General features: G+C 50.8%; 1 protein-coding gene across 1 annotated transcript; it reads left to right on the top strand.

The window, feature by feature from the left end:
• The first annotated feature begins 2111 nt into the window (after positions 1–2111).
• Positions 2112–44821, top strand: LOC141194462 (uncharacterized). The gene is made up of 7 exons (XM_073662383.1): positions 2112–2185; positions 37861–38000; positions 38130–38309; positions 38393–38516; positions 38600–38688; positions 38885–38975; positions 41237–44821. The coding sequence occupies exons 2-7, from the start codon at positions 37932–37934 to the stop codon at positions 43156–43158; spliced, it is 2475 nt and encodes an 824-aa protein (XP_073518484.1). The 5' UTR covers positions 2112–2185; positions 37861–37931; the 3' UTR covers positions 43159–44821.
• The last annotated feature ends 27268 nt before the right edge of the window (positions 44822–72089 follow it).

A 72089-nucleotide genomic window follows, 5' to 3' on the forward strand; every position in this document is an offset into this window, starting at 1 on the left:
TCCTGAAGCCTCTGCTAAAGCTTCCCTTCCCAATATCCCGGAGCAGCCCCGATGAGTAATGTGTGTAGGTAGCCTACCAGTTCTCCAGCCCGAAGAGACAGCTGCCCACCCAGAATCCACACAGGATGACTATGCTCCACAGAATACTTCTCTTCCCAACCTCAAGAGGCAGTCCAGACGTGCAAGGCATAGAGGTAAACCATCACGCCAGGTTCTGTCCTCCCAAAGACCTCCTGTTCCCAAGCCCGTAGAGGCAGCTATCCGCACTGAATCCATGAAGGTTGACCATGTTCGTCAGGCTAAGCAGAGGCCGGAACTCAGTCACAAAATTGGATTGCGGTCCCTCTGCAGTTGTTTGGGACCCCCTGACGGTCTTTGTCCAGCGAAGGTTGGGGAATCCCAAGACATTAGGCCTGTAGGAGAGGCTGCCCTTGGCGTTAGTGTTTCCTCTCCACAGATGACCATGACTGTCTCCATGGCAAGTGAAAGCCTCGGATTAACCGGAAGTTTCGGGCTTAAAGCCTTGAAGAGTCAGTGTTTGATTCCAGTCCGAAAACTCCAGAAGTCAGTTTGGGCATTGTCAGCGGAAGGACGAGCCCTACGCAGAAACAGTCAAAATATGTCTGTACAAATTAAGCTCCAGATTGGAGCATTACACATGAAAGTTCACATTCCAGGTGCTGACTGGTTTACTCACAGGTCGTCCAGAGCCAAGAGATCTAGTGCCCGCTCAGGTCTGGAGATCCTGCATGGTGTATCCTAGGGGACTGCTAAGGTACAAGGGGTGTCCAGTCCCCATATTTTCAGGACAGTCAGCAGTTTCTTCTTCTTCTTCACCAGATCTGCTACCTTGTCCACCGCACCTGCGGTTTCGCTCTGCTCTGCCTTGTCCACCGCTCCGGCGGTTTCGCTTTACTCTGCTTGTCTACCGCATCTGCGGCTGTTCCTGTATCCCAGTCTGTACTGGACCCTATCCAGCCTGCGCTCCAACCTGCTAGTATCCACCTGTCTGCACGCCAGCCGAGCTTGCCAGTACCTCCCTGTCTGCACTCTAGCCGTGCTTGCCAGTACCTCCCTGTCTGCAGTCTAGCCGTGCTTGCCAGTAACCACCTGTCTGCATACCAGCCATGCTTGCCAGTAACCACCTGTCTGCATACCAGCCGTGCTTGCCAGTACCCACCTGTCTGGATACCAGCCGTGCTTGCCAGTACCCACCTGTCTGCATAGCAGCCGTGCTTGCCAGAACCCACCTGTCTGCATACCAGCCGTGCCTGCCAATACCCACCTATCTGCATGTCAGCCTAACCTGCCTGTTCCTGCATTCCCCAGTGTGGGTCAACAGCTGTGTCCGGGGTCTGACCTGGAGTAGCACCTGGTCCCTCTGCTCGGTTCCTCACTGGTGCACGGAGTCGACTGAGCCGCCGTGCGACCTTGGTCGGATCGGGTTGATACTTAGTTATGCCCCCCCAGGCACTCTTCGGTTCATGGTACAGTGGGATCACTAATCACGCACACGCCAGTCAGTCCGGGCGTGTGCATAACAGACTGAATTCATTTTTTACATACAGATAATTATAGGCCGTGTGTATTTAGTCCTGTCTATTACCTGGTGATGTGAGGGGCTGGGGAACCTCCATCATGACGTCCTTGTACAGATCTTTGTGTCCTTCTAAATACTCCCACTCCTCCATGGAGAAATAGACAGCGGCATCCTGACACCTTATAGGAACCTGACACATACAATGATACCGTCATCCCCCCAATCCCTTCATAGCGTTACTGTATAATGTCCCAGCATTCCCAGCAGTGTCACCTCTCCAGTCAGCAGCTCAATCATCTTGTAGGCGAGTTCTAGGATCTTCTGGTCATTGATGTCCTCATGTATCAGGGGGTGAGGTGGAGGCGCTGTTATTGGGCTCAGGGGTCTTCCCCATCCCTCAGACACAGGGTCCTGACAGCGCCCACTAGAGGTCTTCTTCACTACTGTGTAATCCTGGTTATGGAGAGACACTTTATCTATCTAGTAGACAACTTCATCCAGCACCATGACAACCAGCACAGCAGAGTCCTGCAGCCACTGAGGCCCCTGATCATGTGACCCCTGACTCCTCCCCTCCTGTGACCTCATCACAGGTCCTGTGCGCACAGAACAGTCATATGTGTGGTGGCGGCTCTGCAGGTGGAGGTATGTGGAGATTCCCCATTACTGGGCATTAACCCCTTCAGCACGGAGACTCTTTTGGGGTCTCTGTGTGGTGTGAACAGTGAGGTAACAGCTGTGGACAGAATGCGGCTTAGCTGGTTCCCGTGCACATTAGATCCATTCAGACGACTGCAGGATGAAGGACAGAAGCCCAGAGAAGTCCTCACACAGCGCCATTATTCCTCTCCTAGCTCCAGCACAGTAATGTAGATACTGGTGATTATCTCTCCATTACGAGTATCGGGGGAGTTCTAGACCGCGCCCCATATGTCTTGTGTCTGTTATACGGCCAATATACATTCGGGCATTGCCTGCCATACACTGTAGTGCTGTAGCCATGTTTTCTACTGGCATTACTGCGATTGTCCGGCCGCATCTTGTTATCGGTAGTGATGAGGGAACGTGCTCGGATAAGGGGTTAACAGAGCGCACTCTAGCATAACTGAGTATCATCGGAGTGCTCGTATATTGTGTTCGAGTCCCTGTGTCTGCATGATTTGCGGCTGTTAAACAGCTTCAACACGTGAGGATTCCCCAATAAACAGGGAATCCCTGCATGTGTTGAGGCTGTCTAACATCTGCAAATCATGCAGACACAGGGACTCGAACATGATATACGAGCACGCCAAAGATACCCAGTTATACTTGAGCGTGCTCGGTTAACCCCTTATCCAAAGATCATTTGCTGATCACTAGTTATTGGATAATTACTCAAAGTCAGTATAGTGCTATAATCAGACGTTCATGTATCTGCAACTATAATAACCTACATATGTGACACAGGAACTAGGGCAGTATAAAATATAACATTTATTGATAAAGACAATAAAATATATATATACTGTGGCAAGACGACTCGCTCGGCTCTCCAGGAGGCAGACTCAGGACACACGTTCTAAGGTTACCTTTCTGCTGGTTTATTGTCTGGCATAAACTCGTGCAGGGTTTCGCAGAAAAAATAAACAAGACCCCTCTGGGTTAAATGGAAAAACAAAACAAAGTATAGCTCCATCCATAGTTGAGCGGGTTCCGCCCGATATCGGTAGCATAAACTGCACAGGTAACAAGCTCTGCAGCTTCCACAATACTGTCTGGAGACTTCCCTCTCCAGACCACACTTCACAGGGAAAAAAAACAGGACTGAGCTTTTACACATTGCTCAGCCACACCTTGAGGGGAGGTAGGGGGAATGGTGTCCCGCCCTCTTTGCCATTCCCATAAAACCGCACACCCTTTAACAGAGTAAATCTACCAGCATATAACATGCTGGCAGAAAAATAAAGTAGGTCTTAGTTCACACAGGAGAGCATCCTGAGTGATACATACCTCCCCTCACATATAAAACCAGTGACACTGTCACATATTCCCCCCCTCTGCCCAAAGCCGGGGGTTTGGGCACCTTCTGACACCAGGCAGGGAATCCTAGAGAGGGCATCTGCATTCCCATGTAACTTCCCGGGCTTATGCTCCACGTGAAAGTTAAACTCTTGAAGTCCTAGGAACCATCTAGTTACCCTGGCATTTTTACCCCTCTTCTCCCTCAACCATCTCAACGGGGCATGGTCTGATACTAATTTAAACTTCCGGCCTAGTAGGTAATATTTCAGTGTATCCACGGCCCATTTTATGGCTAAACACTCTTTCTCTACTATGGCGTAGTTCTTCTCGCAGGAGGACAGCTTTCGGCTTAGATAGAGAATGGGATGTTCTTCCCCATTTATCTCTTGGGAGAGTACAGCCCCTAGACCAACCTCTGAAGCGTCCCTCTGGACTACAAATTCTTTCTTGAAGACCAGGACCGGCTGCTTGCACAGTGTTAGCTTCAACTGTTGAAACGCGGTCTCCGTTTCTTCCGTCCATTTCACCATGATTGATTTGGTGCCTTTTAGAAGATTTGTTAGTGGCGCGGCAATCATAGTGAAATTCGGGATAAACCTCCGGTAGTATCCCACCATTCCCAGGAATGCTCTCACCTGCTTCTTCGAGAGTGGTTGCGGCCAGGTTTGAATTGCCTCCACTTTCTTGATTTGCGGCTTTATTTCGCCTCTCCCAACAACATAGCCCAGGTACTTGGCCTCCTCCTTTCCGATGGCACACTTTCTCGGATTTATGGTAAATCCTGCCTTCCTTAGCGCGTTCAGAACGGCCTGTAGTTTAAGTAGGTGACTAGCCCAGACTAAAGACCTCAATGTCGTCGAGGTAGGCTGCGGCATACTTCTTATGTGGGGCTAGGATCCGATCCATAGCCCCCTGGAAAGTGGCTGGGGCTCCCTGTAGTCCGAATGGCATCTGCGTGTATTGAAAACACCCATCAGGTGTTGAGAAAGCCGTCTTCTCCTTAGCCATTTGGGACATGGGGATCTGCCAGTAGCCCTTCGTCAGGTCAAGAGTGGTGATGTACCTCGCCGGTCCAAGCCTCTCGATGAGTTTGTCGACACGGGGCATCGGGTACGCGTCACACTTGGATACCTCATTCAGTCTGCAGTAGTCATTACAAAACCTCCACTCTCCATTGGGTTTCGGCACGAGGACGATTGGGCTCAACCACCCACTCTTTAACTCCTCTATTACTCCGAGGTCTAACATCCTCTTCACCTCGGCCGAGATCACCTCCCGGCGTCCTTCTGGAATCTGATACGGCTTCAGATTCACTCGTACGTGCGGCTCTGTCAGCACATCATGCTCTACCACTTGAGTATGCCCCGGCAACTCTGAGAACAGCTCCCGATTCCGCTGTAGTAATTCTCGACACTGTTGCTTCTGGGCCGGTGATAGAGTCTCTGCAATAGTGACCTCCTCCACCTTGCCTTCTGGTGCGGCTCCCAGGCAAGGAGTTTCCACAGGTTCACGGTCCCGCCACGGCTTGAGCAAATTTACATGATATATTTGATGCGGCTTTCTTCGGCCAGGCTGGTGGACTTTATAATTAACCTCGCTGACTTTCTCCACCACCTCGTATGGACCTTGCCATTTGGCGAGGAACTTGCTCTCGACGGTAGGGATCAGCACCAAAACACGGTCCCCGGGCTGGAACTGTCTTAGTCTCGCCAACCGGTTATAGACCCTCGCCTGGGCTTCCTGCGCCTGGAGGAGATGTTCCTTCACGATGGGCATCACCTTTGACATTCTCCCCTGTAACTGGGCGACATGTTCGATGATACTCCGGTGTGGTGTGACTTCAGCCTCCCAAGTTTCCTTGGCGATGTGTAGGAGACCTCTTGGATGCCGCCCATATAGGAGCTCAAATGGAGAGAAGCCAGTGGAGGCTTGAGGAACTTCTCTGACCGAGAAAAGCAGAAATGGGAGCAGGTAGTCCCAGTCTCGCCCATCCATTTCAACAACCTTCTTGAGCATCGCCTTTAAGGTCTTGTTGAAGCGTTCTACTAGGCCGGCCATCTGTGGATGATAAACCGAGGTCCGAAGCTGAGTTATCTGAAGGACTCTGCAAAGCTCCTTCATCACCTTGCTCATGAAGGGGGTTCCTTGGTCTGTCAGAATCTCTTTTGGTAGACCTGTCCAAGCAAAAATATGGACCAGCTCTCGGGCTATACTTTTACTGGACATGTTCCTTAGGGGAACCGCTTCCGGATACCGAGTCGCATAGTCCATGATGACCAGGATATATTGGTGGCCCCGAGCTGATTTAACTAAGGGGCCCACGAGGTCCATGGCAATCCTCTCAAAGGGAACCTCTATCACAGGTAGTGGGACTAAGGGGCTACGGAAGTGGAAGGAGGGAGCGGTTATTTGGCAGGTGGGGCAGGACCTACAATAGTTTTGAACTTTTCGATAACACCCTGGCCAATAAAACCTTCTCAATATCCTCTCCTGAGTTTTCTCGACCCCTAGGTGTCCCCGCAGAACATGTGAATGGGCCATATGTAGCACCCGCCATCTGTATGGCCCCGGCACTAACAGCTGTTCCACTATCTCACCGCCCCTCAGTTTGGCCACCCGATATAGCAACTCCCCCTGCACTGCAAAGTGGGGGAATCTGGTGTCGGCCCCTGGCTCTTGGGCAACCCCATTACATACAGTAACCTGGTAGGAACGCCCCTTTTAAGGTCAGGTCTCGAACTTGAGCAGTCCAAAAGTTCTCTCTGGACATATCTAACGCAGGGAGGTCGGCCTCCTCGGTCACCATCTCACCCTCATCACCGACAAGGACGCACAGTGGGAACTCCTCCATCTGAGACTTCGTCCGGGGTTCTTCTTCAAGGACCTGGATTTTCCCCATGCTACTTAGTCCAGTTCCCTTCCCCCACAAGTCCCAGAATAAGGAAAAATGTGCAAAGCAGTCATCAAAGCAAAAGGTGGCTACTTTGAAGAACCTAGAATATAAGACATATTTTCAGTTGTTTCACACTTTTTTGTTAAGTATATAATTCCACATGTGTTAATTCATAGTTGTGATGCCTTCAGTGTGAATGTACAATTTTCATAGTCATGAAAATACAGGAAAATCTTTAAATGAGGTGTGTCCAAACGTTTGGTCTGTTCTGTATATACACAAAAGCACATATTATGACAGAATTAGTTGTCTATGTGCATGAAAAATAAAGTGCAATGTGAAATATAATAACTGTACACATATATATAGAATATGTACCTAAAGTTACACATGCAAACATATATTAAGTGTGTACCCATGAACAATTCTTATATGCATAAAAAAACAATAGAATAAGAGGGATACGTAGATTAATGTCTATACGGGTCCGCTTAAATGGTCTTAAATATCCAGGAAAATCACAAGACTGAAATATTATTATTTTATATAGCGCCATTGATTCCATGGTGCATGAGAAAGGGTTACACACGAAATACAGATATCACTTACAGTAAATGACCTAACAATGATAGACTGGTACAGAGGGAAGAGGACCCTGCCCTCGCGGGCTTACATTTATAGGATGGTGGGGAAGGAGACAGTAGGTTGGGGGGTTGCAGCAGCTCTGGTGGTGGTGAGGCGGCAGCGTGGTCATTGCAAGTTGTAAGCTTTCTTGAAGACATGGGTTTTCAGGTTCCGTCTGAAGGATCCGAATGTGGCAGATAATCGGACTTGTTGAGGCGCAGAATTCCAGAAGATGGGGGAAATTCGGGAGAAGTCTTGGAGGCGATTGGGTGAGGAATGAATAAGTGTGGAGGAGAAAAGGAGATCTTGGGAAGACCGGAGATTACATGAGGGAATATATTGGGAGATTAGTTCAGAGATGAACAGAGGAGAAAGATTATAGATGGCTTTGTAGGTCAGTGTTAGTAGATTGAACTGGATACGCTGGGCAATTGGGAGCCAGTGAAGGGATTTGCAAAGAGAGATGAACTATAAAGAATAGGTTTTGGCTTACAAATTTTATTGTAAAATACTGACCAAATACTGAACATGTGAATGTGGGCTTAATCTTTGTATAGGGATTTTCAGTAACAGCGCAGTCATCTGCGGAGGTTCCCCTATACCTATGATTAGGCTGTGCCACCGTAATTGTACACACGGTTACTTGGTGTAACGCTGGTGGATGTGGACCCACAGGGCCACGGGCCGAGCTTACCCTGGAGGGCATAACTAGGTGTCTACCAGGTCTTCACTAGAGCCTCTGGTGGAGAGGATAGGATGGGCTGCTGGTAGACATCGGGTACTACTCAATGGTAGTCCCCAGGACCGCAGCAGCTGGTGGAAGAGTCAGAGACACGAGTGCGAGGTATAACAGGAGCAACAAACTGGACACTAGCAGAGTGAACTGCCCAGGAACCAACATTCAGCAGAGAGCGGTGGGTGGAGTGGCCTAATATAGGACCTGCCGGCTAATATAGGACCTGCCGGCATGGTGGGTGAACAAATGTAATATTATTGTCACACCGCCAAATGGTAAAGATATGAGGGAAAAACCTCGTGCACACACGGCTCCACTCCGTACACCTCGTACACACGCGGCTCCGCTCCATATATACACGGCTCTGCTTCATACACCTCGTACACACGCGGCTCCGCTCCGTACACCTCATAGACGTGCGGCTCCGCTCCATACACCTTGTACACACGCGGCTCCGCTCCGTACACCTCGTACACAGACGTCTCCGCTCCGTACACCTCGTACACAGACATCTCTGCTCCGTACACCTCGTACACAGGCGGCTCCGCTCCATACGCCTCGTACATGCGCGGCTCTGCTCCGTACACCTCGTACACACACGGCTCCGCTCCATACACACACAGCTCCGCTCCGTACACCTCGTACACACACGGCTCCGCACACCTCGTACACACGAGGCTCCGCTCCGTACATCTCGTACACACGCGGCTCCGCTCCGTACACCTCATAGACACACGCGGTTCCGCTCCGTACACCTCGTACACACGCGGCTCTGCTCCGCACACCTCATACACGCGCGGCTCTGCTCCGCACACCTCATACACGCGCGGCTCCACTCCGTACATCTCGTACACACGCTGCTCCGCCCTGTACACCTCGTACACACACGGCTCCGCTCCGTACACCTCGTACACATGCAGCTCTGCTCCGTACACTTCGTACACACGCAGCTCCGCTCTGTATATTTCGTACACACGCGGCTCCGCTCCGTACATCTTATACACACACTGCTCCACCCCGTACACATGCGGCTCCGCTCCGTACACCTCGTACATGCGCGGCTCCGCTCCGTACACCTCGTACACGCGCGGCTCCGCTCCGTACACACGCGGCTCCGCACACCTCGTACACACACGGCTCTGCTCCGTACACCTTGTACACACACGGCTCTGCTCCGTACACCTCGTACACATGCGGCTCCGCTCCGTACACCTCGTACACGCGCGGCTCCGCTCCGTACACCTCGTACACGCGCGGCTCCGCTCCGTACACCTCGTACACGCGCGGCTCCGTTCCGTACACCTCGTACACGCGCGGCTCCGTTCCGTACACCTCGGACACACGCGACTCCGCTCCGTACACCTCGGACACACGCGACTCCGCTCCGTACACCTCGGACACACGCGACTCCGCTCCGTACACCTCGGACACACGCGACTCCGCTCCGTACACCTCGGACACACGCGACTCCGCTCCGTACACCTCGTACATGCCCGGTTCCGCTCCGTACACGCGCGGCTCCGCTCCGTATATTTCGTACACACACGGCTCCGCTCCGTACATCTCGTACACACACTGCTCCACCCCGTACACCTCGCATACGCGGCTCTGCTCCGTACACCTCGTACACACGCGGCTCTGCTCCGTACACCTCGTACACACGCGGCTCTGCTCCGTACACCTCGTACACACTCGGCTCTGCTCCGTACACGTCATAGACACACGCGGTTCCGCTCCGTACACCTCGTACACACGCGGCTCCGCTCCGTACACCTCGTACACACACGGCTATGCTCCGTACACCTCGTACACACGCGGCTCCGCTCCGTACACCTCGTACACACACGGCTCTGCTCCGTACACCTCGTACACAAGCGGCTCCTCTCCGTACACACGCGTGGCTCCGTACACCTTGTACACACACGGCTCCGATCCGTACACCTCGTACACATGCAGCTCCGCTCCGTACACCTCGTACACGCGCGGCTCTGCTCCGTACACCTCGTACACGCGTGGCTCTGCTCCGTACACCTCGTACACATGGGGCTCCGTTCCGTACACCTAGGACACACGCGGCTCCGCTCCGTACACCTCGTACATGCCCGGCTCCGCTCCGTACACGCGTGGCTCCGCTCTGTATATTTCGTACACACACGGCTCTGCTCCGTACATCTCGTATACACACTGCTCCGCCCCGTACACCTCGTACACACGCGGCTCCGCTCCGTACACCTCGTACATATGCGGCTCCGCTCCGTACACCTCATACAGACGCGGCTCTGCTCCGTACACCTCGTACACACGCGGCTCTGCTCCGTACACCTCGTACACACGCGGCTCTGCTCCGTACACCTCACAGACACACGCGGCTCCGCTCCGCACACCTCGTACACGCGCGGCTCCGCTCCGTACATCTCGTACACGCGCGGCTCCGCTCCGTACATCTCGTACACACGATGCTCCGCCCTCTACATCTCGTACACACGCTGCTCCGCCCTCTACATCTCGTACACACGCTGCTCCGCCCCGTACTCCTCGTACACACGCGGCTCCGCTCCGTACACCTCATACACACGCAGCTCTGCTCTGTACACCTCGTACACCCGCGGCTCCGCGCCGTACATCTCGTACACACACGGCTCCGCTCCGTACATCTCGTACACACACTGCTCCACCCCGTACACCTCGTATACATGCGGATCTGCTCCGTACACCTCGGACACACGCGGCTCCGCTCCGTACACCTCGTACATGCCCGGCTCCGCTCTGTACACGTGCGGCTCCGCTCCGTATATTTCGTACACACGCGGCTCCGCTCCATACATCTTGTACACACACTGCTCCGCTCCGTACACCTCGCACACGCGGCTCTGCTCCGTACACCTCGTACACATGCGGCTCTGCTCCGTACACCTCGTACACATGCGGCTCCGCTCCGTACACCTCGTACACATGCGGCTCCGCTCCGTACACCTCGTACACGTGCGGCTCCTCTCCGTACACCTCGTACACATGCGGCTCCGCTCCGTACACCTCGTACACGCGCGGCTCCGCTCCGTACACACGCGGCTCTGCTCCGTACACCTCATACACACACGGCTCTGCTCCGTACACCTCGTACACACGCGGCTCCACTCCGTAGACCTCGTACACACGCGTGGCTCCGTACACCTTGTACACACACGGCTCCGCTCCGTACACCTCGTACACATGCGGCTCCGCTCCGTACACCTCGTACACGCTCCGCTCCGTACACCTCGTACACACACGGCTCTGCTCCGTACACCTCGTACACATGCGGCTCCGTTCCATACACCTCGGACACACGCGGCTCCGCTCCGTACACCTCGTACATGCCCGGCTCCGCTCGGTACACGTGCGGCTCCGCTCCGTATATTTCGTACACACGCAGCTCCGCTCCATACATCTTCTACACACACTGCTCCGCCCCGTACACCTCGCACACGCGGCTCCGCTCCGTACACCTCGTACACATGCGGATCCGCTCCGTACACCTCGTACACACGCGGCTCTGCTCCGTACACCTCGTACACACGCGGCTCTGCTCCGTACACCTCGTACACACGCGGCTCTGCTCCGTACACCTCGTACACACTCGGCTCTGCTCCGTACACGTCATAGACACACGCGGCTCCGCTCCGCACACCTCGGACACGCGCGGCTCCGCTCCGTACATCTCGTACACACGCGGCTCCTCTCCGTACACCTCGTACACACGCGTGGCTCCGTACACCTTGTATACACACGGCTCCGCTCCGTACACCTCGTACACATGCGGCTCCGCTCCGTACACCTCGTACACGCGCGGCTCCACTCCGTACACCTCGTACACACACGGCTCTGCTCCGTACACCTCGTACACATGCGGCTCCGTTCCATACACCTCGGACACACGCGGCTCCGCTCCGTACACCTCGTACATGCCCGACTCCGCACTGTACACGTGCGGCTCCGCTCAGTATATTTCGTACACACGCGGCTCCGCTCCGTACATCTTGTACACACACTGCTCCGCTCCGTACACCTCGCACACGCGGCTCCGCTCCGTACACCTCGTACACATGCGGATCCGCTCCGTACACCTCGTACACACGCGGCTCTGCTCCGTACACCTCGTACACACGCGGCTCTGCTCCGTACACCTCGTACACACTCGGCTCTGCTCCGTACACGTCATAGACACACGCGGTTCCGCTCCGTACACCTCGTACACACGCGGCTCCGCTCCGCACACCTCGTACACGCGCGGCTCCGCTCCGTACACCTCGTACACGCGCGGCTCCGCTCCGTACACCTCGTACAGACGCTGCTCCGCCCCGTACACCTCGTACACACGCGGCTCCGCTCCGTACACCTCGTACACATGCAGCTATGCTCCGTACACCTCGTACATGCGCGGCTCCGCTCCGTACACACGCGGCTCCACTCCGTACACCTCATACACACACGGCTCTGCTCCGTACACCTCGTACACACGCGGCTCCACTCCGTACACCTCATACACACACGGCTCTGCTCCGTACACCTCGTACACACGCAGCTCCTCTCCGTACACCTCGTACACATGCGTGGCTCCGTACACCTTGTACACACACGGCTCCGCTCCGTACACCTCGTACACATGCGGCTCCGCTCCGTACACCTCGTAGATGCGCGGCTCCGCTCCGTACACCTCGTACACACACGGCTCTGCTCCGTACACCTCGTACACATGCGGCTCCGTTCCATACACCTCGGACACACGCGGCTCCGCTCCGTACACCTCGTACATGCCCGGCTCCGCTCTGTACAGGTGCGGCTCCGCTCCGTATATTTCGTACACACGCGGCTCCGCTCCGTACATCTTGTACACACACTGCTCCGCCCCGTACACCTCGTAAACACACTGCTCCGCCCCGTACGCCTCGTACACACGGCTCCGCTCCATACACCTCGTACACATGCGGCTCTGCTCCGTACACCTCGTACACATGCGGCTCTGCTCCGTACACCTCGTACACATGCGGCTCTGCTCCGTACACCTCGTACACGCGCGGCTCCGCTCCGTACACCTCGTACACGCGCGGCTCCGCTCCGCTCCGTACACCTCGTACACGCGCGGCTCCGCTCCGTACACCTCGTACACGCGCGGCTCCGCTCCGTACACCTCGTACACGCGCGGCTCCGCTCCGTACACCTCGTACACGCGCGGCTCCGCTCCGTACACCTCGTACACGCGCGGCTCCGCTCCGTACACCTCGTGCACGCGCGGCTCCGCTCCGTACACCTCGTGCACGCGCGGCTCCGCTCCGTACACCTCGTGCACGCGCGGCTCCGCTCCGTACACCTCGTGCACGCGCGGCTCCGCTCCGTACACCTCGTGCACGCGCGGCTCTGCTCCGTACACCTCGTGCACGCGCGGCTCTGCTCCGTACACCTCGTGCACGCGCGGCTCTGCTCCGTACACCTCGTGCACGCGCGGCTCTGCTCCGTACACCTCGTACACACGCGGCTCTGCTCCGTACACCTTGTACACACGCGGCTCCGCTCCGTACACCTCGTACACATGCGGCTCCGTTCCATACACCTCGGACACACGCGGCTCCGCTCCATACACCTCGTACATGCCCGGCTCCGCTCCGTACACGCGCGGCTCCGCTCCGTATATTTCGTACACACGCGGCTCCGCTCTGTACATCTCGTACACACACTGCTCCGCCCCGTACACCTCGTACACACGCGGCTCCGCTCCGTACACCTCGTACACACACTGCTCCGCCCCGTACACCTCGTACACACGCGGCTCCGCTCCGTACACCTCGTACACATGCGGCTCCGCTCCGTACACCTCATACAGACGCGGCTCTGCTCCGTACACCTCGTACACACGCGTCTCTGCTCCGTACACCTCGTACACACGCGTCTCTGCTCCGTACACCTCGTACACACGCGTCTCTGCTCCGTACACCTCGTACACACGCGTCTCTGCTCCGTACACCTCGTACACACGCGTCTCTGCTCCGTACACCTCGTACACACGCGTCTCTGCTCCGTACACCTCGTACACACGCGTCTCTGCTCCGTACACCTCGTACACACGCGTCTCTGCTCCGTACACCTCGTACACACGCGGCCCCGCTCCGTACACGCGCGGCTCCACTCAATACACCTCGTACACACGCGGCTCCGCTCCGTACACCTCGTACACATGCGGCTCCGCTCCGTACACCTCGTACACACGACTCCGCTCCGTACACCTCGTATACACACGGCTCCGCTCCATACACCTCGTACACACGCGGCTCCGCTCCGTACACCTCGTACACACGCGGCTCTGCTCCGTACACCTCGTACACACGCGGCTCTGCTCCGTACACCTCGTACACACGCGGCTCTGCTCCGTACACCTCGTACACACACGGCTCTGCTCCGTACACCTCGTACACATGCAGCTCCATTCCGTACACCTCATACACACGCGGCTCTGCTCCGTACACCTCATACATGCGCGGCTCCGCTAAGTACACACGCGGCTCCACTCAGTACACCTCGTACACATGCGGCTCCGCTCCGTACACCTCGTACACATGCAGCTCCATTCCGTACACCTCATACACACGCGGCTCTGCTCCGTACACCTCATACATGCGCGGCTCCGCTAAGTACACACGCGGCTCCACTCAGTACACCTCGTACACATGCGGCTCCGCTCCGTACACCTCGTACACACGGCTCCGCTCCGTACACCTCGTACACATACGGCTCTACTCCGTACACCTCGTACACACGCGGCTCCGCTCCGTACACCTCGTACATGCCCGGCTCCGCTCTGTACACGTGCGGCTCCGCTCCGTATATTTCGTACACACGCGGCTCCGCTCCGTACATCTTGTACACACACTGCTCCGCCCCGTACACCTCGCACACGCGGCTCCGCTCCGTACACCTCGTACACATGCGGATCCGCTCCGTACACCTCGTACACACGCGGCTCTGCTCCGTACACCTCGTACACACGCGGCTCTGCTCCGTACACCTCGTACACACTCGGCTCTGCTCCGTACACGTCATAGACACACGCGGTTCCGCTCCGCACACCTCGTACACACGCGGCTCCGCTCCGCACACCTCGTACACGCGCGGCTCCGCTCCGTACATCTCGTACACACGCTGCTCCGCTCCGTACACCTCGTACACACGCTGCTCCGCTCCGTACACCTCGTACACACGCGGCTTCGCTCCGTACACCTCGTACACACGCAGCTATGCTCCGTACACCTCGTACACGCGCGGCTCCGCTCCGTACACACGCGGCTCCACTCCGTACACCTCATACACACACGGCTCTGCTCCGTACACCTCGTACACACGCGGCTCCACTCTGTAGACCTCATACACACACGGCTCTGCTCCGTACACCTCGTACACACGCGGCTCCTCTCCGTACACCTCGTACACACGCGTGGCTCCGTACACCTTGTACACACACGGCTCCGCTCCGTACACCTCGTACACATGCGGCTCCGCTCCGTACACCTCGTAGATGCGCGGCTCCGCTCCGTACACATCGTACACACACGGCTCTGCTCCGTACACCTCGTACACATGCGGCTCCGTTCCATACACCTCGGACACACGCGGCTCCGCTCCGTACACCTCGTACATGCCCGGCTCCGCTCTGTACAGGTGCGGCTCCGCTCCGTATATTTCGTACACACGCGGCTCCGCTCCGTACATCTTGTACACACACTGCTCCGCCCCGTACACCTCGTAAACACACTGCTCCGCCCCGTACACCTCGTACACACGGCTCCGCTCCGTACACCTCGTACACATGCGGCTCTGCTCCGTACACCTCGTACACATGCGGCTCCGCTCCGTACACCTCGTACACGCGCGGCTCCGCTCCGTACACCTCGTACACGCGCGGCTCTGCTCCGTACACCTCGTACACGCGCGGCTCTGCTCCGTACACCTCGTACACGCGCGGCTCTGCTCCGTACACCTCGTACACACGCGGCTCTGCTCCGTACACCTCGTACACACGCGGCTCTGCTCCGTACACCTCGTACACATGCGGCTCCGTTCCGTACACCTCGGACACAGGCGGCTCCGCTCCATACACCTCGTACATGCCCGGCTCCGCTCCGTACACGCGCGGCTCCGCTCCGTATATTTCGTACACACGCGGCTCCGCTCCGTACATCTCGTACACACACTGCTCCGCCCCGTACACCTCGTACACACGCGGCTCCGCTCCGTACACCTCGTACACATGCGGCTCCGCTCCGTACACCTCGTACACACGCGGCTCCGCTCCGTACACCTCGTACACATGCGGCTCCGCTCCGTACACCTCATACAGACGCGGCTCTGCTCCGTACACCTCGCACACACGCGGCTCTGCCCCGTACACCTCGCACACACGCGGCTCTGCCCCGTACACCTCGTACACACGCGTCTCTGCTCCGTACACCTCGTACACACGCGTCTCTGCTCCGTACACCTCGTACACACGCGTCTCTGCTCCGTACACCTCGTACACACGCGTCTCTGCTCCGTACACCTCGTACACACGCGTCTCTGCTCCGTACACCTCGTACACACGCGGCTCTGCTCCGTACACCTCGTACACACGCGGCTCTGCTCCGTACACCTCGTACACACGCGGCTCTGCTCCGTACACCTCGTACACACGCGGCTCTGCTCCGTACACCTCGTACACACGCGGCTCTGCTCCGTACACCTCGTACACACGCGGCTCTGCTCCGTACACCTCGTACACACGCGGCTCTGCTCCGTACACCTCGTACACACGCGGCTCTGCTCCGTACACCTCGTACACACGCGGCTCTGCTCCGTACACCTCGTACACACGCGGCTCTGCTCCGTACACCTCGTACACACGCGGCTCTGCTCCGTACACCTCGTACACACGCGGCTCTGCTCCGTACACCTCGTACACACGCGGCTCTGCTCCGTACACCTCGTACACACGCGGCTCTGCTCCGTACACCTCGTACACACGCGGCTCTGCTCCGTACACCTCGTACACACGCGGCTCTGCTCCGTACACCTCGTGCACACGCGGCTCCGCTAAGTACACACGGGGCTCCACTCAGTACACCTCGTACACACGCGGCTCCGCTCCGTACACCTCGTACACATGCGGCTCCGCTCCGTACACCTCGTACACATACGGCTCCGCTCCGTACACCTCGTACACATACGGCTCTACTCCGTACACCTCGTACACACGCGGCTCCGCTCCGTACACCTCGTACATGCCCGGCTCCGCTCTGTACACGTGCGGCTCCGCTTCGTATATTTCGTACACACGCGGCTCCGCTCCGTACATCTTGTACACACACTGCTCCGCCCCGTACACCTCGCACACGCGGCTCCGCTCCGTACACCTCGTACACATGCGGATCCGCTCCGTACACCTCATACACACGCGGCTCTGCTCCGTACACCTCGTACACACGCGGCTCTGCTCCGTACACCTCGTACACACTCGGCTCTGCTCCGTACACGTCATAGACACACGCGGTTCCGCTCCGTACACCTCGTACACACGCGGCTCCGCTCCGCACACCTCGTACACGCGCGGTTCCGCTCCGTACATCTCGTACACACGCTGCTCCGCCCCGTACACCTCGTACACACGCGGCTCAGCTCCGTACACCTCGTACACACGCGGCTCAGCTCCGTACACCTCGTACACACGCGGCTCAGCTCCGTACACCTCGTACACACGCAGCTATGCTCCGTACACCTCGTACACGCGCGGCTCCGCTCCGTACACACGCGGCTCCACTCCGTACACCTCATACACACACGGCTCTGCTCCGTACACCTCGTACACACGCGGCTCCACTCTGTAGACCTCATACACACATGGCTCTGCTCCGTACACCTCGTACACACGCGGCTCCTCTCCGTACACCTTGTACACACACGGCTCCGCTCCGTACACCTCGTACACATGCGGCTCCGCTCCGTACACATCGTAGATGCGCGGCTCCGCTCCGTACACCTCGTACACACACGGCTCTGCTCCGTACACCTCTTACACATGCGGCTCCGTTCCATACACCTCGGACACACGCGGCTCCGCTCCGTACACCTCGTACATGCCCGGCTCCGCTCTGTACAGGTGCGGCTCTGCTCCGTATATTTCGTACACACGCGGTTCCGCTCCGTACATCTTGTACACACACTGCTCCGCCCCGTACACTTCGTAAACACACTGCTCCGCCCCGTACACCTCGTACACACGGCTCCGCTCCGTACACCTCGTACACATGCGGCTCTGCTCCGTACACCTCGTACACGCGCGGCTCTGCTCCGTACACCTCGTACACGCGCGGCTCTGCTCCGTACACCTCGTACACGCGCGGCTCTGCTCCGTACACCTCGTACACGCGCGGCTCTGCTCCGTACACCTCGTACACGCGCGGCTCTGCTCCGTACACCTCGTACACGCGCGGCTCTGCTCCGTACACCTCGTACACGTGCGGCTCTGCTCCGTACACCTCGTACACGCGCGGCTCTGCTCCGTACACCTTGTACACACGCGGCTCTGCTCCGTACACCTCGTACACACGCGTCTCTGCTCCGTACACCTCGTACACACGCGTCTCTGCTCCGTACACCTCGTACACACGCGTCTCTGCTCCGTACACCTCGTACACACGCGTCTCTGCTCCGTACACCTCGTACACACGCGTCTCTGCTCCGTACACCTCGTACACACGCGTCTCTGCTCCGTACACCTCGTACACACGCGGCTCTGCTCCGTACACCTCGTACACACGCGGCTCCGCTCCGTACACGCGCGGCTCCACTCAATACACCTCGTACACACGCGGCTCCGCTCCGTACACCTCGTACACATGCGGCTCCGCTCCGTACACCTCGTACACACGACTCCGCTCCGGACACCTTGTATACACACGGCTCCGTTCCATACACCTTGTACACATGCGGCTCCGTTCCGTACACCTCGGACACACGCGGCTCTGCTCCATACACCTCGTACATGCCCAGCTCCGCTCCGTACACGCGTGGCTCCGCTCCGTACATCTCGTACACACACTGCTCTGCCTCGTACACACGCGGCTCTGCTCCGTACACCTCGTACACATGCGGCTCTGCTCCGTACACCTCATACAGACGCGGCTCTGCTCCGAACACCTCGTACACACGCGGCTCTGCTCCGTACACCTCGTACACACTCGGCTCTGCTCCGTACACGTCATAGACACACGCGGTTCCGCTCCGTACACCTCGTACACACGCGGCTCCGCTCCGCACACCTCGTACACGCGCGGTTCCGCTCCGTACATCTCGTACACACGCTGCTCCGCCCCGTACACCTCGTACACACGCGGCTCAGCTCCGTACACCTCGTACATACGCGGCTCAGCTCCGTACACCTCGTACACACGCGGCTCAGCTCCGTACACCTCGTACACACGCAGCTATGCTCCGTACACCTCGTACACGCGCGGCTCCGCTCCGTACACCTCATACACACACGGCTCTGCTCCGTACACCTCGTACACACGCGGCTCCACTCTGTAGACCTCATACACACATGGCTCTGCTCCGTACACCTCGTACACACGCGGCTCCTCTCCGTACACCTTGTACACACACGGCTCCGCTCCGTACACCTCGTACACATGCGGCTCCGCTCCGTACACATCGTACACATGCGGCTCCGCTCCGTACACATCGTACACACACGGCTCTGCTCCGTACACCTCTTACACATGCGGCTCCGTTCCATACACCTCGGACACACGCGGCTCCGCTCCGTACACCTCGTACATGCCCGGCTCCGCTCTGTACAGGTGCGGCTCTGCTCCGTATATTTCGTACACACGCGGTTCCGCTCCGTACATCTTGTACACACACTGCTCCGCCCCGTACACTTCGTAAACACACTGCTCCGCCCCGTACACCTCGTACACACGGCTCCGCTCCGTACACCTCGTACACATGCGGCTCTGCTCCGTACACCTCGTACACGCGCGGCTCTGCTCCGTACACCTCGTACACGCGCGGCTCTGCTCCGTACACCTCGTACACGCGCGGCTCTGCTCCGTACACCTCGTACACGCGCGGCTCTGCTCCGTACACCTCGTACACGCGCGGCTCTGCTCCGTACACCTCGTACACGCGCGGCTCTGCTCCGTACACCTCGTACACGCGCGGCTCTGCTCCGTACACCTTGTACACGCGCGGCTCTGCTCCGTACACCTTGTACACGCGCGGCTCTGCTCCGTACACCTTGTACACACGCGGCTCTGCTCCGTACACCTCGTACACACGCGGCTCTGCTCTGTACACCTCGTACACATGCGGCTCCGTTCCGTACACCTCGGACACACGCGGCTCCGCTCTATACACCTCGTACATGCCCGGCTCCGCTCCGTACACGCGCGGCTCCGCTCCGTATATTTCGTACACACGCGGCTCCGCTCCGTACATCTCGTACACACACTGCTCCGCACCGTACACCTCGTACACACGCGGCTCCGCTCCGTACACCTCGTACACATGCGGCTCCGCTCCGTACACTTCATACAGACGCGGCTCTGCTCCGTACACCTCGCACACACGCGGCTCTGCTCCGTACACCTCGTACACACGCGTCTCTGCTCCGTACACCTCGTACACACGCGTCTCTGCTCCGTACACCTCGTACACACGCGTCTCTGCTCCGTACACCTCGTACACACGCGTCTCTGCTCCGTACACCTCGTACACACGCGTCTCTGCTCCGTACACCTCGTACACACGCGTCTCTGCTCCGTACACCTCGTACACACGCGTCTCTGCTCCGTACACCTCGTACACACGCGTCTCTGCTCCGTACACCTCGTACACACGACTCCGCTCCGTACACCTTGTATACACACGGCTCCGCTCCATACACCTTGTACACATGCGGCTCCGTTCCGTACACCTCGTACACACGCGGCTCTGCTCCATACACCTCGTACATGCCCAGCTCCGCTCCGTACACGCGTGGCTCCGCTCCGTACATCTCGTACACACACTGCTCTGCCTCGTACACCTCGTACACACGCGGCTCTGCTCCGTACACCTCGTACACATGCGGCTCTGCTCCGTACACCTCATACAGACGCGGCTCTGCTCCGTACACCTCGTAGACACGCGGCTCTGCTCCGTACACCTCGTAGACACGCGGCTCTGCTCCGTACACCTCGTACACACGCGGCTCTGCTCCGTACACCTCGTACACACGCGGCTCTGCTCCGTACACCTCGTACACACGCGGCTCTGCTCCGTACACCTCGTACACACACGGCTCTGCTCCGTACACCTCATACACATGCGGCTCCATTCCGTACACCTCATACACACGCGGCTCTGCTCCATACACCTCGTACACACGCGGCTCTGCTCCGTACACCTCATACACGCGCGGCTCCGCTAAGTACACACGCGGCTCCACTCAGTACACCTCGTACACATGCGGCTCCGCTCCGTACACCTCGTACACACGGCTCCGCTCCGTACACCTCGTACACATACGGCTCTACTCCGTACACCTCGTACACACGCTGCTCCGCTCCGTACACCTCGTACACGCGCGGCTCCGCTCCGTACACCTAGTACACACGCGGCTCCGCTCCGTACACCTAGTACACACGCGGATCCACTCCGTACACCTCGTACACGCGCGGCTCCGCTCCGTACACCTCGTACACGTGCGGCTCCGCTCCGTACACCTCCTACACACGGCTCCGCTCCGCACACCTCGTACACGCGCGGCTCCGCCCCGTACATCTCGTACACACGCTGCTCCGCCCCGTACACCTCGTACACACGAGGCTCCGCTCCGTACACCTCGTACACACGCAGCTATGCTCCGTACACCTCGTACACACGCGGCTCCACTCCGTACACCTCATACACACACGACTCTGCTCCGTACACCTCGTACACACGCGGCTCCACTCTGTAGACCTCATACACACATGGCTCTGCTCCGTACACCTCGTACACACGCGGCTCCTCTCCGTACACCTTGTACACACACGGCTCCGCTCCGTACACCTCGTACACATGCGGCTCCGCTCCGTACACATCGTAGATGCGCGGCTCCGCTCCGTACACCTCGTACACACACGGCTCTGCTCCGTACACCTCTTACACATGCGGCTCCGTTCCATACACCTCGGACACACGCGGCTCCGCTCCGTACACCTCGTACATGCCCGGCTCCGCTCTGTACAGGTGCGGCTCTGCTCCGTATATTTCGCACACACGCGGTTCCGCTCCGTACATCTTGTACACACACTGCTCCGCCCCGTACACTTCGTAAACACACTGCTCCGCCCCGTACACCTCGTACACACGGCTCCGCCCCGTACACCTCGTACACATGCGGCTCTGCTCCGTACACCTCGTACACATGCGGCTCCGCTCCGTACACCTCGTACACGCGCGGCTCTGCTCCGTACACCTCGTACACGCGCGGCTCTGCTCCGTACACCTCGTACACGCGCGGCTCTGCTCCATACACCTCGTACACGCGCGGCTCTGCTCCGTACACCTTGTACACACGCGGCTCTGCTCCGTACACCTCGTACACACGCGGCTCCACTCTGTAGACCTCATACACACATGGCTCTGCTCCGTACACCTCGTACACACGCGGCTCCTCTCCGTACACCTTGTACACACACGGCTCCGCTCCGTACACCTCGTACACATGCGGCTCCGCTCCGTACACATCGTAGATGCGCGGCTCCGCTCCGTACACCTCGTACACACACGGCTCTGCTCCGTACACCTCTTACACATGCGGCTCCGTTCCATACACCTCGGACACACGCGGCTCCGCTCCGTACACCTCGTACATGCCCGGCTCCGCTCTGTACAGGTGCGGCTCTGCTCCGTATATTTCGTACACACGCGGTTCCGCTCCGTACATCTTGTACACACACTGCTCCGCCCCGTACACTTCGTAAACACACTGCTCCGCCCCGTACACCTCGTACACACGGCTCCGCCCCGTACACCTCGTACACATGCGGCTCTGCTCCGTACACCTCGTACACATGCGGCTCCGCTCCGTACACCTCGTACACGCGCGGCTCTGCTCCGTACACCTCGTACACGCGCGGCTCTGCTCCGTACACCTCGTACACGCGCGGCTCTGCTCCGTACACCTCGTACACGCGCGGCTCTGCTCCGTACACCTCGTACACGCGCGGCTCTGCTCCGTACACCTTGTACACACGCGGCTCTGCTCCGTACACCTCGTACACACGCGGCTCTGCTCTGTACACCTCGTACACACGCGGCTCCACTCTGTAGACCTCATACACACATGGCTCTGCTCCGTACACCTCGTACACACGCGGCTCCTCTCCGTACACCTTGTACACACACGGCTCCGCTCCGTACACCTCGTACACATGCGGCTCCGCTCCGTACACATCGTAGATGCGCGGCTCCGCTCCGTACACATCGTAGATGCGCGGCTCCGCTCCGTACACCTCGTACACACACGGCTCTGCTCCGTACACCTCTTACACATGCGGCTCCGTTCCATACACCTCGGACACACGCGGCTCCGCTCCGTACACCTCGTACATGCCCGGCTCCGCTCTGTACAGGTGCGGCTCTGCTCCGTATATTTCGTACACACGCGGTTCCGCTCCGTACATCTTGTACACACACTGCTCCGCCCCGTACACTTCGTAAACACACTGCTCCGCCCCGTACACCTCGTACACACGGCTCCGCCCCGTACACCTCGTACACATGCGGCTCTGCTCCGTACACCTCGTACACATGCGGCTCCGCTCCGTACACCTCGTACACGCGCGGCTCCGCTCCGTACACCTCGTACACGCGCGGCTCCGCTCCGTACACCTCGTACACGCGCGGCTCCGCTCCGTACACCTCGTACACGCTCGGCTCTGCTCCGTACACCTCGTACACATGCGGCTCCGCTCCGTACACCTCGTACACGCGCGGCTCTGCTCCGTACACCTTGTACACGCGCGGCTCTGCTCCGTACACCTTGTACACACGCGGCTCTGCTCCGTACACCTCGTACACACGCGGCTCTGCTCTGTACACCTCGTACACATGCGGCTCCGTTCCGTACACCTCGGACACACGCGGCTCCGCTCCGTACACCTCGTACATGCCCGGCTCCGCTCCGTACACGCGCGGCTCCGCTCCGTATATTTCGTACACACGCGGCTCCGCTCCGTACATCTCGTACACACACTGCTCCGCACCGTACACCTCGTACACATGCGGCTCCGCTCCGTACACTTCATACAGACGCGGCTCTGCTCCGTACACCTCGCACACACGCGGCTCTGCTCCGTACACCTCGTACACACGCGTCTCTGCTCCGTACACCTCGTACACACGCGTCTCTGCTCCGTACACCTCGTACACACGCGTCTCTGCTCCGTACACCTCGTACACACGCGGCTCTGCTCCGTACACCTCGTACACACGCGGCTCTGCTCCGTACACCTCGTACACACGCGGCTCTGCTCCGTACACCTCGTACACACGCGGCTCTGCTCCGTACACCTCGTACACACGCGGCTCTGCTCCGTACACCTCGTACACACGCGGCTCTGCTCCGTACACCTCGTACACACGCGGCTCTGCTCCGTACACCTCGTACACACGCGGCTCTGCTCCGTACACCTCGTACACACGCGGCTCTGCTCCGTACACCTCGTACACACGCGGCTCTGCTCCGTACACCTCGTACACACGCGGCTCTGCTCCGTACACCTCGTACACACGCGGCTCTGCTCCGTACACCTCGTACACACGCGGCTCTGCTCCGTACACCTCGTACACACGCGGCTCTGCTCCGTACACCTCGTACACACGCGGCTCTGCTCCGTACACCTCGCACACACGCGGCTCTGCTCCGTACACCTCGCACACACGCGGCTCTGCTCCGTACACCTCGTACACACGCGGCTCTGCTCCGTACACCTCGTACACACGCGGCTCTGCTCCGTACACCTCGTACACACGCGGCTCTGCTCCGTACACCTCGTACACACGCAGCTCTGCTCCGTACACCTCGTACACACGCGGCTCTGCTCCGTACACGCGCGGCTCCACTCAATACACCTCGTACACACGCGGCTCCTCTCCGTACACCTCGTACACATGCGGCTCCGCTCCGTACACCTCGTACACACGACTCCGCTCCGTACACCTTGTATACACACGGCTCCGCTCCATACACCTTGTACACATGCGACTCCGTTCCGTACACCTCGGACACACGCGGCTCTGCTCCATACACCTCGTACATGCCCAGCTCCGCTCCGTACACGCGTGGCTCCGCTCCGTACATCTCGTACACACACTGCTCTGCCTCGTACACCTCGTACACACGCGGCTCTGCTCCGTACACCTCGTACAGACGCGGCTCTGCTCCGTACACCTCGTACACACGCGGCTCTGCTCCGTACACCTCGTACACACGCGGCTCTGCTCCGTACACCTCGTACACACGCGGCTCTGCTCCGTACACCTCGTACACACACGGCTCTGCTCCGTACACCTCATACACACGCGGCTCCATTCCGTACACCTCATACACACGCGGCTCTGCTCCGTACACCTCGTACACACGCGGCTCTGCTCCGTACACCTCATACACGCGCGGCTCCGCTAAGTACACACGCGGCTCCACTCAGTACACCTCGTACACATGCGGCTCCGCTCCGTACACCTCGTACACACGGCTCCGCTCCGTACACCTCGTACACATACGGCTCTACTCCGTACACCTCGTACACACGCTGCTCCGCTCCGTACACCTCGTACACGCGCGGCTCCGCTCCGTACACCTCGTACACGCGCGGCTCCGCTCCGTACACCTAGTACACACGCGGATCCACTCCGTACACCTCGTACACGCGCGGCTCCGCTCCGTACACCTCGTACACGTGCGGCTCCGCTCCGTACACCTCCTACACACGGCTCCGCTCCGCACACCTCGTACGCGCGCGGCTCCGCTCCGTACATCTCGTACACACGCTGCTCCGCCCCGTACACCTCGTACACACGAGGCTCCGCTCCGTACACCTCGTACACACGCAGCTATGCTCCGTACACCTCGTACACACGCGGCTCCACTCCGTACACCTCATACACACACGACTCTGCTCCGTACACCTCGTACACACGCGGCTCCACTCTGTAGACCTCATACACACATGGCTCTGCTCCGTACACCTCGTACACACGCGGCTCCTCTCCGTACACCTCGTACACACGCGTGGCTCCGTACACTTTGTACACACACGGCTCCGCTCCGTACACCTTGTACACATGCGGCTCCGCTCCGTACACCTCGTAGACGCGCGGCTCCGCTCCGTACACCTCGTACACACACGGCTCTGCTCCGTACACCTCGTACACATGCGGCTCCGTTCCATACACCTCGGACACACGCGGCTCCGCTCCGTACACCTCGTACATGCCCGGCTCCGCTCTGTACAGGTGCGGTTCCGCTCCGTATATTTCGTACACACGCGGCTCCGCTCCGTACATCTTGTACACACACTGCTCCGCCCCGTACACCTCGTAAACACACTGCTCCGCCCCGTACACCTCGTAAACACACTGCTCCGCTCCGTACACCTCGTACACATGCGGCTCCGCTCCGTACACCTCGTACACATGCGGCTCCGCTCCGTACACCTCGTACACGCGCGGCTCCGCTCCGTACACCTCGTACACGCGCGGCTCCGCTCCGTACACCTCGTACACGCGCGGCTCCGCTCCGTACACCTCGTACACGTGCGGCTCCGCTCCGTACACCTCGTACACGCGCGGCTCCGCACACCTCGTACACGCGCGGTTCCGCTCCGTACACCTCGTACACGCGCGGCTCCGCTCCGTACACCTCGTACACGCGCGGCTCCGCTCCGTACACCTCGTACACGCGCGGCTCTCCTCCGTACACCTCGGACACACGCGGCACCGCTCCATACACCTCGTACATGCCCGGCTCCGCTCCGTACACGCGCGGCTCCGCTCAGTATATTTCGTACACACGCGGCTCCGCTCAGTACATCTCGTACACACACTGCTCCGCCCCGTACACCTCGTACACACGCGGCTCCGCTCCGTACACCTCGTACACATGCGGCTCCGCTCCGTACACCTCGTACACATGCGGCTCCGCTCCGTACACCTCATACAGACGCGGCTCTGCTCCGTACACCTCGTACACACGCGGCTCTGCTCCGTACACCTCGTACACACGCGGCTCTGCTCCGTACACCTCGTACACACGCGGCTCTGCTCCATACACCTCGTACACACGCGGCTCTGCTCCGTACACCTCGTACACACGCGGCTCTGCTCCGTACACCTCGTACACACACGGCTCCGTTCCGTACACCTCGTACACATGCGGCTCCGTTCCGTACACACGCGGCTCTGCTCCGTACACCTCGTACATGCCCGGCTCCGCTCTGTACAGGTGCGGTTCCGCTCCGTATATTTCGTACACACGCGGCTCCGCTTCGTACATCTTGTACACACACTGCTCCGCCCCGTACACCTCGTAAACACACTGCTCCGCCCCGTACACCTCGTAAACACACTGCTCCGCTCCCTACACCTCGTACACATGCGGCTCCGCTCCGTACACCTCGTACACATGCGGCTCCGCTCCGTACACCTCGTACACGCGCGGCTCCGCTCCGTACACCTCGTACACGCGCGGCTCCGCTCCGTACACCTCGTACACGCGCGGCTCTGCTCCGTACACCTCGTACAGACGCGGCTCTGCTCCGTACACCTCGCACACACGCGGCTCTGCTCCGTACACACGCGGCTCTGCTCCGTACACACGCGGCTCTGCTCCGTACACACGCGGCTCTGCTCCGTACACACGCGGCTCTGCTCCGTACACACGCGGCTCTGCTCCGTACACACGCGGCTCTGCTCCGTACACACGCGGCTCTGCTCCGTACACACGCGGCTCTGCTCCGTACACGCGGCTCCGCTCCGTACACCTCGTACACGCGGCTCTGCTCCGTACGCCTCGTACACACGCGGCTCCACTCCGTACGCCTCGTACACGCGCGGCTCCGCTCCGCGTACACCTCGTACACACACGGCTCCGCACGCCTCGTACACGCGCGGCTCCGCTCCGTACGCATCGTACACGCGCGGCTCTGCTCCGTATACCTCGTACACGCGCGGCTCTGCTCCGTACACCTCGCACACACGCGGCTCTGCTCCATACACCTCGTACACACGCGGCTCTGCTCCGTACACCTCGTACACACGGCTCCGCTCCGTACACCTCGTACACGCGCGGCTCCGCTCCGTACACACGCGGCTCCACTCAGTACACCTCGTACACACGCGGCTCCGCTCAGTACACCTCGTACACACGCGGCTCCGCTCAGTACACCTCGTACAAACAAGGCTCCGCTCAGTACACCTCGTACACGCAGCTCCGATCCGTACACCTCGTACATATGCGGCTCTGCTCCGTACACCTCGTACATATGCGGCTCTGCTCCGTACACCTCGTACACACACGGCTCCGCTCTGTACACCTCGTACACATGCGGCTCCGCTCCATACACCTCGTACACACGGCTCCGCTCCGTACACCTCGTACACATGCGGCTCCCCTCCGTACACCTCGTACACATGCGGCTCTGCTCCGTACACCTCGTACACACGCGGCTCTGCTCCGTACACCTCGTACACACGCGGCTCTGCTCCGTACACCTCGTACACACGCGGCTCTGCTCCGTACATCTCGTACACGCGGCTCTGCTCCGTACACCTCGTACACGCGCGGCTCTGCTCCGTACACCTCGTACACATGTGGCTCTGCTCCGTACACCTCGTACATATGCGGCTCTGCTCCGTACACCTCGTACATATGCGGCTCTGCTCCGTACACCTCGTACACACACGGCTCCGCACGCCTCGTACACGCGCGGCTCCGCTCCGTACGCATCGTACACGCGCGGCTGCGCTCCGTATACCTCGTACACGCGCGGCTCTGCTCCGTACACCTCGTACACACGCGGCTCTGCTCCGTACACCTCGTACACACGCGGCTCTGCTCCGTACACCTCGTACACACGGCTCCGCACACCTCGTACACGCGCGGCTCCGCTCCGTACACACGCGGCTCCACTCAGTACACCTCGTACACACGCGGCTCCGCTCAGTACACCTCGTACACACGCGGCTCCGCTCAGTACACCTCGTACACATGCGGCTCCGCTCAGTACACCTCGTACAAACAAGGCTCCGCTCAGTACACCTCGTACACGCAGCTCCGATCCGTACACCTCGTACATATGCGGCTCCGCTCTGTACACCTCGTACACATGCGGCTCCGCTCCGTACACCTCGTACACACGGCTCCGCTCCGTACACCTCGTACACATGCGGCTCCGCTCCGTACACCTCATACAGACGCGGCTCTGCTCCGTACACCTCGTACACACGCGGCTCTGCTCCGTACACCTCGTACACACGCGGCTCTGCTCCGTACACCTCGTACACACGGCTCCGCTCCGTACACCTCGTACACGCGCGGCTCCACTCAGTACACCTCGTACACACGCGGCTCCGCTCAGTACACCTCGTACACACGCGGCTCCGCTCAGTACACCTCGTACACACGCGGCTCCGCTCAGTACACCTCGTACACACGCGGCTCCGCTCAGTACACCTCGTACAAACAAGGCTCCGCTCAGTACACCTCGTACACGCAGCTCCGATCCGTACACCTCGTACATATGCGGCTCTGCTCCGTACACCTCGTACATATGCGGCTCTGCTCCGTACACCTCGTACACACACGGCTCCGCTCTGTACACCTCGTACACATGCGGCTCCGCTCCATACACCTCGTACACACGGCTCCGCTCCGTACACCTCGTACACATGCGGCTCTGCTCCGTACACCTCGTACACACGCGGCTCTGCTCCGTACACCTCGTACACACGCGGCTCTGCTCCGTACACCTCGTACACACGCGGCTCTGCTCCGTACACCTCGTATATATGCGGCTCTGCTCCGTACACCTCGTACACACACGGCTCCGCACGCCTCGTACACGCGCGGCTCCGCTCCGTACGCATCGTACACGCGCGGCTGCGCTCCGTATACCTCATACACGCGCGGCTCTGCTCCGTACACCTCGCACACACGCGGCTCTGCTCCGTACACCTCGTACACACGCGGCTCTGCTCCGTACACCTCGTACACACGGCTCCGCTCCGTACACCTCGTACACGCGCGGCTCCGCTCCGTACACACGCGGCTCCACTCAGTACACCTCGTACACACGCGGCTCCGCTCAGTACTACTCGTACACACGCGGCTCCGCTCAGTACACCTCGTACACACGCGGCTCCGCTCAGTACACCTCGTACACACGCGGCTCCGCTCAGTACACCTCGTACAAACAAGGCTCCGCTCAGTACACCTCGTACACGCAGCTCCGATCCGTACACCTCGTACATATGCGGCTCCGCTCTGTACACCTCGTACACATGCGGCTCCGCTCCATACACCTCGTACACACGGCTCCGCTCCGTACACCTCGTACACATGCGGCTCCGCTCCGTACACCTCGTACACATGCGGCTCTGCTCCGTACACCTCGTACACACGCGGCTCTGCTCCGTACACCTCGTACACACGCGGCTCTGCTCCGTACATCTCGTACACGCGGCTCTGCTCCGTACACCTCGTACACACGCGGCTCCGCTCCGTACACCTCGTACACACGCGGCTCTGCTCCGTACACCTCGTACACACGCGGCTCTGCTCCGTACACCTCGTACACACGCGGCTCCGCTCCGTACACCTCGTACACACGCGGCTCCGCTCCGTACACCTCGTACACACGCGGCTCCGCTCCGTACACCTCGTACACACGCGGCTCCGCTCCGTACACCTCGTACACACGCGGCTCCGCTCCGTACACCTCGTACACACGCGGCTCCGCTCCGTACACCTCGTACACACGCGGCTCCGCTCCGTACACCTCGTACACACGCGGCTCTGCTCCGTACACCTCGTACACACACGGCTCTGCTCCGTACACCTCGTACACACACGGCTCTGCTCCGTACACCTCGTACACACACGGCTCAGCTCCGTACACCTCGTACACACGTGGCTCCGCTCCGTACACCTCGTACACACGTGGCTCCGCTCCGTACACCTCGTACACACGTGGCTCCGCTCCGTACACCTCGTACACATGCGGCTCCGCTCCGTACACCTCGTACACATGCGGCTCCGCTCCGTACACCTCGTACATATGCGGCTCTGCTCCGTACACCTCGTACATATGCGGCTCTGCTCCGTACACCTCGTACATATGCGGCTCTGCTCCGTACACCTCGTACACACACGGCTCCGCACGCCTCGTACACGCGCGGCTCCGCTCCGTACGCATCGTACACGCGCGGCTGCGCTCCGTATACCTCGTACACGCGCGGCTCTGCTCCGTACACCTCGCACACACGCGGCTCTGCTCCGTACACCTCGTACACACGCGGCTCTGCTCCGTACACCTCGTACACACGCGGCTCTGCTCCGTACACCTCGTACACACGCGGCTCCGCTCCGTACACCTCGTACACACGCGGCTCCGCTCCGTACACCTCGTACACACGCGGCTCCGCTCCGTACACCTCGTACACACGCGGCTCCGCTCCGTACACCTCGTACACACGCGGCTCTGCTCCGTACACCTCGTACACACACGGCTCTGCTCCGTACACCTCGTACACACACGGCTCTGCTCCGTACACCTCGTACACACACGGCTCTGCTCCGTACACCTCGTACACACGCGGCTCTGCTCCGTACACCTCGTACACACGGCTCCGCTCCGTACACCTCGTACACGCGCGGCTCCGCTCCGTACACACGCGGCTCCACTCAGTACACCTCGTACACACGCGGCTCCGCTCAGTACACCTCGTACACACGTGGCTCCGCTCAGTACACCTCGTACAAACAAGGCTCCGCTCAGTACACCTCGTACACGCAGCTCCGATCCGTACACCTCGTACATATGCGGCTCCGCTCTGTACACCTCGTACACATGCGGCTCCGCTCCATACACCTCGTACACATGCGGCTCTGCTCCGTACACCTCGTACACATGCGGCTCTGCTCCGTACACCTCGTACACACGCGGCTCTGCTCCGTACACCTCGTACACACGCGGCTCTGCTCCGTACACCTCGTACACACGCGGCTCTGCTCCGTACATCTCGTACACGCGGCTCTGCTCCGTACACCTCGTACACGCGCGGCTCCGCTCCGTACACCTCGTACACATGCGGCTCCGCTCCGTACACCTCATACAGACGCGGCTCTGCTCCGTACACCTGGTACACACGCGGCTCTGCTCCGTACACCTGGTACACACGCGGCTCTGCTCCGTACACCTGGTACACACGCGGCTCTGCTCCGTACACCTCGTACACACGCGGCTCTGCTCCGTACACCTCGTACACACGCGGCTCTGCTCCGTACACCTCGTACACACGCGGCTCTGCTCCGTACACCTCGTACACACGCGGCTCTGCTCCGTACACCTCGTACACACGCGGCTCTGCTCCGTACACCTCGTACACACGCGGCTCTGCTCCGTACACCTCGTACACACGCGGCTCTGCTCCGTACACCTCGTACACACGCGGCTCTGCTCCGTACACACGCGGCTCCGCTCAGTACACCTTGTACACACGCGGCTCCACTTAGTACACCTCGTACACACGCGGCTCCGCTCCGTACACCTCGTACACACGCGGCTCCGCTCCGTACACCTCGTACACACGCGGCTCCGCTCCGTACACCTCGTACACACGCGGCTCCGCTCCGTACACCTCGTACACACGCGGCTCCGTTCCGTACACCTCGTACACACGCGGCTCCGCTCCGTACACCTCGTACACACGCGGCTCCGCTCCGTACACCTCGTACACACGCGGCTCCGCTCCGTACACCTCGTACACACGCGGCTCCGCTCCGTACACCTCGTACACACGCGGCTCCGCTCCGTACACCTCGTACACACGCGGCTCCGCTCCGTACACCTCGTACACACGCGGCTCCGCTCCGTACACCTCGTACACACGCGGCTCCGCTCCGTACACCTCGTACACACGCGGCTCCGCTCCGTACACCTCGTACACACGCGGCTCCGCTCCGTACACCTCGTACACACGCGGCTCCGCTCCGTACACCTCGTACACACGCGGCTCTGCTCCGTACACCTCGTACACACGCGGCTCTGCTCCGTACACCTCGTACACACGCGGCTCTGCTCCGTACACCTCGTACACACGCGGCTCTGCTCCGTACACCTCGTACACACGCGGCTCTGCTCCGTACACCTCGTACACACGCGGCTCTGCTCCGTACACCTCGTACACACGCGGCTCTGCTCCGTACACCTCGTACACACGCGGCTCTGCTCCGTACACCTCGTACACACGCGGCTCTGCTCCGTACGCCTCGTACACACGCGGCTCTGCTCCGTACGCCTCGTACACACGCGGCTCCGCTCCGTACGCCTCGTACACGCGCGGCTCTGCTCCGTACACCTCGTACACACGCGGCTCTGCTCCGTACACCTCGTACACACGCGGCTCTGCTACATCCACACTGTAAACCCCTCCTGACCCCACACATAAACTTCAGCTCATCCAGCACCATGACAACCAGCACAGCAGAGTCCTGCATCCACTGAGGCCCCTGATCATGTGACCCCTGACTCCTCCCCTCCTGTGACCTCATCACAGCTCCTGTGCGCACAGAGCAGCCATATATGTGGTGGCGGCTCTGCAGGTGGAGGTATGTGGAGTTCCCCCATTACTGGAGGCAGGGGGCATTAACCCCTTCAGCACGGAGACTCTTTTGGGGTCTTGTATTGCCCCTTTATAAGAATCAAGGTTTTTGTTCTGTTTCCTATAATAGATACATACGACCCAACTATGGAGACAGGAAGGAGGGAAACGTATTGTTCTCATAGTACAGGACCCTTTTACTGGCCCCACAGTGTAATGCCCCCATTATGCCCCTTATGCAGGATGTATGATACCCCCACACAGTGTAATGCCCCCATTATGCCCCTTATGCAGTATGTATGATGCCCCCACACAGTGTAATGCCCCCATAATGCCCCTTATGTAGTATGTACGATGCCCCCACAGTGTAATGCCCCCATTATGCCCCTTATGCAGTATGTAAGATGCCCCCACAGTGTAATGCCCCCATTATGCCCCTTATGCAGGATGTATGATGCCCCCACACAGTGTAATGCCCCCATTATGCCCCTTATGCAGTATGTATGATGCCCCCCACAGTGTAATGCCCCCATTATGCCCCTTATGCAGTATGTAAGATGCCCCCACAGTGTAATGCCCCCATTATGCCCCTTATGCGGTATGTAAGATGCCCCCACAGTGTAATGCCCCCATTATGCCCCTCATGCAGTATGTATGATGCCCCCACACAGTGTAATGCCCCCATTATGCCCCTTATGCAGGATGTATAATGCCCCAGTGTAATGCCCCCATTATGCCCCTTATGCAGGATGTATGATGCCCCAGTGTAATGCCCCCATTATGCCCCTTATACAGGATGTATGATGCCCCACACAGTGTAATGCCCCCATTATGCCCCTTATGCAGGATGTATGATGCCCCCACACAGTGTAATGTCCCCATTATGCCCCTTATGCAGTATGTACGATGCCCCCCACAGTGTAATGCCCCCATTATGCCCCTTATGCAGGATGTATGATGCCCCCACACAGTGTAATGCCCCCATTATGCTCCTTATGCAGGATGTATGATGCCCCCACACAGTGTAATGCCCCCATTATCCCCCTTATGCAGGATGTATGATGCCCCTACACAGTGTAATGTTCCCATAGTATCGCCTGAGGTCCTGAAGTTGGAATAATCCCTCTAGAGTTGGTTTTCCCTTTGCCTGCTCCCCTACATGTAGACCCTCGAGCATGTATACATGCATGTAGGGGAGCAGGCCTTACTAGATATCGAGGCTTTGTACAGTAATATACCGCATGAGGATGGTATCAGAGGAGTAAGATATTTCCTGAAATCCAGGTCAATAGAGTGTAGCAGACATAATGACTTCATGGAGGATCTTCTAAAATTCACTCTTACTCATAACTTCTTTCTTTTTGACGGGAAGTACTTCCACCAGCTCAGGGGTACTGCGATGGGGAGCCTCTGTGCCCCCTCATATGCTAACTTATCCCTGGACTGGTGGGAGGAATCCACAATATTCAGGGATGGTCATAAGTGATGGCAGCCATATATTGGGGTATGGTACAAATATATTGATGACATTTTTATCATCTGGTCGGGGACGAGTGAACAATCTTTTGAATTTGTCAGGGAACTCAACATCAATAGAGTGGGCCTGAGATTTACATCTGAATTTAATTATAATAATTTTTATAGCGCCAACATATTCCACAGCACTTTACAATTTTAGGGGGGACTTACACAGACAATACAGACTTTACAGAATAAGCATAACTCAGATATTAAAAGGAGTGAGGGCCCTGCTCACAAGCTTACAGTCTATAAGGAAATAGGGGAGACACAAAAGGTAAAATGTACATATATTGTATAATGCAGACTTAATATACTAAATAGGGTAAGTACATAACACTACATGAACTGATCGCCAGCCAGTATGTGTACAGTACAGACAGAGGCTATGCAGTGCATGGATGGTATGAGCATGATTTTGAAGAAAATTTTAATATGGGCCAAAACTGGGACAGTTAGATAAGTATGTTGAGGTGATAGGCCAGTCTAAATAAATGGGTTTTTACGGCACGCTTAAAACTGTGGGTATTGGGAATTAATCAAATTGTCCTGGGTAGTGCATTCCAAAGAATTGGTGCAGCATGCGAGAAATCTTGGAGACGGGAGTGGGAGGTGCGGCTTACTGAGGATTTCAGCTTTAAGTCATTACCACCCTACCAGTGCCCTTCGTTCTGCTAGACTGAGACGAGGGAGGAGATGTAGAGTGGTGCTGAATCGTGGATAGCTTTGTGGGTAAGAGCACTAAGTTTATATTGAACTCTGTATTGGATGAGCAATCAGTGCAATGACTGGCACAGGGAAGAGACATCGTTGTATCGGTAGGTGAGACCGATAAGTAAAGAGTTGCAATAGTCCAGACGAGAATGAGTAAGAGCTACAGTAAGAGTCAAAGGAAAGAAAATTTCTAATTCTAGAGATGTTTTTGAGGTATAGAAGACACGAGCGAGCAAGTGATTTGATGTGAGGAGTGAAGGAAAGATCTGAATCAAGTATGACCCCAAGACAGCGGGCATGTTGCTGGCGAGTAATGATGGAGCCACAAACAGAAATGGCAATATCGGGCACAGGTAGGTTAGTGGAGGGAGGAAATAAGAGGAGTCCAGTTTTTGACAGATTCAATTTTAGATAGAGGGAGGGCATAGTGTTAGAGACAGCGGAAAGACAATCACTGGTATTTTGTAATAATGCAGGAGTGATGTCCAGAGAAGAGGTGTCTAATTAGGTGTCATCAGCATAGAGATGGTACTGAAAACCGAATTTGCTAATTGTTTGTCCAATAGAAGCGGTGTATAAGTAGAAAAGAAGGGCGTCTAGGACTGATCCTTGAGGAACCCCGAGAATAAGGGGAAGGGGAGAAGAAGAGAAGCCAACAAAAGACACAGTGAAGGAGCGGTCAGAGAGGTAGATCCACAGTGTCGAATGCTGCAGAGAGATCCAGGAGAATCAGCAGGGAGTAGTGACCATTAGATTTTACTGTTAGTTGATCATTAGAAACTTTAGTGAGTGCAGTTTCAGTAGAATGTTAGTTATCTGAGAGATAGCGGATTAGACAGGAGTGGACCACTTGTTCGAGTAGTTTAGAGATAAAGGGAAGATTGGAAACAGGTCTGTAGTTAGCAGCACAGTTCTCGTCGAGGGATGTTTTTTTAAGTAATGGATGTATGCTGGCGTGTTTAAAAAAGGAGGGAAAAATAATAGATGAAAGGTAGAGGTTTAATATTTTAGTTAGGTGAGTAGTGACAGCTGGAGAAAGGGACTGAAGGAGATGTGAGGGAATAGGGTCACTGGTGCAGGTGGTAGAGCGAGAGGAAGAAAGGAGCCTTTTCACTTCTTCTTTCGTGACTGGTTTGAAGTCAGAAAATTAGCAAGATGCAGTGTGGGAGGGAGGAGTATGCATAACATTTGGGGATTGAGAGAAAATTTCCTATCGGATATGGTCATTTTTTTCTTTTAAATAATTGGCCTGATCGTCAGTGCTGAGGTTGATGTTTGAGGCCTGTGCTGTTTGATTAAGGAGAGAGTGAAAAGTGTCAAACAGGTGTTTAGGATTATTGGACCATGAGATGACGAGGTTGTTAAAGTAGGTTTGTTTGGAGAGGTGAAGGGCGGAGTTATAGGTTTTAAGCATAAATTTATAATGGAGGAAATCTTCGGCCAGATTAGATTTTGTCCACAGCCGTTCGGCACACCTGGAGCAAAACTGGAGAAAGTGTATTTGCAGTGTGTTCCAGGGTTGTCGCCGTTTGTGCCGAGTTGTTCTCTGTGTAGGAGGTGCGGCTTCATCCAGGGCGCATTGCAATGTTTCGTTATAATGCTTCAGTGCAAAGTCAGGGCATGAGAGGGAGGAGATTGGGGCCAATGATGATTGCAACATTTTCATAAATTTCTGGGTGTTAATGGCATGTATATTTGTATAAGTGTGGAAAGTGGGGGTGTCTTGAGCAGGGTGACAGTTCTTGACAGAGAATGAAAGAAGGTTGTGATCAGAGAGTGGAAGAGGAGAGTTAGTAAAATCATGTATTGAACAGAGCCGGGCGAAGATCAGGTCAAAGAATATTTCCATCTTTATGTGTAGGAGAATTAGTAAGCTGTGAAAAATGGTCTTATCCATCAGCTTATCTTTTTCTCATTCAGATCTCTAAAATACCGGATCCTCTCAGTGAAGATCATCTATATAAGAAAATTTTCCTGATTTATCCAGGAAAATGATGGACAAGATGGCGGAGAGGATATTACACCTCGCCCTAGAGATCCTCTTCCGTCTTACTGGAGAGGTGAGAGATTCTGATGACGTCCCATTACATCATTCTTATCTATGGGAATAACAGATGAACAGAACTGGAGAGGTGAGGACTCTGGAAATGTCTGGAGGGAGATTTATTAATGTGTCTCTCCATAACCAGGATTACACAGTAGTGAAGAAGACCTCTAGTGAGCGCTGTCAGGACCCTGTGTCTGAGGAATGGGGAAGACCCCTGAGCCCAATCACAGGGCCTCCACCTCACCCTCTGATACATGAGGACATCAATGACCAGAAGATCCTAGAACTCACCTACAAGATGATTGAGCTGCTGACTGGAGAGGTGACACTGCTGGGAATGCTGGGATATTATACAGTAATGCTATGAAGGGATCTGGGGGATGACGGTATCATTGTATGTGTCAGGTTCCTATAAGATGTCAGGATGTCGCTGTCTATTTCTCCATGGAGGAGTGGGAGTATTTAGAAGGACACAAAGATCTGTACAAGGACGTCATGATGGAGGTTCCCCAGCCCTTCACATCACCAGGTAATAGACAGGACTAAATACACACGGCCTATAATTATCTGTATGTAAAAAATGAATTCAGTCCTTGTATGTGTTTCCTCCAGATCTATCCAGTAAGAGGACAACACCAGAGAGATGTCCCCATCCTCTTCTTCCACAGGACTGTAAACAAGAAGATACCAATGTTCTTCAGGTAGATGGAGAGAAGATGTCATGAGATTTCCCCTATGATGTGTAGACGGCTGTAAAGGTCCTGTCTTCAGTCTTGTTTTATCCACCATTATTATGTTTTAAATTTGTGTTATGAGAACGGTGGAGATAACAGGATTAGAGCTGATCATAGATGTGACTTCTTCATCTGTCTTTGACTTTTATAATATTTGTTTCAGGGTGAAGATCTGACCCATATTAATACTACAGAGACATATGTGAGGGGTGATGAGCGGTGTAAAGAGGAGATTCCTACATATGACTACCCAGGTGAGTAGTAACCACTAAATGCAGAGAAGTCACAGATTCTTCTCAGTCACTGGCTGTGGCTGCTTTATCGGTGATGTAGTCCAGCCATATCACAATCGTGTGATCACCATTTTGCCGCTAGACCACAACATTCTCCTCCGTCCGAAAATATTCAGATTACTTTGTGTAATTGTGAAAGCCCTTTTCTGTAGCACTTACAACCTGGAGGATCCACCTACCCCCTGGGATTAGGAGACGCTGACCGTTACCTGCCCAGGTCTGTAAACTACAAAGCCAAATGACAGCGTACGTAGAATGTGCTGACTAGTGAGAAAATCCCTTGAAGAAAAATATAATGATGGGCCTGTAAGAGAAAGCGGAGGGTAATGATGGTGTTGGCTTCCTAGATCCCTGATATCTTATTGGATGAATCTACCTTCTGTGCTGCTGAATGTGCTCATATGGTCCCTACAAGACCAGGTCCAGTCTTTTTGGCCAAACTTCACTTTTATGATCGACAACATTAAATGTGCAGTGAGGCCAAGTGTGAATTTCTGTACAATAACAGTAGAGTTTCCCTTTATCCTGACTGTTCAATTTATTTTAAAACCAACTAACTGCAAACTGGATTGTGATAAACTATACAGAAAACATTACACCTGTGCCATGATATATCTCTAAGCTGTGCGTGGCTGATGGCTGTAATATACATTTTTTCACGCCTGCAGGAGTTGTGTTGGCTTGAGCCCTGGTTTCATGGATTCACTCCACATCATAAATAGTATTGAGCGAATTTGTTCGGCATTTCAAATTCAGGTTCGTGTTCGGGGTTCCGGCTTGTTCGAGCCAAATGGTCCAACATAAATGAGTGCAACTCCAGTTTAGTGTTGGATTTCTCCCTTCATACATACGTTGTTGTTGGGGATGTTACATGTTTTTATATTCTTTCTTTTTTTTACAAATTCCCTCTCTATGATAGTTTCATTGTGGTGGGATCGGCCGGCCTCACTTATGTGACTCTATAACTCCCTGGTAGTTTTTCAAAAAGATCTCCATTACCTCTTCCAAATGCAGTATTATAAAAAAGTTCACTTTAAATGTCTAATATTTCTTCTTGACACTCATCTGACAGAAAATATTGGTTCTTATGATAGTTTAGATTGCCAAGAGCCACCGAGCCCCATACTCCAATTACCCCAGAGAGGTTTCACCACTAGTTACTCATTTTTCTCTGATGAAGACTGTTCAGTTTGATCATTTCAGTCGATGTTTTATTGTCTATAGTCACAGTTTTTAACTTCTGTAATCCTCTGATTTAACCCCTTCCCGCAGTTTTATGTTTCTAATCAGGCCCCATTTTTCAAATCTGACGTGTGTCACTTTATGTGGTGATAACTTTGGAATTCTTCACAAAGGATAATAGGAAACAAATGGACCTTACAAATTATTTTCCAACTTCTTTTGAATCTGACAATCCCCTATATACGGTTGTACACTACTGTCTGGGCACATGGCAGGTTAAGAAGGGAAGGAGCGCCATTTAGATATTAGGAATGCTCAAAAGATGGCTACCACGAACAGGCTTGTCACTATCTACCCTGTTTACAGATTTCACAAATTACTTTGATCATCACCCTTTAACCCCTCTACATGGATCTGAACCTACACAGAGACCCCTAGGCTTGGGCCACGGTGTTACCTGCTATTCTTTGGAGTGAGATGGAAAGAAGAATAGTCAGGTAGCCGGGTCAGAACCAGGAGGGCAGAGAAAATACAAAATCAGAAGACACGAGTAGTCAGTAAACGGGCCGAGGTCACAACAGGAAACAAATCCACAAGCCGGGAGCTGAGCACAGAGGACTGAACCAGAGGAGAACAAGGCTGTATCTGGCAGCTTCCAGCAATATGCTTCCACCTTTAGTAGGGTGCGGTGCTCTCCAAATGGCTGAAGCAGGGAGCAGATTATTCCAGCTGGACAGCACACACACCCATACTGCCAGACTGGATGGTACTACAGGTCCCAGGCACCCTAATCTTAGTGGCTGGACAGAGCCTGCGCCTTTTACTCCATATTTGGGAGCCAGAATGAACAAACAGTTGAACACCACGCTCCACTGCTTCATCCTATGAGGTTTTCTATTAGATGGTCATTGTCTTGGTGAATAAGTGAATTTTTTTATATAACTTGCCTTTTTTAATGGACCGTTTAAGTAGAAATGTTCAAAAATATAAAATTCAAGGATTCTTTATTAAAAAATGATGATTGTTTTTATTCTTGGCAGATGACTGTACCAGGAGATCAGAGGGACAGCTGACATCTTCAATTTTCAAATCAGATAATTTTCAGATTCCACAGGATGCAATTGAAGTGAATGCCATTACTCCAGATTTACCATCATCCCTTCACAGCAAAGATCTGCCATCTGATCCTTTGAAACAGGTCTCGTCTTCTGATTCATTACCAACTACTAAGGAAAATCAAAGTCACAAAATAAGCATTAAAAAACAAACTGCTCCTAATGCAAAGAAGCCATTTTCACATTCAGAATATAGAAATAGTTTTCTTCTCAAAAAGTCTTTTTTTAAACATCAAAAAATTCACACAGCGAAGAATAGATTTTCTTGCTCCAAGTGTGGGAGATATTTTAATCAGATATCAAGTCTTGTTAGGCACCAGATAACTCACACAGTTGAGAAGCCTTTGTCATGTTCAGAATGTGGGAAATGTTTTACAGAGAAATCTACTCTTATCAAACATCAGAGAACTCACACAGGGGAGAAGCCTTTTCCATGTTCAGAATGTGGAAAATGTTTTAACCATAAATCTAGTTTTCTTAAACACCAGAGAACCCACACAGAGGAGAAGCGTTTTTCATGTTCAGATTGTGGGAAAAGTTTTGTACAGAAATCAAATCTTATTATACATCAGAGAACTCACACAGGGGAGAAGCCATTTTCATGTTCAGAATGTGGGAAATATTTTGCAAAGAAATCTACTCTTATCAAACATGTGAGAACTCACACAGGGGAGAAGCCTTTTCCATGTTCAGAATGTGGAAAATGTTTTAACCAGAAATCATATCTTAATATGCATCAGAGAACTCACACAGGGGAGAAGCCATTTTCATGTTCAGAATGTGGGAAATGTTTTGCAAAGAAATCAAATCTTTTCAAACATCAGAGAACTCACACAGGGGAGAAGCCTTTTCCATGTTCAGAATGTGGAAAATGTTTTTCTGAGAAATCAACTCTTATCAACCATCAGAGAACTCACACAGGAGAGAAGCCATTTTCATGTTCAGAATGTGGGAAATATTTTACAGAGAAATCAAATCTTATCAACCATCAGAGAACCCACACAGGGGCAAAGCCTTTTTCATGTTCAGATTGTGGGAAATGTTTTGGACAGAATTCACATCTTAATAAACATCAGAGAACTCACACAGGGAAGAAGCCTTTTTCATGTTCAAAATGTGGGAAATGTTTTGGACAGAATTCACATCTTAATAAACATCAGAGAACTCACACAGGGAAGAAGCCATTTTCATGTTCAGAATGTGGGAAATATTTTGCAAAGAAATCTACTCTTATCAAACATGTGAGAACTCACACAGGGGAGAAGCCTTTTCCATGTTCAGAATGTGGAAAATGTTTTAACCAGAAATCATATCTTAATATGCATCAGAGAACTCACACAGGGGAGAAGCCATTTTCATGTTCAGAATGTGGGAAATGTTTTGCAAAGAAATCAAATCTTTTCAAACATCAGAGAACTCACACAGGGGAGAAGCCTTTTCCATGTTCAGAATGTGGAAAATGTTTTTCTGAGAAATCAACTCTTATCAACCATCAGAGAACTCACACAGGAGAGAAGCCATTTTCATGTTCAGAATGTGGGAAATATTTTACAGAGAAATCAAATCTTATCAACCATCAGAGAACCCACACAGGGGCAAAGCCTTTTTCATGTTCAGATTGTGGGAAATGTTTTGGACAGAATTCACATCTTAATAAACATCAGAGAACTCACACAGGGAAGAAGCCTTTTTCATGTTCAAAATGTGGGAAATGTTTTAAACAGAAAGCGCATCTTGATAACCATCGGAGAACCCACACGGGAGAATGCCGCAACTACACCCAACTAGTCTCTGTACAGACAAGAAATGCCCTAGCTGTACAACTAAAAACGTCACCACAGACCTAACTCCCTAATAAGTCGTTGATGAGTTTCTCATACCTCCTGAGGAACCAGAGGGGACACTGCAACACACTGTCAACAAGGGGAAAGGAAAGTATGAAGTAAAATATGAAAACCCTGAATGAGAAAGAAAAACACATTCATATAGGGCAAAGAAGGCAAGCTAAGGAGAACCAAAAATAAAAGGAACAAGTATAATCTCCCAGAAACCTAACATTGTTAGAATTAAAAGGTACTGGGAGGGAAAGCAAACTGACCGGGAGGATAGTTTCACCTTTGTGGTGAAACTTACAGGATTCATCCTCACCAACTGTAAATGTAAAACCCGTCCATTTATAAAGACCACGGACAAGATAAAGATTCCCAACTCACATCAGGACCACAAGATCCCAGGTACTTTCAGCTGCATCACAATGAACTTAATTATATGTTCCAAATGTCCAACTGGGGGTCTGTATGTAGGGAAGACAGGGCAAAAATTTAAAACAAGGATGAATTCTCATCACCACACAAAAAAACGAAAAAAAGAATAAATCTACTTGTGTCCACACATTTTTACGGCCACAACTGCTTATCCCTCTCCCATACTGATAGTTCTGCTTCACTTCACTTGTCTTATCTATTGCATTATTCCTGTGCCCTGTTGTGTATAAATATGTGACTCTTCAGATTTTGTGTTATACTATGTCTGCTGAAGAGATCTGAGTAGTCTCGAAAGCTTACTGACTAATGGCTAACTGAAAAAATGGTATCAACCACTGAGGACTCTCAAATTTTAATATTTTTCTCCATACAGCAATTTTAAGATCTCTCCACAGGTGTTCAATGGGATTTAGATCAAGACTCATTGCTTGTTTGAACTCTCCAGCACTTTGTTTCCATCCATTTTCTGGGTGCTTCTTGAAGTATATTTGGGCTCATTGTCATGCAGTAAGATCCATGACCTAGGACTAGTGTTGAGCGAGTATGTTCTGTTCCGAGTATGCTCGGGTGAGCTCCGAGTATTTACAGCTGCTCAGTGTTATGTTTGAATCGCTCCAGTGTCCATGATTTGCGACTGTTTGGCAGCTTTATTACATGTGAGGAATGTGTAAGAAATGGACATTCCTCACATGTAATAAAGCTGTCAAACAGTTGCAAATCATGCACATGGGAGTGATTCAAACATATCACTGAGCAGCTGTAAATACTCGGAGCTCGGCCCGAGCATACTCGGCGAAAGGGTTAATAGAACATGCTCGCTCAACACTACCTAGGACGCAAACCCAGCTTTCTGACACTAGGCACTATATTGTGACCCAAAATCCTTTGCTAATCTTCAGATTTCATGATGCCTTGCACACAGTCGGAGGCAGCAAAGCAACCCCAAAACACCTTTGAACCTCCCCCATATTTGACTGTATGGGTTGTAAATTTATTGATTATGCTGTACACCTTGGACAAAGGAACATGCCGATCTCTAAAGATGGACTTATAACCTTGAAATTGTTGATATTTTTCAACAATTTTGGTTCTCAAGTCCTCAGACAGTTCTCTTCTCCGTTTTCTGTTTTCTCCATGCTTAGTGTGCCACTCATATGCACACAATGCAAAGATTGAATCAACTTCTTCCTTTATCTGGTTTTAGTTGTGATTTTCATATTGCCCACACCTGTTACTTGCCAAAATTGCGTTTGAACGAGCTTCACATGCTTGAAACAAAGTTGTTTACCCACAATTTTGGCAAGGTGTCACCTATTTTGTCCTACCTATTTTGTGTGAAATTATGTTCAATTTGCCTTTTTTTCTGTTTTCTTGTGTTGTTCCAATACATGTAAAGGAAATAAACGTGTATAACAAAAAGTGTAATTTCAATAATTTTCTGGGAGAATTACTTCATTTTCTGGAACAATTTCAAGGGAGCCAACACTTTTGACGATGACATGTTTTTGTTGCCTTTTTAATTTGTTGCAGCATATCATCCTCTACGTGTTCAGCTATATTAGGAGGATTGTAGCAAAGTCCAATTAGCAGCTTTGCATTATTGCCATTTCCATGTACATTTACCCAGACTGACTACATCAGGGATGTAAAGCTCAAAACATGCAGAGGGCCAAAATGAAAAACTTTGACAAAGTCGTGGGCCAACCAGTGTACAGTATAATGGGCCCCACATAGTCCTCCATACAGAATAATGGGCCCCACATAGTCCTCCATACAGAATAATGGGCCCCACATAGTTCTCCATACATAATAAACAAGAGGAAAAAACTTCAAGTCAGAGTCCCATATAATAGTGAAAAAATTACAAAATTGTATTAATTATAATTTATACAGGAAAAAAATATGAATCAGAGACAGTTAATAGTAAAACAATGGAGGAGCACTAATGAGGAGCATGAGACAAATTAACATGATTATTTTCTGATGTAAATACATAATTGGGCTGCCAAAAAAATAAGAATATATTGTTAAAATGCAGTGAAGCATTCCATAAAAGTGCAGGTGCTTATGAGGTAGGTCAGAAGTAGTTGCTATATAAGAGGTTAGTCATACCGCTGTCTATATATAGGTACTAATATAGATAACTCATACCGGGGACAGCAGATCTTTATAAGTGACCTCTTAGGCTACAGGGTAAAAGTATATCCTAATACATATTAAAGCCTAGAAAATGCACCTAAGTAGGAAAAAAGATTAAAGAACGGCAGCAAAAAGAGTGTAGCATAAATCCTATAGAATACTTACAGCCACAGTGGATGTGAACACGCTCCTCAATGGCGCTCACCCTGATGCGCGTTTCAGCATGGCTGCCTTCGTCAGGGGGTGGCGTCAATGAAGGTGGGTAGGGTTTAGAAACCCTTGAGCCAATGGAAAAGGGGGGGTGTAGTCCGCCAATGGGTGTAGGGAGGGCGTGGCATGACACATGGCAATCACCGCGGCATCCACGGCTACCGCATCATATGATCCATGATGCCGCAAGCACATAGGGAACCACGTGACCGCTCGTCATGGAGCAAATATTGATACGACCAGCGAGGACACCACAGAGAACAGTGAAGCCGGGCGTACCGCCCAGTCCACAGACATATATAGTCAAATACAACCAGAGAGAAAAAGAAACTAGCATAATGGGGTAAACTGTCAATAATAGCATAGCCCAAATGTATATATATATCTAAGGGGTATAGGCGATAGCCAATTATATATAAGTCAGAGAAGTTAATTGGACATGACGAAACAAATAAAGTATATCTTTAAGAAACGCATGAAGTATAACATGATTATATGAGATCATAGTATAAATGCATAATAAGATATAAGAAAATATCTCTCAAAATATCGATCTATAAATGCGAAAGATATACAATAATAACTGTATGGACAAAAAATGCGCACACAGAAAAAAAGTTACAGATCTTGAGAGACAATGCAGCGCCAGCAATTATGTCCATGTTATCCAATAGCAGAATGGAAGTCATGAACGTCATTGACATAGAAATGGAGAGATCATGTATACAAACATGCCAATCACCATGTAATGCCTTTATGAATATTTGGTAGAAAAAGACGACAAACTCTCATGGAGTAACACTAAAGAAATAGGAAAAAGTTAAAACAATGTGGATATAGGTGATCAGAGAAATGGGGCATAACTAATATTTTCGTTCTAGCCCAATGGATGGAGTGTTTTTAAAGTCCAAATCCATCTGCTCTCTTTCTGGGCTAATAGTTGGCTCACTCTACCGTCCCTAATATTAGTGGTGATCATGTCAATACCCCGAACTTTAAGTTTAGATGCGTCACACTTATGGTGTATTCTAAAATGCTTGGGAATAGTTTTTAACGTAGAAATATCAGTTTCCTTTACCGCCGCTTCAATACCTAGGACGTGTTCACGTATTGTTGTCCTAAGTTGTCTAGTTGTGAACCTTACATAGATTTTAGGACACAGGCATATCGCATAATAGTCCACCGCTTTAGAGGTACAAGTTATCGGTTTGGTGATGTAATAGGTCCTAGAGCCCTGGGAATCTGTGAAAGAGTTAGCATCTTCGACATTAGGACACGCCACACATCTACCACATGGTACACATACATTTAGTGGAGGTGGTCTTTTCAAAAAATTAGGGGGAGTGGTAGGATAATAGTGGCTTCTCATAAGGTGATCACAGAGATTTTTTGCCTTTCTGAAGGTGATTTGTTGTCTCTCTGGTAGATATTTTGCCAATATAGGGTCAGCCATTAAGATGGGCCATGATTTGATAAGACAGTCACGTAATTCTGTCGCTTTAGCGTGGAATGTTGTAATGAACCGTAACTAGTGATGAGCGAGCATGCTCGCTACTGCTCGGTGCATGCCTGAGCATCTCACTGCTCTTGTGACACTTTCCAGGGTTGCTCGGCGGGAGCTCGGGTCCCCACCCTGCATGTGTGGCGCACTTTAGATCGCCAATCAACATGCAGGGATTTTCTGCCACACACTGTAATGCCGCAGCCATGTTGGTTGTTGCATTACAGGGATTGGCTGGCCGCACAGCGTCATCAGGTCTATATCAGACCTGGCGCCGCCATGCTAAGCAGGCAGGCCGGGTATATAGCAGACTGCAGTGCACATAGCAAGAGGGTCCATTCCAGTTCTGTCTGCTTGTCCTTTTACAGATATTTGTAGAAATAGGCCCAGGTATCAGGGGCCAGGAATAATTTATTTTTTATCTTAATCCTGATTATTTGCTTAAAAAGCAATCCAGAGAACACCGTTTATCTGCCCCATTTGCTTGTTGGCACTGCAGAATACAGCCAGGTCCTTTCCATATTAAAGCGCTAAAAATACAGCTATTTAAAACTGTGGTTTGTCCGTCACACGGATCACATATAATTGCGCTGAAAATACTGCCATTTCTGGCCTCCATTGAAATTTTGTTGCAGTGTGTCAGTGAACTTATTGACACGAGGTCAACGTTGTTTAAAAATAGTTACCTACAGGCCGGCTATTTAAAACTGTGGTTTGTCCGTCACACGGATCACATATAAGTTGGCTCCAAATTCAGCTATTTGTAGTGAGCGTGGAAGATATTGTCCTCCATTTAAAATGGGCAAGGCACGTGACAAGGGACAGGGAACTGGACGTGATGGTGCATGCCGAGGCTGAGGGCAAGCTGAAATTGTGCCACAACAAATGCCCACATCTTCTTGCTCGACCTTCCTGTCCCAATTAATAGGGGACCGCAATACACCACTATTGAACACAGATCAGTGTGAAAAGGCTCTTGGTTGGATAGCAGATAATGCTTCCGTCACTTAGCCACCACCACCACCCTGTCTTCCACACGGTGAAGTCTCAGTAGCTGTGAGTCTGGACCGCATATTCCTCACCCTGAACCTCCTTTCCACCCACCATACCGAGTGCCCAGAGACAACTGATCCCACACTTGGACACGCCGAAGAGCTGTTCACTTTTCCATTTATAGATTCGGGCGTCTCGCCTGGTCCACTTGAAACGGGGCAAGAGGAGATCACATGTTGCGATGCCCAAATATTTGAGCAGCCACGGTCGTATGAAGGTGACGGTGGGAAAGTGTCACAAGAGGTGGACGATGATGAGACACAATTGCCAGAAAGTCAGAAGGAAGACCGGGGTGAGGAAGTGGAAGACAAGGTGGTGAATGATATAGTAACTGACCTAACCTGGCAGGAGGACATGCAGAGCAAGGACAGCAGAACACAGGAGGCGGGAGGCCGAGCACCCCAACAGGCAGGAAGAAGCAGTGTGGTGACCACAAACAGAAGGCGGGCAACCATTCCCCGTAACAACAACACGACTGAAGTTGCCAGTACAACTGTTAAGTCTTCCCGAGTCTGGTTGTTTTTTAAATACTCTGCCGATAACCCCAAAAAGGCCATTTGCACCACCTGCCTGGCCAGCATCAGCAGGGGTAGCAAAACTACCAGCCTGACCACCACCAGCATGATCAGGCACATGGCAGCAAAGCACCCGACTTTGTGGACCGAATCCCAGGGTCCAGGAACAGTGTCTGCGGGTGACACCACTGCTTCTTCTGCTGTTGTGCGTGCAAGCCAATCCCCTGCCCATGGCACATGCCATGCGAAGATGCCTCCTGCCCTGCACCTGTCGTTGCACACTCTCAACTAGCACTATCAGCAAGCATGTCCTTGTCACAGCGCAGCGTTCAGTTGTCCAAATACGCAAATACGCAGCCGACGCCCCACAGGCCACACTACTAAATTCCCACATTTCACGACTGCTTGCGCTCAAAATGTTGCCTTTTAGGCTCATGGAGAAGGAAGCTTTACGCAACCTGATTGCAGTGGCCGTCCCTCGGTACTCGGTCCCCAGCCGCCACTATTTTTCGCGGTGTGCCGTCCCCACAAGCACGTGTCCCACAACATTAGCAGTGCCCTCAACAATGCAGATACAGGGAAAGTTCACCTAACCACAGACGCGTGGAAAAGTGCTTGTGGGCAGGGACAGTACATGTCGCTGATGGCACACTGGGTTAACATAGTGGAAGCCGGGACCCAGCCAGACCTTGGGACAGAACACATCCTCCCGACACCGAGGATTGTGGGCCCTAGGTCAATCAGGGTTGCCCCCACAGTCTACAGCTCCTGCACCTCAGCCACCTCCTACTCTTCAGCCTCCATCTCCGAAATGATCACATCAGTCACAAGCTGGAAGCACTGCCTCGGCCAAGCGGCAACAGGCTGTTCTGAAGCTAATATGCTTAGGTGACAAACCGCACAATGCTGAAGAGTTGTGGAGCGCTCTGAAAGAGCAGGCAGATCTGTGGCTGACACTGCTGAACCTACAGCCAGGCATGGTCGTGTGTGACAATGGCCGGAACCTGGTGGCGGCTCTGAGGCGAGCTCACACATGTACCATTCCTGGTCCATGTGCTTAACCTCGTGTTTCAGCGGTTTCTCAAAAGCTACCCGGAACTGCCGGATCTGCTTGTCAAAGTACACCGCCTGTTTGCCCATTTTAGAAAGTCAGCTACAGCTTCCGCCGCCCTTACCGTGCTTCAGCAGCGTTTGCAGCTTCCGGCTCACTGATTGGTGTGTGATGTCCCAACGCGTTGGAACTCTATACCTCAGATGTTGGGAAGGATTTGTGAGGAGAAGAGGGCAGTTGTTGACTACCTGCATCAACAAGGCCGTTGGTATTCAGTTCAAACTCCACGCATAAGACCTCAGGAGTGGACATGGATGTCAGACATCTGTACCATCCTCCAAAACTTTGAGGACTCCACCAAGAAACAGACTTGATAAACGAGGAGGAGGTGTTGCATTGTATGTTAGAAAAGCGTATATCTGCACAGAGATTGAAGCTTCAGAGACTGGGAGTTCTGTGGAAACTGTTTGGGTAAGAATACAAGGAGAGAACAACGGAAAGGACACCATTGTAGGCATTTACTACAGGCCACCTGGGCAAGCTGAAGATATGGATGAACTCTTTATGTATCAAATGACCAAGTTCTCCAAAAAATATGACGTAGTGGTCATGGGAGATTTCAACTATCCAGACATTTGTTGGGAATCTCTCTCAAGTAAAACTAACAGGTCAAGCAAATTCTTATCCTCTCTTGCTGACAACTTTATCTTCCAAAAGGTAGGGGAGAAAACAAGGGGATCTGCTACTTTGGATCTAATTCTTATAAACAGGGAGGAAATGGTTGAGGAGGTAAAGGTGGCTGGGACCCTAGGAGGCAGCGATCATGCTATTATAGAATTTTGGATAACTAGAGGAGGAAGACATGTGAAGACTCAAACTTCAAGGTTAGATTTTAGAAAGGCAGATTTTAAGAGACTCAGAAAGAGAATAGGAGGGATCCAATGGCTGGATGTCCTTAAGGACAAAAATGTCCAGGAAGGATGGGAAATTTTTAAAAATGAGATTCTCAAAGCACAATCGTTAACAATCCCGAAAAGTAGGAAGAATGGGAAGCATTTAAGGAAACCAGGATGGATGAACACAGAACTTAAACACATGCTAAAAAGAAAGAAAGAAATGTTTATTAAATGGAAAGAGGGAGGCATATCTAAAGAAGATTATAATGCAGTCTGCAGATCCTGTAGGGCACGTATCAGGTTAGCTAAAGCTGACAATGAATTAAGGCTTGCAAGAGATGTCAAAAGCAATAAAAAAGGATTTTGGGGGTATGTCAAAAGTAAAAGAAAAGTCAAAGATGCTATAGGATTTTTACAGGATGAAAATGGAGAAATGGTAAGAGAGGATGTTGAGAAGGCCGAACTTTTTAATTCCTATTTTGCATCTGTTTTCTCTCAGAAAGAAAATGTAACATCAACTGATCTTCACTGTCCTTTTAAAGGAATAGAGGAATCCAAGTTATCAGTAAACAGAAAGATTGTGAGGGAATATTTAGCTAACATAAATGAGTTCAAGTCTCCAGGTCCAGATGAATTACACCCCAGAGTACTGAAGGAGATTGTAGAAGAAATTTTAGAACCACTCTCCATAATCTTTGAAAATTCTTGGAGAACAGGAGAAGTCCCAGAAGACTGGAGAAGAGCAAATGTTGTTCCTATCTTCAAAAAGGGGAAGAAGGTGGACCCAGGGAACTATAGGCCGGTGAGTCTGACTTCTATTCCAGGAAAGATCTTTGAACAAATTATTAAACAACATGTATGTAAGTACATGGATAAGAATGAAGTGATTAACCAGAGTCAGCATGGGTTTGTAACTAACAAGTCATGTCAGACTAACTTAATTTCCTTCTATGACAGAATCACTGACTGGGTGGATCAGGGAAATGCTGTAGATATAGTATATCTTGACTTCAGCAAAGCATTTGACAAAGTATCTCACATCATCCTTATTGAAAAAATGACCAAGTATGCAATGGACCAGGCAACTGTTAGGTGGATTCATAACTGGCTTAGTGATCGGACTCAAAGGGTGGTTGTAAATGGCTTCACATCCAGCTGGATGAATGTCTCAAGTGGGGTACCACAGGGCTCCGTCCTGGGACCTGTATTGTTCAACATCTTTATCAATGATTTAGATGAAGGAATTGAGGGTAAACTGATTAAATTTGCTGATGACACAAAGCTAGGAGGGATAGCTAATACTAGAGAAGAGAGAGAGAGGATTCAAAAAGACCTAAATAAACTGGAGCAGTGGGCAGCAACCAACAGAATGGTTTTTAACAGGGAAAAATGCAAAGTACTACATCTGGGCAATAAAAATGAAAAAAGCATATACAGAATGGGAGGAATAGAGCTAAGCAACAGTACATGTGAAAAAGACTTAGGTATACTAATAGATCATAGACTGAACATGAGTCAACAGTGTGATGCAGCAGCAAAAAAGGCAAATACAATTCTGGGATGTATTAACAGAAGCATACAGTCTAGATCACGTGAAGTCATTATCGGTCTTTACTCCTCTTTGGTCAGACCTCATCTGGAATACTGTGTACAGTTTTGGGCACCACATTTTAAAAAAGACATAGACAAACTGGAGCAAGTTCAGAGAAGAGCGACCAGAATGGTGACTGGTCTGCAAACCATGTCCTATGAGGAACGGTTGCAGGATTTGGGAATGTTTAGCTTGCAAAAAAGAAGACTGAGAGGAGACTTAATAGCTGTCTACAAATATGTCAAGGGCTGTCACATTGTAGAAGGATCATCTTTATTCTCATTTGCACAAGGAAAGACTAGAAGCAATGGGATGAAACTAAATGGGAGGAGACACAGATTAGATATTAGAAAAAACTTTTTGACAGTTAGGGTGATTAATGAGTGGAACAGGCTGCCACGAGAAGTGGTGAGTTCCCCTTCAATGGACGTCTTCAAACAGAGGCTGGACAGACAACTGTCTGAGATGATCTAGTGAATCCTGCTTTGAGCAGGGGGTTGGACCAGATGACCCAGGAGGTCCCTTCCAACTCTACCATTCTATGATTCTATGATTCTAAGATGGTGAGCGCAATGACACCATAATTAGCTTCACCATCCCGCTTCTCTGTCTTCTGAAACACTCTCTGCTCACAATCAAAGAGGATGCATTGAAGGCGGAGCACGATAAGATGGAGCAAGGAACCATACAGCGTGATTACACAGAGCCCAGCCTCATCTCCTCCCAACGTGGATTGGGTGACAATGAGGAAGAGGAGGAGGAAGAACAGGAGCTAGTTTCATGCGCTATAGACGGTACTACCTGTACAACTGTCATACTGTCAGTTCAGCGTGGATGGCCTGAGGACAGGGAGGAGGAGAGCATGGTCAGTCGTCCTCTTGGTGAGGACATGGAAGTCTTGCCTGTTAGCAATCTGGCACGCATGGCTGAGTTTATGTTATGCTGCCTTTCCCGTGACCCTCGCGTTCTCAAAATTTTTGGTTACAGTCATTACTGGTTGGTGACACTTCTAGACCCACGCTACAAGGAGAACTTTCTATCTCTTATTCCTGAGGCGGACAGGTCTACAAAAATGGGGCAGTACCAGAAGGCCCTTGTTGCGTAACTATTAAAAAAATTCCCATCTGAAAACGCTGGCAGCAGAGGTCACAGTTCGTTGGACAACCAAGGAGTACAGTCGAGAGAGACACAACTCCAACAGAGGCAGGGGAACACTGTCAAAGTTCTGGGAGAGTTTTCTCAGCCCCTCCCATCGCACAGTTACTCTCAGAAGGAGTGCAAAGTTTGGGAAAATGCTGAGGAAGTACCTTGCCAACCGTACCAACCTCCTCCGTGATTCCTCTGTGCCTTATATTTATTGGGTATCCAAGCTGGACACGTGGAATGAACTGGCTCTCTACGCCTTGGAGGTCCTGGCCTGCCTGCCGCTAACGTTTTATCAGAGTGGGTTTTTAGTGCCTCTGGTGGAATTATAACTGATAAGCGCATCCGCCAACTGAAAATGCTGACAGGCTAATTCTTATAAAAATGAACAAGGGCTGGATTGGGCCAGACTTCTCAACACCACCGAATGATAGCAGCGTAACATAAACTCAAATCCAGTGTCTTTTTTTGGGAGGTGTATTCCCATGCACCTTTTCACACCCACACATGGGTATACGCTTCCTGATTTTGGCTATTTGCTCTTGTCCTCCTCCTCCACCACATATCACCTGTGTGACCGTGGTCCATGATGCAACACCCACCCAATTTTTTTAAAGGGTGTTTATGATGCTCGTAAAAAAAAATTTTTATACAGTATGTTCATGTATAGCCCCCAGGGGTAAATGTTTGTCAGCCCATACACTCATACACTTAGTGCATGGGCATTACAAGTATAGAAGACCCGCTCCATTCTAAAGGGAACATTTTTTTATGAGGCCCTCCTCCACGTCTCTTCCAAGAGGCATTGGAGTGCCTCCCAATTTTTGGCAGCCCTTGCATTCACTGCATAGACAAACACAATGGGAAACCCACTTTTTAATAATGGTAACATTGTTTTGAGGAGGCCTTCTGACCTCCGCGTCTCTTCCAAGGGGCATTGGAGTGCCTCCAAATTTTTGACAACCCTTGCATTCACTGCATAGGTAAACAGTATGGGAGACACACTTCCTAATAATGGGAACATTGTTTTCAGGAGGCCCTCCTCTAAGTCGCTTCAAAGGGGTATTGGGGTGCGTCCAAATTTTCAAAGGGGTATTGGGGTGCGTCCAAATTTTGGGCAGCCCTGCCACTCACTGCATACGTAATAACAGTATAGGAGACCCACTCTTTAGTAATGGGAACAACAAAGCATAGCCGGCTGATGGCTCTCTAAGAATAGGCTTTGTGACTTTCAGAGTCCCTCCTTTATAAATGAAGCAGGATGTGTCTGATCATGTCTCACACACCACATGGCCAGAAAAGGTTGTAAAATGTTAAAATGACATTTACTGGTGAATGCATATGTCAAGGTTGAAAGCAATACAAAAGTGCAAAAACGCATCAAAAACGCTATGTGTGAACATAGCCTATGGTGTGGAGGAGTATTTTTGTTTATGGTTATCTATTTTGCCTTATATACAAGTCATTACCCTGGAAAGGATGTTCCTTAACATATTTCCCAGGAAAATCCATTTTGGCTTCCTTTTTTTGTATGTTTTATTGTGAGTCCGTAAAAGTGGCGTAATAACTCTGACAACATTGTTGACAGCAGTGACCTGGGAGTCAGAAATGCCTCAAGGGGTCTTCTCCATGCTGTTCCCATGTTATTTGAGCACTGCTCCCATCGATTTGGGCAATTTTTAGGCCCTCTGCAGACCGCTGGGGGTGAGCCACCTAAAAACGCTCAAGTTACCCATAGACTTACATTGGGCTCGTTTCTCAGGTCGAGCACCCGAGTATTCCAATGTGCTTGACCCGAGCAACGAGCACCCGAGCATTTTAGTGCTCGCCCATCACTAATATTCCTGTCTATTAATTTCCAAGAAATTTTTACTTTAAAGGGAATCGGTCAGGATCTCCAATCTGTAACCACGTATTTATTGATCCCTTTATACCCTTCTTACAAGGCTTTTTTTGGGCTTATTAATTGCTGCCTATGCATAAAATCAGTTTTATAACAGGGCTTGCAATTTGCTAAGTACTGGGGGACTAGCTGTGGGGGTGTTGTTTTCCCAGACTAATTGTCCCACTAATCACGTTATACCCCTGTGAGCATGAGTCACATTAGTTACAAGAGCGTTGTTACCACTGGCTCTTTGACATTGCGCAGTCAGCCAGGCGTATGCACCCCAACTTTATCGGGGCACAGTGTATTAACTGCAGGCAATGATGACAGGACACAGCCAGCCTTCACAGACGGTTCTCTGCAAATTCCGCAGCTGGCTGTGTCCTGCGTCCGTGCTGCATACCCGGCATGCTCAGTGTTCCCATGAAGCACACCTGGCTTATTGTGCATTATCAGCGATGCTGAAATTTACAGAGAGCTGTTGATGGCACCGCTCTTGCAAATAATGTCACTCAAACCCACACGGCATGATAACATGATAAGTGGGACTGTGGAACAATTAGACTAAGGAAAACAACGCCCACCAGACCACTCACCCATTAGTTATCATATTTCAAGTCCAGTTACAAAACTGATTTCTTTGGTATGCAGCAGCAGATAAAAGATATAAAGGTGTCATTGGATTTAGGTTTCAAGGATCTGCATGTCTATATATGTGGTTTGGGCCAGGTTCATATTATTAAACAATGGAGGAACTAGTTACTTTACATTCAAGTGGCTGAAGATATGAATAAAACATGGTTTCTTTTATTTCTCATCTCCATTGCAGAGATATTAACTTGTAAACTTTACACCAATTTCCCCTTCAACTAAGGGGGCATTTACTTTTCCCCTGTATGACATTGTCCATTAATATGCAAGAGGTGTCAGGCAGAGGATAAAGAGCACACCCTGAGAGAATATCAGAACTGGCTTTCTCTGTATCTGATATAATACACGTCTAACTAGTTAAAAAAAAAATCTCACTTCCAGTGATTACTATGCAGTGGTGTATGATTCCATATACTGCTCCGCATCCGTCCCAGGCTTTGGGGAATAACTTCCCGGTACCTGGGATAAATGCTGATCGCACACCACAGCTCTAGTCTCACAGCAGCAGGACAGGACTGAGATGAGAGCTGCAGTGTCCGATCAGCACGTGTCACATACAGCGCTCAGCGTTTACCCCAGGTCCCAGGACATTACTCCACACAGCCTGGGATAGATACAGAGCAGTACATGGAATCACACTCCTCCGCTCTCCTCCCCTGCACAGTAATCACCGCTAGTGACAGTTTTGTGACCTGGTTAAAGCTACGGTCTAGTGTTTTGTTTTTATTTCCGTGCTGGAATGGTGCAACTAAACGAAGTTCCTGGAGTAGTGCTTCAAACACGAGTCTTCTATTACACAGAAAAGGTCAGGTCTTACCTAATCTGGGGGTGTTTTCTTCTTTTCCCTCCATGTTGCCTCCAGTTTATGATTGGTCAGCATCATACAGGGGAAAAGGGTAACGCTTCCAGAGACAACTCTCTACTAAATCCCTTTGGTTGAAGGTCAAATTAACCCATAAAATGTAACAAGTAACAAACCCCAAACTATCTGGTGTGCTTGAGCTTAGGCTTAGTGAGAGGACACTTTCTACAGTTTATGGTCCTGGCAGCTTTATGAAATATATATAGATTTATTTTACATTATACATTTGACACTTTATTATTGATATAATGACTGATGTTTCTATTGTAGTGGAAACGTGATCCTGTAAATGTTTTCTACAGTATTCTGTATGTGCTGCACTATCGATATGAAAAGCTTGTGACAATTGGAAAGAGACTTGTTACATATTACAATTGGTCTGTTCAATACTATGGCTTAAACAATCCTTTAACTGTAGGTAAATTGTATGTTAATTGATTTTTTTTGTTATAGTTTCACTCAGCAGCTATTTTTTCAGAAATAATCTGTTTCAGGTATATGATGACCCGTCTCGTGACCCCTCGGGGGTCCACACAGTCTGAAGTGCCCAGGGCCTGGCTATCCTTATTCCTTAACCCACCCCTGGATATATACATTTGAAACCAAAAGTTTCCATACACTATATAAAAAGACACATCTGCATGTTTTACTCAATATCTGACATGAAATCAGAATAAACCTTTCCCGTTTTAGGTCAATTAGGATTACCATCATTTTTAACCCCTTTACTACCCAAGGTGGTTTGCACGTTAATGACCAGGCCAATTTTTACAATTCTGACCACTGTCACTTTATGAGGTAATTACTCTGGAACGCTTCAACAGATCCCCCTGATTCTGAGATTATTTTTTCGTGACATATTGTACTTCATGATTGTGGTAAAATTTCTTCGATATCACTTGCGTTTCTTCGTGAAAAAAACGGAAATTTGGCAAAAATTTTGAAAATGTAGCAATTTTCAAAATTTGAATTTTTATGCCCTTAAATCAGAGAGATATGTCACACAAAATAATTAATAAATAACATTTCCCACATATCTTCTTTACATCAGCACAATTTAAGAACCAAAATTTTTTTTTATTGGGGAGCTATAAGGGTTAAAAGTTGACCAGCGATTTCTCATTTTTCCAACAAAATTTACAAAACCATTTTTTTAGGGACCACATCATATTTAAAGTCACATTGAGGGGTCTTTATGACAGAAAATACCCAAAAGTGACATTATAAAAACTGCACCCCTCAAGGTGCTCAAAACCACATTCAAAAACTTTATTAACCCTTCAGGTGCTTCACAGGAATTTTTGGAATGTGGAAGAAAAAAATTAATATTTAACTTTTTTCACAAAAATGTTACTTTAGACCCAATTTTTTTTATTTTCGCAGGGGTAACAGGAAAAAATGGACCCCAAAATTAATTGTGCAATTTCCCCTGGGCATGCAGATACCCCATATGTGGGGAAAAACTACTGTTTGGGTGCACGGCAGGGTTCGGAAGGGAAGGAGCGCCATTTGACTTTTTGAATGTAAAATTTGCTTGAATAATTAGCGGACGCCATGTTGCATTTGTGGAGCCCCTGATGTGCCTAAACAGTGGAAACCCCCCACAAGTGACACCATTTTGGAAACTAGACCCCTCAGGGAACTTATCTAGATGTGTGATGAGCACCTTGAACCCCCAGGTGCTTCACAGAAGTTTATAACATTGAGCCGTAAAAATAAAATTTTCACATTTTTCCCACAAAAAATGTTTTTCAGCCCCCACTTTTGCATTTTCACAAGGGTAACAGAAGAAATTGCACTATGCAGTTTGTTGTTCAATTTCTCCTGAGCTAGCAGATACCCCATATGTGGGGGAAAACCACTGTTTGGGCGTGCGACAGGGTTCGGAAGGGAAGGAGCGCCATTTGACATTTTGATTGTAAAATTTGCTTGAATAATTAGCGGATGTGCCCCTGATGTGCCTAAACAGTGGAAATCCCCCATAAGTGACACCATTTTGGAAACTAGACCCCTCAGGGAACTTATCTAGATGTGTGGTGAGCACCTTGAACCCCAAAATCCTTTACAGAAGTTTATAACATGGAGCCGTGAAAATAAAAAAATCGAACTTTTTCCGCAAAAATGATGTTTTAGCCCCAATTTTTTTATTTTCACAAGGGTAACAGGAGAAAATGGACCCCAAAAACTTTTTTGCAATTTCTCCTGAGTACGCCAATACCCCATATGTCGGGAAAATACAGTGTTTGGGAGCACGGCAGAGTTCAGAAGGGAAGGAGCACTGTGTGACTTTTTGAACGCAAAATCGGCTGGAATCGAGAGCGGACGCCATGTCGCGTTTGGAGAGCCCCTGATGTGCCTAAATAGTGGAAACCCCCCACAAGTGACCTCATTTTGGAAACTACACCCCTCAAGGATTTTATCAAGGGGTATAGTGAACATTTTGAACCCAGAGGTATGACACAGAATTTGATGACATTAGGTCATCATATTGAATAAGTTGTCATTACTCTTGAGTGCAAGTGCTTACTACTTGAGTTTGCATCGGGTACTCAGGTATGCACCATGTATCACGAGTGCTCAAGTGAAATGCTCGAGTCCCCGCCCGCATGTTTCACGGTTATTAGACACTCCAAAAAAAACATGCGGGGATCGCTCGTGCATGGCAGGCAACCCCCGTGAGGTTTTTTTGGCCGCGAAGCATATGGGGCAGAGACTCGAGCACCCACGATACTCAATGCATACCCGAGCACCCGATGCAAACTCAAGTAGCGAGCACTTGCGTTCAACACTAGTAACCATATCGTCATCTTATTTATTTATTTTTTTAAAAACCAACCCTAACCCCAACATTAGCACAACCCTAACCCCAACCCCAGCCCTAGCGTTTATATTTTACGCCGTTCCTAGTGCGGTATAAGTGATTAGACGACCTTATTCTTTGGGTCGGTGCGATTACAGAGATACCAGAATCATATCGGGGTTTTATGATTGACAGCTGTCACACACTAAAAGACACATATTTTGTAAAATCTAGTTTTTGCATTGCCATATTTTGAGAGCTATAATTTTTCCATATTTTGGCCGACAGAGTCATGTGATGGCTTGTTTTTTGCAGGATGAGTTGACGTTTTTATTGGTGTCATTTTCAGGCACGTGACATTTTTTGATCGCTTTCTATTCCAGCTTTTGGGAGGCAGAATAAACAAAAACCAACAATTCGGGAATTGTTTTTTTTTTTTAATTTTTTTTATTCTACTCCGCGTGTGGTAAAATTGATAAGGTAGCTTTATTCTTCGGGTCAGTACGTTTACAGTGGTACCACATTTATATTGTTTTTCTATGTTTTGGCGCTTTTACACAATAAAAGCTATTTTATAGAAAAAAAATATTTTTTTGCATCGCTTTATTCTGAGAGCTATAACTTTTTGATTTTTCGGATGATGGAGCTGTTTGGCAGCTTATTTTTTGCAGGACAAGATGATGTTTTCAGCGGTACCATCTATATTTATATTCGTCTTTTTGATCGCATGTTATTTCATTTTTTGTTTGGCGGTATGATGATAAAAAATGAAGCAAAAAACAATGCTTTATTTTTTTTTTTTACCGTGTTCACTGAAGGGGTTAACTAGTAGGACAATTTTATAGGTCAGGTCGTTCGGACGCGGCGATACCAAATATGTGTACTTTTATTGTTTTTTTTTATTTTCATAATAATATTTATTGATGGGTACATTATATTTTTATTTTTGGTGGATTATTATTATTTTTTTTTTTATATTTTTACAATTTTTTTTTTCACTTTCTGACAGTTTTTTTATTTGTTTACTTTGTCCCACTATGGGACTTTCACTTTTTTTTATTCTGATCGCCGGCATAGCATAGGGATGGAGCACCATCCCTGTGCTATGCAGGCTGTCAGTGCTGCACAGTGAGAAGATAGTTTGGTCATGTACTGCGCATGACCAAAAAATCTTCCTGCTGTCTGGTGACCCGGATGTTGTCATGACGACATCGGGTCGTCATGGCAACATCGGGGAAGCCGCGGCAGACAGCGCTGGAGGCCGGAAGAGGAGGTGAGTATACCGATCACCTCCCCTTAGCCACCGCAATGCTGCGATCGACTTCGATCGCAGCATTGCGGGGGTTAATGTGCCGGGAGCGGTGCGGGACCGCACCCTGCACATAGTACCGGGTGTCAGCTGTGACAATCAGCCGCGATCGCCATGACGTACTAATACGGGTCAGTCTCTTAAAGCCCAGGGCACTGACGCGTATTAATACGTCATGGGCTTTAAAGGGGTTAAGAAACACTAAAATGAATCAAGATTAAAAATGTGGTACTCAGTAAGGGTAATTTTTTTCAGACCAAGCAGAGGGAAAAAATTATGGAATCACTCAAGTCTGAGGAAAAAATTATGGAATCATGAAAAACAAACACACAAAAGAACACTCCAATACATCACTAGTATTTTGTTGCGCCACCTCTGGCTTTAATAACAGCTTGCAGTCTCTGAGGCATGGACTTAATGAGTGACAAACAGTACTCTTCATCAATCTGGCTCCAACTTTCTCTGATTGCTGTTGCCAGATCAGCTTTGCAGGTTGGAGCCTTGTCATGAACCATTTTCTTCAACTTCCACCAAAGATATTCAATTGGATTGAAATCCGGACTATTTGCAGGACATGACATTGACCTTATGTGTCTTCTTTCAAGGAATGTTTTCACAGTTTTTGCTCTATGGCAGGATGCATTATCATCTTGAAAAATGTTCTATCAAGACACCCTCAATAAAGGAGACCGGATAGTACACCAGGAGACATGGAGGGGGCCGTAGGAGGGCAACAACCCAGCAGCAAGACCACTACCTCCGCCTTTGTGCAAGGAGGAACAGGAGGAGCACTGCCAGAGCCCTGCAAATTGACCTCCAGCAGGCCACAAATGTGCATGTGTTTGCACAAACGGTTAGAAACTGACTCCATGAGGGTGGTATGAGGGCCCGACGTCCACAGATAGGGATTGTGCTCACAGCCCAAAACCGTGCAGGACACTTGGCATTTGCCACAGAACACCAGGATTGGCAAAGTCGCCACTGGCACCATGTGCTCTTCACAGATGAAAGCAGGTTCACACTGAGCACATGTGACAGACGTGACAGAGTCTGGAGACGCCATGGAGAGCGAACTGCTGCCTGCAACATCCTTCAGCATGACTGGTTTGGCAGTGGGTCAGTAATGGTGTGGGGTGGCATTTCTTTGGAGGGCCGCACAGCCCTCCATATGCTCGCCAGAGGTAGCCTGACTGCCATTAGGTACCGAGATGAGATCCTCAGACCCCTTGTGAGACCATATGCTGGTGCGGTTAGCCTTTGGTTCCTCCTAATGCAGGACAATGCCAGACCTCATGTGGATGGAGTGTGTCAGCAGTTCCTGCAAGATTAAGGCATTGAAGCTATGGACTGGCCCGCCCGTTCCCCAGACCTGAAACCGATTGAGCACATCTGGGACATTATGTCTCGCTCCATCCACCAACGTCACGTTGCACCACAGACTGTCCAGGAGTTGGCGGATGCTTTAGTCCAGCTCTGGGAGGAGATCCCACAGGAGACCATCCGCAACCTCATCAGGAGCATGCCCAGGCATTGTAGGGAGGTCATACAGGCACGTGGAGGCCACACACAATACTCAGCCTCATCAGGAGCATGCCCAGTCACTGTAGGGAGGTCATACAGGCACGTGGAGGCCACACACAATACTGAGCCTCATTTTGACTTGTTTTAAGGACATTACATCAAAGTTGGATCAGCCTGTAGTGTGTTTTTCCACATTAATTTTGGGGGTGACTCCAAATCCAGGCCTCCATTGGTTAATAAATTTGATTTCCATTGATGATTTTTGTGTGATTTTGTTGTCAGCACATTCAACTTTATACAGAACAAAGTATTCAATGAGAATATTTCATTCATTCAGATCTAGGATGTGTTATTTGAGTGTTCCCTTTATTTTTTTTGAGCAGTATATATATATACACAGACACACATACATATATATTTGTCATATCTCCAACTCTGCAGACCACATGCTGCTTTTGCATTTGGCAGGCTCTGACCAGACAGTATGGAGATGAATGAGGGAGACCAAAGTTCAAAATTAAACTTTTCAACACTTTATGAATGCTTCTTCTGCATTATGCAGAGTCAGGAACTTTACGGTTACATGGAGCGGTACATAACTTTGTTACAAGCTACAACAGTCCAGTAAACTATTATGGGAAGGCCCATCATCCCTTGTGGGGACCATACAGGTTGAGATGTGTCGCTATGGGCCCTCAGACCTACTCTCAGCTCCCAGTTGATTTGTGAGGACCTCACTGGCTGAGGTGCATCGGTACGACTCCTCACTAGTAATGTGAAAGTCCATTCGATGAGGGCCACATACTCCTTTCTATGTCACTGGATCTTCAGTTCTCCATACTGTGGCTTCCTCTCTAGTATAGACAATTGATTGCTTAAGATATGGAATCCTTCCTTAACTTAATCTTCTTTAAATAGGCCTACTGTCCACTCAGGGCAAAGTTCTGTACCATCTAAGTAGGCCTCCTGGCCCGAGTTAAGGACCTTGTCCTGCTCTTTGTCTCCACTATGCTCCCTGCCTGGAATCCAGATTCACACTGCCATTATATCTTTGCTTTCCTTCAGAACATACTATTTGATGTCTCCCTCCTGCACACAACACCATATCAATTCAAGTCTGCAACCAGATGGACTGAATGAACTGACTGAACTCACTTACTTATCCCTGATCTGACTCATCACCAGGAGATTGTTCTCATGTGTCCCCATCTAGCCCAGAATGAGGGCTCCCAGACAGTATGATTGCCCCCACAGACACTACAAAGTATGATTGCCCCCCCCCACCAATTACTGATATTAAAAAACAAACAAAAAAAAACAAAACCACACACAATACTCAACCAACCCCTTTCCTGAGATGCGCTGCTCCGGTCTGTGCAGTGTGAGTACTGAGGCTCCATACTACAGGATGATGTAGTGACGCCATTGTGCCTGCAGTGCACGGAGTCTCAGACTCACAGGTGAAGGCTGAATGGCGGATCGGGGAGCTTTCAACTTCCTGATTTACTATTCTAATCAATGGTATCACCGTCACGGGAATGTGGATATCACTGAAATTGTGATGATGGGTAGGGAGAGCGTGCTCGGTGCGGAGCTGTCTCAATTCATGGGCACCATTGCGGCCGCAAGGGCTGCCACTATGGATGATATGGCCCTGCTACCTATTGTGTGGCAAATATCTCATAGGTCCTGGGTTCATTATTATCTGCACCAATAATGGGGCTAAGAGAGTATTTATTCATTAGCTATGGGGTAGTAGGTGGGGTGGATGGTACCATATTGTGTGTGTAGGGGGCAATACTGTGGGAAAACCCCTCTAAAATGAAATCTTAAACCTTTTTTACATATATGCATTGAAAACTGGACTAACAATATATTATATAAATAAATAAATATATATATATATATATATATATATATATATATATATATATATACTAGCAAAATTACAAGCTCAATGGCTTTCTGTGGATGTATATAGACAGATGTACACAATGATGCTGCTGAATAATTGATACAGTCACTACCTTACCCTACCCCATACCTAAACAAAGCAGATACTGCCTAGCTGCGGAGGTTGGCACCCTAAGGGACGATAATGGCGCCCCTGCTCACTGGTGGTTGTACCTCAGAAGCCCTAGTTAACTGTGATATACACTACCGTTCAAAAGTTTGGGGTCAACCAGACAATTTTGTGTTTTCCATGAAAACTCATACTTTTATTTATCAAATGAGTTGCAAAATGATTAGAAAATATAGTCCAGACATTGACAAGGTTAGAAATAATGATTTTTATTAAAAAGAATAATTTTCTCCTTCAAACTTAGCTTTCGTCACAGAATCCTCCCTTTGCAGCAATTACAGCATTGCAGACCTTTGGCATTCTAGCTGTTAATTTGCTGAGGTAATCTTGAGAAATTTCCCCCCATGCTTCCTGAAGCCCCTTTCACAAGTTAGATTGGCTTGATGGGCACTTTTTGCGGACCATACGGTCAATCTGCTCCCACAACAGCTCAATGGAGTTGAGATCTGGTGACTGCGCTGGCCACTCCATTACAGATAGAATACCAGCTGCCTGCTTCTTCCCTAAATAGTTCATGCATAATTTGGAGGTGTGCTTTGGGTCATTGTCCTGTTGTCAGATGAAATTGGCTCTAATCAAGCGCTGTCCACAAGGTATAGCATGGCGTTGCAAAATGGAGTGATAGCCTTCCTTATTCAAAATCCAATTTACCTTGAACAAATCTCCCACTTTACCAGCACCAAAGCAACTCCAGACCATCACATTACCTCCACCATGCTTGATGGCGTCAGGCACTCTTCCAGCATCTTTTCAGTTGTTCTGCGTCTCACAAATGTTCTGTGTGATCCAAATACCTTAAATGTTGATTTGTCTGTCCATAAAACTTTTTTCTAATCTTCCTGTCTAATGTCTGTGTTCTTTTGCCCATATTAATCTTTTCCTTTTATTAGCCACTCTCAGCTATGGCTTATTCTTTGCCAATTTGCCCTGAAGGCCAGCATCCCGGAGTCGCCTCTTCACTGTAGACGTTGACACTGACGTTTTGCGTGTACTATTTAATGAAGCTGCCAGTTGAGGAGCTGTGAGGCGTCGATTTCTCAAACTAGAGACTCTAATGTACTTGTATTGTTGCTCAGTTGTGCAGCGGGGCCTCCCACTTCTCTTTCTACTCTGGTTAGAGCCTGTTTGTGCTCTCCTCTGAAGGGAGTCGTACACACAGTTGTAGGAAATCTTCAGTTTCTTAGCAATTTCTCGCATGGAATAGCCTTCATTTCTAAGAACAAGAATAGACTGTTGAGTTTCACATGAAAGTTCTCTTTTTCTGGCCATTTTGACAGTTTCATAGAACAAAGAAATGTAATGCTCCAGGTTCTCAACTAGCTCAAAGGAAGGTCAATTTTATAGCTTCTCAAATCAGCCAAACCGTTTTCAGCTGGGCTAACATACTTGTGCAAGGGTTTTCTAGGGTTTTCTAAACATCCATTAGCCTTCTTACACAGTTAGCAAACACAATGTACCATTAAAACACTGGAGTGGTGGTTGTTGGAAATGGGCCACTATACACCTATGCAGATATTGCAATAAAAACAAGACGTTTGCAGCTAGAATAGTCATTTACCACATTAACAATGTATAGAGTGTATTTCTGATTCATTTAATGTTAGTTTCATTGAAAAAAAATGTGCTTTTCTTTCAAAAATAATGAAATTTCTAAATGACCCCAAACTTTTGAATGGTAGTGTATATAAAAAAATACACAGACACATTAAATAGAAACAGATATATCTCAAGGTATATATAAAGGAAAGGGTATGGACTCATCAGAGAATGAATCAATAATCCGCCTCAACGTGTTTCCTCAACAGGTTCATCAGGAGGCTTGATACAGGGATAATAATTCATGATGTTCAGCATAGTGTGCCTAATAGCCAGGTGTCCATGTTTAAATATCCCACTTCATCCAAAAAAAACCTCCCCAGACTAGGAGACCCATTCCCATTCCTAGAGGTGAATTGTCACAAGACATATAGAATGGGGTCTGTCTACAATAATGTACTGCGCCTGCGCTACTTCTCATGAGCTAGAGGTCCGATAATGTCCATCCCCTAGTGTGCATGTCCGGAAGTGACGTGCTTTATACTGAAACGCCAGATAAACTGATTGCCTCCGCGCCACTCATACCCGTGACTGCGCATTCCCGTAGTTATGTGTTCCACACCGCAGAGCATAATGGCCTATATGTGTCCGTTACCCTTGTCAGTAGATAAAGTAACATACGAATAGAGGGTATGTGTTTGTCTGTGCGTTACATCCGGCTAATTCAATGGTCTCAAACACGCGGCCCGTGGGCCGCATGCGGCCCCTGAGGCAGGCATCTGCGGCCCGCAGTGCACCACATGTCTGACCCTAGCAGAGAGGAGGAGTGCGCCGCTCCGTAGTGGCTGTGGCCCTGCGTTGAGATCCCTCTGGCGCTGTGTGATGACATCACTCTGGCGCTGCATGATGACATCACGCCACTGCACAGAGAGCGGAGGCGTGACTTTCCCCCCCATTGCTGGATTTTGCAGGTGACATGCGCTGTGGCTGTACGTGTACAGCAAGATGATAGCGCCGGCTCACATGCAGAGCGGACACCATCATCCGCTGAGGTAAGCTGTACATCACAGCTGACAACCTACTTTAACGGGCACGATTGGTCGTTTAACCCTTTAGATACCGCCATCAATTGTGACAGCGGCAACTAGATGGCTATTTCAGGGGAGGGGCTTACTCTTAAGCCTATGGTAACCTGAGGCCAAGTAATGGCCTTTGGGTTAGCCATCTTTGGGGCCTGGAATATGCAGGGTCCTACATGTGAACTGTCAATATAAGACAGACAGACCTAATATTCTGCAGTACAGAAGTATTGCAGGATATTAGATCAGTGACTATAAAGTAAAAGTTAAAAGCTACATAAAAAAAATCTAAATAAAATATGAAATAAAAGTATTCTGCTACTAAACTTGAAAGTGAAAAAAAAAAAAAGTACACATTTGTGGTATAAATCTGTACCATATCCCTGGCTTACTGTGCCTTCACATTACGCTCAATGTCCCCATCGGGGCATACGTCCGGACCCCCCCACAAAACGGGATTCAGACATATGTGCCCATGGGGCCATATACTGTAATGGTGCCGACAGAGCGAACGTACGTTCTGCCGGCATCATTTTCGGAAATGTACACATACTGGAAGCAGACATTCAGATGCAGTCTATTATGTCTGACTGTCCACCTCCTGTAGGTGTGCACTCCCGAAAATTATGCAGAGCACACGTTTGCTCTGCCGGCATCATTACAGTCTATGGCCCTGTAGGCACAAATATCCATATCCCGTTTTCTTGTAGGGTTCAAATGTATGCCCCAACGGGGACATTGAACAAAAGCGTTTTTTGCAGCGTTTTTCACCCATAGCAATATGAACGTGGGAATACACTGATTGTGCAGGTTTTTTGGTGAATTAAACTGACTTTATTAAACATACTGTAGATTCCTATAATCTCCACCAAAAAACGCCACAAAACCTGTTTTTTTAGGCCGGTTTCGCATATATTTCCATTCCCGGAGATATCCATTTTACATGTTGCATCCGTGTGCGGCCCATGTGCTGCATCAGGATCACACATACCGGCACCAGGGAATCAGCGTACAGCTAGCGCTGTTCCCAAGCGCCGGGTGCTGAATGCTGCCCTCATCATGATTCCTTGCCTGCGCTGCAATCAGCACCAGCAGGGACAAGGATGAGGGTAGTGGTAGTGTCTGCTCCCGCTGTGTCCCTGTGTAAAACTAAGAATAAAACAATAAAATCCATATACTCACCTCTCCTAGGTGTCCCCCGCTGTAATCCTCTGATACCGAGGAGCCGGGGAGAATGTGTGGCTCCAGAGCTGAGCTCAGAAGCCGTGTCCTGTCACTCACTGAGCGCAGCTCCGGAGCAGCTCATTCTCCCCTGCTCCTTGGCAGCATCGGTCAGAGGATTACAGCGGGGGACACCTAGGAGAGGTGAGTATATGGATTTTATTATTTTTATAGGTGGACACTGCGAGATCAGACACTACTACTGTCATCATTGTCCCTGCTGGTGCTGATCGCAGCGCCGGCAGGGAACCTTGATGAGTGCAGCATTCAGCACCCAGCGCTTGGGAACAGCGCTAACTGTAGCGCTGATTCCCAGGCACCGGTACGTGTCACACGGATGACACACGGATGTCATCCGTGTGGTACATTTTGCGGACCGTGCATCTGCAAAAAAACAGACATGTTAGTATGTGAGTATGTGGAGCACATGGACACACGGTCTGTGGAAACACACTGAGATGTGCACAGACCAATTCATTTGAATGGGTCTACGTGTATCAATGTCTCCAGCACTGGAGATACTGACATGTGAAAGAGTCCTTATAAGCAAGAGCAAATTTTGGTTGCAGAAAAAACACTGTAAAAACGTAATGTGTGATCATAGCCTCATGATGAATAAAAAATAATAAATGACCAAAAATGTAGCTTTTCCATCATACTGACAGAAAGTAGAATAAAAAATTATCAAAAAGCCATATACCAAAAATGGTATAGCTGAAAACGTCAGAGAGAGGAATAATCTGCAGGTAAATAGTGTTGCAACGTTTCCTGGCAGCTTTACTAAAAGTTCAGCTACTGGGAGAAACTGAACTATATTTCTTTCAAGAGCCATCGGCTTTCAGTCATGCAAGGAGTTGCTTAAGCCGGCTTACTACACTATGAGTAGTTGCTGTAAGCACGCTCCAGCACTTGGATTGCCAACTCAGTGTGCAGCACATCTGTGCGGAGAAAATCAAAAGTTCTGGGGCGTGCTTACAGTATAGTGAGCAGTGCTGTGAGCCATGAATGTAACTTCTATGACTGAAAGCCCATAGCTCCCGGGAGGAAATAAGTTAATTCTTTCCTGGTAGCTGCACTTACAGTAAGACGGCCATGTAGCATTGTGAAGATATTTACCTGCAGATTGACTCTATATCACCAGGTAAAAAGCGTTTTCTGACATTACAGGTTCTCTTTAATATTGACATGTATGGCATTGCTATGGTGAGAAACTACATAAAGAGATTCTGCCGGACTTAAAGGGATTGTCCATTGCTTTTATATTGATGGGCTATCCTTTATAATGGCTGCAACTGGGTAATGCAAATCTACGCCTATTCAATAAGAGTGGATATGAAGTGCCCAGCCGTGGCCACTATGCAGTTGATGGAGCTGTGTAGTTCCGCTCCGCAAGTGAGCACATACCACGGGCACCGGGAACTGCTGATCAGTGGGGGGAGCTGGATGTTGCATCCCACTGATCAGATATCCGTCACCTGTCCTAATAATAGGCCATCAAAATAAAATTGTTTGACAACCCCTTTAATGATTAAATGGCCACTTCATTGAATAAACCAGTGATATGAGATCAGTGGGGTGCGGGCGCCTGGCACATCCCTTTATCAGTTGAAAACTGCTCTGGCAGTGAACTAAGCAATGTATGGGCAGAACACAGCAGCCTCATATATTGCTGAGGCCCCTTTCACATTGAGTTCTTCCCCATGTTCGTTGGTCCCGTCGGGGCTTATGTCCGAACCAATATAAAATGGGATTTGGATGTATGTGCCGACGAGGGCCATAGAATATATAATGGTGCTGACAGACTCAATGTGTGCTCTGTCGTGCATCATTTTCGGGCGTATACACCTACTGGACGCAGTCTACTATGTCCGAGTGTCGGCCTCAAGTCGGTGATGCACGACAGAGCGCATGTTCGCTCTGCCAGCACCATTATAGTCTATACTCTGCATACGCCCGCAGACTATGATGAATTTCTATGGGAGCAGGACGGAGTTGCTAACAGACATATTTTTCAATACACAGAGCACCTGTTTAACATCATAAATGGCATCGTCATCAAAAAAGCGCAAGATTGCTGAGGAAAAACGAATATTTCAGGAAAAGTGGGAAAACTTATATTTTGTCACAGAGGTCGGAGAGAGCCCAGAGTCTGATTTGTCTTCAGTTTGTCGCAGCTTAAGGACTACAATGTGCGTGGACATTACATGACGCAGCATGGAGGACAGTATGGAGCAATGTCTGGCAAACAGAGAGGAAAAGCTTCAGCAGCTGAAAGCGTCTCTTCAAAAACAGCGAAACTTCTTCCCAAGTATTAACGGGTCAAGTGAAGCTTCTGGAAAAGAGAGTTTTCTACTCAGTAACATGATAGCAAATCATTCACCACCATTTACTGAGGGTAACAGATACTCCATACTGTGCTGTGTTCATTCGTGGGGTTGATGAAAACCTAAACATAACCGAGGAATTATTGGATTTATTACCAATGAAAGGCACAATGACCGGTCGGGACATTTTTAAAGAGCTTCAAGGTTGTATTAACCCAGCAGGACTGCCATGGGATAAACTGGTGTCTGTGGTAGCGGATGGGGCACCAGCAATGTGTTCTGAAAACATTGGTGTTGTGGGATTATTGAAAGCAAAACGAGGCCAGCGTTCATTGTCAGGTCCTTTCAGTGCTATACACTGCATTCTGCACCAGGAGGCGCTGTGCGGAAAAAGTGTACAAATGAAAGAAGTTTTGGACTTTGTGCTTAAGACTGGTAACTTTATACGGGCAAGAGGTCTTAACCATAGGCCGTTCACTTCATTCCTGTCTGATATGGACAGTGAATATGGAGACTTGCTGTATCATACCGAGGTCAGATGGTTGAGTCGGGGAAGAGGGTTGAAAAGATTTTTTGCTTTGAGACAGGAGATAGATTTTTATTGCACTGAAAGATAAAGATGCTTTCCAACTTTCCTTCCCAGCTTTTCTATCTGACTTAGCGTTTCTAACAGATGTCACAGAACACCTCAACGCACTCAACTTGAAGCTCCGGGGCCCAAAGCAGATGATTACAATGATGATTGCTGGTATAAAAGCAATCAGATGTAGCTGTCTTTGTGGCCCAGCAGCTGCAGTCAGGCAATTTGGCTCATTTCTCAGCTGTGCAGTCGCCGGTACGAGCTGAACCAGAACGCTTGAACTACTCTTCCAATATAATTTCTCAGTTACTACAAGAGTTTGATAGACGTTTTCATGAGTTTCAGGATCTTGAAGCTGAATTTACACTTTTCGCCACTCTGTTTGCGGTAGACATTGCTTGTGTTTCAGAAGATCTGCAGATGGAGATTGTGGACTTGCAATGCGACGCTGTTCTTAAACAGAAGTATATGGACATTGCTGTTCCAGATCTCTATAGGTTTGTCGCATGAGAAAAATTTCCAAATCTTCTTAAATCCGCTGCCAGGATCATGGCCATGTTCGGA

The sequence above is a fragment of the Phyllobates terribilis genome, unplaced genomic scaffold (genome assembly GCF_046119375.1).
Source record: "Phyllobates terribilis strain yellow unplaced genomic scaffold, ASM4611937v1 Scaffold_71__1_contigs__length_7168151, whole genome shotgun sequence".
In the NCBI taxonomy this organism is placed as follows: Eukaryota; Metazoa; Chordata; class Amphibia; order Anura; family Dendrobatidae; genus Phyllobates; species Phyllobates terribilis.

Coding starts and splice junctions, on each gene's coding strand:
- LOC141194462 (XM_073662383.1), top strand. CDS start 37,932: ATGATGGACAAGATGGCGGAGAGGATATTACACCTCGCCCTAGAGATC. Junction 38,517..38,599: donor CCAGCCCTTCACATCACCAG/GTAATAGACAGG, acceptor TGTTTCCTCCAG/ATCTATCCAGTAAGAGGACA. Junction 38,689..38,884: donor AAGATACCAATGTTCTTCAG/GTAGATGGAGAG, acceptor TATTTGTTTCAG/GGTGAAGATCTGACCCATAT.